Source organism: Equus przewalskii, chromosome 5, assembly GCF_037783145.1.
Source record: "Equus przewalskii isolate Varuska chromosome 5, EquPr2, whole genome shotgun sequence".
NCBI classification, from domain to species: Eukaryota; Metazoa; Chordata; class Mammalia; order Perissodactyla; family Equidae; genus Equus; species Equus przewalskii.
This window is the reverse complement of record NC_091835.1, coordinates 59,414,704-59,486,792: the sequence shown is the minus strand read 5'-3', so window position 1 is coordinate 59,486,792 and position 72,089 is coordinate 59,414,704. Positions and strand designations below refer to the sequence as shown.

The 72,089-nt window shown below is 38.0% G+C and overlaps 1 long non-coding RNA gene across 1 annotated transcript; it reads left to right on the top strand.

The window, feature by feature from the left end:
- The first annotated feature begins 55,480 nt into the window (after positions 1-55,480).
- On the top strand, positions 55,481-69,156 carry LOC139083695 (uncharacterized). Its single transcript, XR_011540608.1, has 4 exons — positions 55,481-55,646; positions 55,962-56,058; positions 56,760-56,870; positions 65,766-69,156. It is a non-coding gene; the product is annotated as an uncharacterized lncRNA (long non-coding RNA).
- Positions 69,157-72,089: the final 2,933 nt, after the last annotated feature.

Sequence of the window (72,089 nt, the reverse complement as noted above, 5' to 3'; positions counted from 1 at the left end):
ACTAAACACAATGCGTAATCTAAAGTAAAAAATGGGAAAATTTCATTTCAAAAGGGAGAAATTCAATACGGTTAAGAAAGTTCGAGATGTAATTTTCAGTTACTTTGACTTTAACCTGAAAAGCCTTGAAGTAAATTCCTTCCCTAACTGAATGCTTGGTCCAACTATTTTTCTTTCTCTCCCTTCCTCTTCCATCAACCCATCCTCACCCAACAACTTGGAAATAAACTGCTGCTTGGACCTGACAAGCAGACCTGTCAGAGCAACAATGGGGCCAGGAAGCGTGCTCCTGATGCTGGACTAGAGAGGCCAGCTGATAGGCTGAAATGTCTGGAAGAGCTCAGCAACACTCCAGGAATTGTGAGCCTCTCTGTGTGTATAAGTGCCCACTTTTATTTATAATCCAACTCATTAAAAAAAGGCTTTACGACAAGAGCCTCCTGGGTAGCAAAGAGAGCTTCCGTCACTTGAGCTTGATCTTGGCTTCCCTCCTAAAGTCTGTTTAAATGGTTATTAGGAGAGGCAGCAGTGAACTCTAAGATACCTGATCATCTGAGGTGAAAACTTTTGTTATTAAATAGGATCATTCAGAAAATGGTGAATTGTTTCCCTTTGTCCAAGAAAATCTGACTTCCAGGAGTGTTTAAATTTTTATTAGGAATTGCCCAACTTTTGAGTACCACAGTATTTACTATGAGATTTGCATTTTTTCCCCAGAAAGAGTATTAAGGGAGAGAAATCACAATTAAATTTAAGGAGTCAGACTAGATGGTCTCTAGGTCACTCCAGGTCTCACACTCTGTGATTAAGTGAGGCTGCTGGAGAGGTGGGTTTGAGATTTTATTATATAATTTGTGGAACATAAGGTGGTGATAGTGCCACAGTAAAAGGGGTGTCAGGGATGGTGATAAGCCTCTTGCCCTTCTCATGTTTGGGGTAAGATAGAAGAAGATAACAAATTGTACTTGATGGCTCATACACTTTCTTTGCCTTTCCCTCATTTTTATCACATGGTAAAAGAAGGAATAACAAATTAGAATAGGCAATGAAGAAGTGAAACTCTCACTGTTTGAAGATGACATGATTTTATATAAAGAAAACCCTGAAGAATCCATTGGAAAACTGTTAGAAATAATCAGCAATTAACAGCAAAGCTGCAGGGTACAAAATCAACTTACAAAAAATCAGTTGCATTTCTATACTGTAATAATGAACTAACAGAAAGAGAACTCAAGAATACAATCCCATTTACAATCACAACAAAAATATTAAGATATCTAGGAATAAATTTAACCGAGGAAGTGAAAGAGCTATACAATGAAAACTATAAGACATTATTGAAAGAAATTGATGATGACATAAAGAAATGGAAAGATAGTCCATGCACATGGATTGGAAGAGTAAATACATTTAAAACATTCATACTCCCTAAAGCAATCTGCAGATTCAATGCAATACCACTCAGAATCCCAACGACATTCTTCACAGAAATAGAACAAAGAATCTTAAAATTCATATGGGGCAGGAAAAGACCCCAAATAGCTAAAACAATCCTGAGAAAGAAGAACAGAGCCGGAGGCATTGCAATACCTGACTTCAAAATATACTTCAAAGCTATAGTAATCAAAACAGCATGGTACTGGTTCAAAAACAGACACACAGATCAAGGGAACAGAATTGAAAGCCCAGAAATAAAACCACATATCCATGGACAGCTAATCTTTGACAAAGGAACCAAGAACATGCAATGGACAAAGGAAAGTCTCTTCAATAAATGGTGTTGGGAAAACTGGACAGCCACATGCAAAAGAATGAAAGTAGACCATTGTCTTTCACCATTCACAAAACCTAACTCAAAGTGGATCAAAGACTGGAAGTTAAGACCTGAAACTATAAAACTCCTAGAAGAAAATATAGTCAGTACACTCTTTGACATCAGTCTTAGAAGGATCTTTTCGAATACCATGTCTACTGGGACAAGGGAAAGGAAAGAAAAATTAAACAAGTGGGACCTCATCAGACTAAAGAGCTGCTGCAAGCCAAAGGAAATGAGGAACAAAAGAAAAAGACAACCCACCAACTGGGAGACAATATTTGCAAATCATATACCCAACAAGGGGTTAATCTCCAAAATATATAAAGAATTTACACAACTCAACAACACAAAAACAAACAACCTGATCAAAATATGGGCAGAGGATATGAACAGACATTTTTCCAAAGAAGATATACAGATTGCCAATAGGCAGATGAAAGATGTTCAACATCGCTAATCATCAGGGAAATGCAAATCAAAACTACAGTAAGATATCATCTTACAGTCATTAGAATGGCTATAATCACCAAGACAAAAAATAACAAAAGTTGGAGAAGATGTGGAAAAAAGGGAACCCTGATACACTGCTAATGGGAATGCAAACTGGTTCAGTCACTATGGAAAACAGTATGGAGATTTCTCAAAAAATTAAAAATAGAAATACCATATGACCCAGCTATCCTACTACTGGGCATTTATTCAAGGAACTTGAAATCAACAATTCAAAGAGACTTATGGACCCCCATGTTCATTGCAGCATTATTCACGATAGCCAAGACATGGAAGTGCCCATGGAGTGATGGATGGGTAAAGAAGACATGGTGTATATACATATATATACATACACAGTGGAATACTACTCAGCCATTGAAAAAAGACAAAATTGTCCCATTGCACAACATGAATGGACCTTGAGGGTATTATGTTAAGTGAAATAAGCCAGACAGAGAAAGACAAGCATCATATGATTCCACTCACATGTGGAAGATAAGCTAACACATGGACAAAGAGAACAGCTTAGTGGTTACCAGAGAGGAAGGGGGTTGGGGGGTGAGCACAAGGGGTGAAGGGGCACATTTACACAGTGACTGGCAAATAATAATGTACAACTGAAATTTCATAGTGTTACAAACTATTATGATCACAATAAAAACAATTAGAGTTAACCTATAATTATGTTGAAGATAATAATACATAACCAATCTATAAGCGAAAATTGGGACGAGTTTATTCTGAGACAGATCTGAGGGCTAGCTTAGCCCAAGGCCTGCCTTCCCCAAGGAAGGAAAGCCATCAAAGAAGTAGGGGTGTACAGGGTGTTTATATACCATCAAACAGCATATATCACATATGATTGAAATGTCCCTTTTACAATGGTCATGAGATTGCTCTCTTGGCACAGCGATTGATGGACACAGCAGGTAGTAGGTCTGCTCTCTTGGTGGACACAGCAGGGTAGCAGGTCTGTTGTCTCAAGCTGGGTGGTCACAGGATGAGTGTAGCAATCAATTCCTAGCCTAGGGAGAGATGCTTGCCCTTAAGGAAATGCCACACTGGGGGAAGTTGCATCCTTATCTTAAGGTCATTAGTTCTTGTCTTTGGGACATAGCAAATGCTTAAAGCAGATATCCAATGCATGCTCAGTGGCCACATCAGGCCCTTTTGGAAAAACAAGGTCAGGCTGATTAGGTTTACGCCAAATGGCTTTCTCATATACTCCAATATATCTTATTGCTTCCCATTTATTTATCAGTTATTACATATTATCCACAAATATGGATTCATAGTTAGTACAAATGTCCAAGACCTGAGAATCAAAATTCCATTGCTTGAAGTCACATAGATGCTATAAATATAAAACACAGATTTCTTTAAAAAAAAAAGGTGGCTTCAAAAAAGAGGAGATAAACCTAGACATGACGGCAAAGAAATGTGCCTCAATGTGATTTTTAGGTACCTGTAGGTTGTTCAGCATGGCTGGGCCAACAGGTACTATGTTGTGATGGGGAAGGAGGTGAGACAAGGGGGAGTGGAGGCGAGGCGAGGACTAGAGTTGTAGTCTGGGTCCAGATCATGAAGGACCTTGTGTGCTGAGTTATGGAATTAAAATTTCGTTTTTAAGACTATGCAGATCCTTGAGAAGTTATTGAAAAACTCTAAGTTAGGAATGACACGTCCAGGGGTTAACTGGGTATACTGATGTGCACTTCAGCCAGTTTGGAGCAGAAGAATTAAATGTGACAGTAATCGATAGATAAGTGGCCATCTCTGAGTTGGGAGAAGGGGGATAGAGGAATGAATAAAGTAGTTGTACACTCTTCTTCTGTTCACCCACCCCAACTGCCACTGAGAAAAAGAGAAGGAAGGATGGGACTAGAGGAGTTCAGCACTACCTCCTGTCCCCTGTTGGCAAGACAAAGAGCACTCCTTCCATCCTTCTTCCTTTCTCTCTGGGTGGGACTACAGCGTAGCTGTGGAGACCGCCACTCCTTTCTAAACCTGCTTTGATTTTTTTATTTTACCAGTTTTTATCCATTAAAGGAGAGAGTTGAGGGGAGTAGAGAGTGGTATAATTCTCCTCTTTCCCTGACCTCCTAAAGGGGATCTGCTGGAAGGGGGAGTACTATAAAGGGTGAAAGGATGTTTTGGGGAAGAATACTGGAAAATGCAGGATTTTCTCATAATCACTTTGCTGTTGACACCTAAGTAAGGCTTTATTGCTCAGTTTGGATAACTAAGAGCTTTTGTTTTTTTCCTTCCCTTCCCTTCCTTCTTTTCTTAAAATAAAGAAGTATAAAATACAGAGGAATGTTAACAGAAAGAGTTTACAAACTCTAAGTAAACAAAAACCCTATAGAACACTGAACAAAAGATTATAGACAGGGAAAGTGATGATTCTTTCATGCAAACCTTTCACATATCCTCACTATCTGTCTCACTCTGTATTGCCTTAGGGCAAATCGAATCCACACTGACTCTAGAGCTTCTTGGGGTTTTTCCTCCCTGCTTTTTAAAAACTATTGGGAAAATCCAGCAGAGGCTAGGGGATATTTTGGTTACAGTCCGAGGACAGATAGTCACATTGTGGGAAAAGAAGGAAGCTGGTAGTTTAGATTAGGATCTCTTTGTATCCCAGAAAATCTCACCATGGGTCCTATCCCAGTGCATGTCGATTGCTATGTCTTGACTGAAGCAATTTGATCAAGTACAACTATGAGATCCTTTTTGATAAATCATAGTAGCTACCAATATTTAGAGGTGGTCTGGGTTAACTACACCTTTCACCTCTCAACTTCTTTATCAGGTTATAAAGAAAGCAAACCTCGGAACAAATGCTATCATGCACACAGACATCCCCTAAACAAACATTTATTAACAGGCAGATGTGAAACAATTCATTCAATCTGTTCCGCATGCTTAATGAATTCCTAGCTCTCTGTTCTTTTGTGCGTTCCGATGAGACCCAGAGTGAAATGTTTACTCAAGGCAAATGTGACAATATTCTCAAGGCAGAAGTCAGATTTATAATCAGCTCAGGCAACCAGACTCTTTTAACTAAGTGGCTGGACTTGGCTTTCTTATAGAATTAATCTTTGGGATCCTTTCTAAAAAGTGAAGGGCTCACTAGATTCTCACATTCATTTGAGGGTAGAAATAGATGTAAATTATTTTAGCCAATTCACATATTTTGATTTTATCACTGAGAACTCTATTTTGAATATCTCTTAGCTGATTAGCAGCCCACAGATTTTCACCAAAATTTTCCCTAGTATTTGTTATGTTAATTGACCAAGTCTTTGGTATTGACCGGAGATAATGATAGAAGAAAAGTTTGTAGTAGCAACCTCTGAAATATGGGTATTTCTGATTAAATGCTAGCTGATCAGGTCTGTGGTGTGACTTCCACATTAGGGCAACAAACTATTCCTAGAGTGTCACTTAAACTGATATATGAGGAATATCACATTTTCTGTGCTTTGAAGGATTTTCATTATAGAGCTCATAACACCTGTTATTATGGACTGCATATTTATGTGTATCTCCCTCTCTACTCAACAAATTCATAGGTTGAAACCACAGTCCTTAAAGTGATGGTATTTGGAGGTGGAGGTAATCCTTTGGATTACCTTTGGGAGGTAATTAGATCATGAGAGTGGAGCCCCCATGATGGGATCAGTGCCTTTGTAAAAAGAGACCAGAGAACTATCCAGCTCTCCCTCTCCAGTGTCCCTTGTGAGGACAGCAAGAAGATGGACATCTGTAAACCAGGAAGAGGGACTTCACCAAGAACTTAACTATGCTGGCACCCTGATCTTGGACTTCCAGCCTCCAGAACTATGAGAATAAATGTCTGTTGTTTAAGCTGCCCAGTCTATGGTATTTAACTCATTCATATTCTACAAGAGTAGAGCTTCATCTTGTAAAATGTTCTGAAATCCAATATGTCAAAGTGCAGCATATATTTAATTACATAATTTGATTAATAGTGCTTTAGAGGCACATTTGACTTTTACTTGGGAAATTTAATTCTTTTGGGAACTGTTTATCACTAAGAAAGAAATCTAAATTTATATTAATGTTATCTTCTGAAACAAAATTGCCTTTCCTTTAATAAACAAATCATGTCAATTTTGCTCACTTTAAAAAATTGAGATTTCATGAGTAGTTGGGTGTTGTTATTCAACAAAACCAAATACAGTACAGGACAACTGTTTTACTCCTGCAGGATAAAATAGCATCTTGCAGTGTTGGGCAACCCTGCAGTTAAATTTTTTAGAAACTTCTATTGATATCTATGTTTAAAAGACTGCTTCTAAAAATATGAGTAGCTTAGACTAGTTACCAGTCCTTTTTTTCTTTGTTTTATGATAAGACTAGTATTGGCTTTATTTTTATTACATTTGTAGTGAAATGTGAAATTAGGACACATAAGTTCAACTTGAATATCAGGAAAATAGTTTTTCTCCTTACTAGAATTTAAATGAAGCACAGGGATTCCCACTTCTCTCCATGCATTAGTTCTGCTGTGGAATCAACTAACAGACCGTCATTGTTTTTGTAAATATTCCTTAGAATGTTCCCTTTATCAGTGATGAGGAAAGGAAAGAATCATCGGGTGAGATTGCTACCAAATGAGACCCTAATTACAAGTGGAGGGCTCTGCTGAGATATGAGGCTGTAGGGAGGCAGAGGGTAGAATAGAGCAAGGTTGCCAGATAAAATACAGGATTCCCAGTCAAATTTGAATTTCAGATAAGCAAAAAATGATTTTTTAAATTTTTAGTATAAGGATGTATGTGTGGGACATACTTACACTAAAAAATTGTTCATTATTTACCTGAAATTTAAATTTAACTGTGTGTTCTGTGCTTTTGTTTGTAAAATCTGGCAACTCTGGGTAGGAAGTGGGGGAATGGGAAGTCTGTATTTCAATTTCTATCTTTATTTGTATCCTGAATATGATTTGAAAAAAGTGGTGATATTAGGTGAAAGCTTCTTCAGGAAACAATTTGAACTGAGATTTAGAGTGATTTTTTTCTTACTACCTAAGACTTTGTTAATTTTTCTTTCTGAAATCTGTAAATCAAAGTGATGAGAAATGTACACATTGTTGTTTGGCAATGAGTAACTCAGGGCCATTAGAGGGGGGAAATGTGGTGGACATTGATGTTGGATCATTGTTATTGGGACAGTTGTAGATTGTTTGGCACAGAACTTGAACTCTGGGAAGCTTGACATGAGTAGCTAAAAGATGGATTTAAAATCAGATAGAATTGGCAAGAATTAAACATAAAGAGAGAATCCTAAAGGCTGCAAGAGAAAGGCAACAAGTTACATACAAAGAAAATCCCATAAGGCTATCGGTTCACTTCTCAGCAGAAACTCTACAGGCTAGAAGGGAGTGGCATGATATATTTAAAGTGCTGAAAGGAAAAAATTTACAGCCAAGAATACTCTATCCAGCAAGATTATCATTCAAAATGAAAGGAGAGATAGAGTTTCCCAGACAAGCAAAAATTAAACGAGTTTATCACCGAGAAAACAGCTTTACAAGAAATGCTAAAGAGACTTATTTAAATGTGAAAGAGAAGAACACAAATCAAAATAAGAAAATAGTCCAAAAAAGGCAATAAAATCACTGATAAAGGCAAAAATACAGTAAAGGTAGCAGATCAACCACCTATGAAGATAATATGAAGGTCAAAAGACAAAAGTACTAAAATTACCTGTTTCCATGATAAGAGGCTAGTGGATACACACACAAAAAATGAGGTTAGATATGATATCAAAAACATAAAATGTGGGAGGAGGGGAGTAAAAGAGTTGAGCTTTTAGAAAGAGGTCAAACTAAAGAGATCATCAACTTAATATAGATTGCTATATATGTACATTATGATATATGAACCTCATGGTAATCACAAACCAGAAACCTGTAATAAATACACAAAAATTTAAGAGAAAGCAACCCAGACATAATACTGAAGAAAGCCATCAAACCACAAGGGAAGAGAGCAAGAGAAGAAAGGAACAGAGAAGAACTACTAAAACACGCAGAAAGAAGTAACAAAATGGCAATAAGTATATATATATATATCAGTAGCTACTTTAAATGTCAATGGACTAAGTGCTCCAATCAAAAGGCATAGGGGTGGCTGATTGGATAAAAAAAGAAGACCTGGGGTTGGCCTGGTGATGCAGCAGTTAAATTCACATGTTCCATTTTGGCAGCCCAGAGTTCACTGGTTCAGATCCCAAGTGGGGACCTACACATTGCTTGTCAAGTCATGCTGTGACAGGCGTCCCACATGTAAAATAGAGGAAGATGGTCACAGATGTTAGCTCAGGGCCAATCTTCCTCAGCAGAAAGAGGAGGATTGGTGGCAGATGTTAGCTCAGGGCTAATCTTCCACAAAACAAAACAAAAAAATAAGACTCATATATATGCTGCATACAAGAGACACAATTCAGGCCTAAAGACACACAAACTGAAAGTGAAGAGATAGGAAAAGATGCTCCATGCAAATGGCAATGAAAAGAAAGCTGGGGTAGCAGTACTTCTATCAGACAGAATAGACTTTAAAAGAAGAACTGTAACAAGAGACAAATAAGGGCAGTACATAATGATAAAGGAAACAATCCAACAAGAGGATATGACACTTGTAAATATCTATGCACCCAACATAGGAGCACCTAAATACAAAGCAATTATTAACAGACATAAAGGGAGAAATAGGAACACAATAATAGCAGGAGACTTTAACATTCTACTTACATCAATGGATAGATCATCTAAGCAGAAGATCAATAAGGAACCATTGGCCTTAAATGACACATTAGAACAGATGGACTTAGGAGATATATTCAGAACATCCCATCCCAAAACTGCAGAATACACATCTTTTCAAATTTACATGGAACATTCTTCAGGATTGATCACATATTAGATCAGAAAATAAGTCTCAATAAATTTAGGAAGATTGAAATAATACCAAACATTTTTCTGACCACCAAGGTATGAAACTAGAAATCAACCACAGAAGGAAAATAGAAAAGCTACAAAAATGTGGAGATTGAACAAAATGCTACTAAATAACGATTGGGTCAATGAAACAATCAAAGGAGAAATCAAAAAATACCTGGACACAAATTAAAATGAAAATACAACATGCCAAAATTTATGGGATACAGAAAAAGTGGTTCGAAGAGAGAAGTTTATAGCAAGACAGGCCTACCTCAACAAACAAGAAAAATCTCAAACAATCTAACAGTGCACCTAAAGGAACTGGAAAAAGAAGAACAAACAAAGCCCAAAATCAGTAGAAGGAAGGAAATCATAAAAATCAGAGTGGAAATAAATGAAATAGAGACTAGAAAAATATCAAAGAACCAACTCTTGGTTTCTACCGGGGTTAAAGCTTTCGCAGGGGGTGACTTTATCAAGCCAACATCCCAAGAAAGCAGATAGTGAGAGCAGAGGGAGAAGACCTTGAGAGCACAGACAAGAAAGTGCCCCTCCACCCACCCACTCAGCACAGCTCCAGCCCCTGGGATCTCGGCTGCAGGCAGAAGGCTCAGAGTATGCGGCTCTTGATCCCCCACCCAGTGGTGCTAGGTGGTAACTGTGACTTAACAACACCAGGATGTGAAAAAACAGAGCCACTCCCTCTGGCAATATCAGATTATATTAAATTTCCAGACCAGAGAGAAAATGACAAGTCCCCAGGAATCAGTCCCGAGGATGCAGAAATATGTAATCTAAATGACAAAGAATTCAAAACCGCTATTATCAAAAAACTCAACAAGGTAAAAGAGAATGTAGAGAAACAATTCAATGAGTTCAGGAGCTACTTCACCAAAGAGATCGAAACTATAAAGAAGAATCAATCAGAAATATTAGAAATGAAAGAAATAAAACAAAATACAGATTCCCTGAACGCTCAAGCAGACACCATAGAGGGGCATATCAGCATAGTAGAAGACAGACATGTTGAAATGCTCCAGATAGAGGAGGAGAGAGAACTAAAACTAAAAAGAAATGAAGAAAGTCTCCAAGAAATATCCAACTCAATTAGGAAATGCAACATCAGGACTATAGGTATTCAAGAAGGAGAATGGAGTAGAAAGCTTGTTCAAAGAAAAAGAAAGAAAAGGGATCCAAATTGGAAAGGAAGAAGTGAAACTGTCACTATTTGCAGATGATATGATTTTATATATAGAAAAACCTAAGGAATTCACCAAAAAACTTTTTTCGCCCAGGAACTAAAAAATGAATAATAATACGGAAAAGTTGCAGGATACAAAATCAATATAAAAAATCAATTGTGTTTCTATACACTAACAACAAAGTAGCAGAAAGAGAAATTAAGAATACAACCCCATTTACAATTGCAACAAAAAGAATACAATACCTAGGAATAAACTTAACAAAAGAGGTGAAAGATCTATACACCGAAAACTATAAAACTTTGTTGAAAGAAATTGAAGAAGACACAAAGAAATGGAAAGATATTCCAGGCTCTTAGATTGGAGGAATTAACATAGCTAAAATGTCCATACTTCCTAAAGCAATCTACAGATTCAATGTGATCCCTATCAAAGTTCCAATAAGATTTTTCACAGAAATAGAACACAGAATCCTAAAATTTATATGGAACAATAAAAGACCCTGAATAGCAGGGTTGGCCCAGTGGCATAGTGGTTAAGTTTGCACACTCTGCTTCAGCAGCCCAGAGTTTGCCAGTTTGGTTCCCTGGCGTGGACTTACACACTGCTCATCAAGACATGCCATGGCAGCCATCCCACATATAAAATAGAGGAAGATGGGCACAGAGGTTAGCTCAGGGCCAATCTTCCTCAGCAAAAAAAAAAAAAAAAAAAAAAAAAAGACCCCAAATAGCCAAAGGAACCCTGAGAAAATAGAACAAAGCTGGATGTATCACACTGCCTGATTTCAAAATATACTACAAAGCTATAGTAACCAAAACAGCATGATACTGGCACAAAACAAGCACACAGATAAATGGAACAGAATCAAGAGCCCAGAAATAAACCCAGACATCTATGGACAGCTAATTTTCAACAAGGGAGCCCAGAGTATACGATGAAGAAAAGAAAGTCTCTTCAATAAAAGATGTTGGGAAAACTGGACAGCCACATGCAAAAGAATGAAAGTAGACCATTATCTTACACCATAAACAAAAATTAACTCAAAATGGATTAAAAATTTGAATGTAAGACCTGAAACCATGAAACTTCTAGAAGAAAACACAGGCAGTACGCTCTTTGACATTGGTCTTAGCAGCATATTTTCAAGTACCATGTCTGACTGGGCAAGGGAAACAATAGAAAAAATAAACAAATGGGACTACGTCAAACTAAAAAGCTTTTGCACAGCAAAAGAAGCCATCAACAAAACGAAAAGACAACCTAACAATTTGGAGAAGATATTTGCAAACCATATATCTGATAAGGGGTTAATTTCCAAAATATATAAAGAAATCATACATCTCAACGACAAAAAACTAACAACCCAATTAAAAATGGGCAATAGATCTGAACATACATTTCTCCAAAGAAGATATACAGATGACCAACAGGCACGTGAAAGGACATTCAACATCATTAACTATCAGGGAAATGCAAATCAAAACTACAACGAGGTATCACCTCATGCCTGTCAGAATGGCTTTAATTAACAAGACAGGAAACAAGAAGTGTTGGAGAAGATGTGGAGAGAAGGGAACACTCATACACTCCTGGTGTGAGTGCAAACTGGTGCAGCCGCTATGGAAAACAGTATGGAGCTTCCTCAAAAAATTAAGAACAGAACTACCATACGATCCAGCTATTCCACTGCTGGGTATTTATCCAAAGAATATGATAATATGAATGCATAAAGATACATGCATCCCTATGTTCATCGCAGCATTATTCACAATAGCCAAGACTTGGAGCAACCTAGGTGCCCATCAAGGGACGAATGGATAAAGAACATGTGGTACATATACACAAAGGAATACTACTCAGCCAAAAGAAATGATGAAATCTGATCATTTGTGACAACATGAATGGACCTTGACAGTGTTACGCTAAGTGAAATAAGTCAGAGGGAGAAAGTCAAATACCATATGATCTCATGCATAAATAGAAGATAAAAACAACAACAATCACATAGAGACAGAGATTGGATTGGTGGTTACCAGAGGAGAAGGGGGAAGGAGGAGGGCAAAAGGGGTGATTGGGCACATGTGTGTGGTGATGGATTGTAACTAGTCTTTTGGTGGTGAACACGATGTAATCTACACAGGAATTGAAATATAATTATGAACACCTGAAATTTATATAACATTAGAAACCAATGTTACTGCAATAAAAAAATAAATAAAAATAAAAATTAAATTAAATTAAAAAAATAAAAATAAAATCAGATAGACTTGAGGCCAGGAACAAAACTTTTGATGTGACTTTCGCATTATTATCTTCTTAAGATAGTGAAAGGAATATAGCAACAGTAATCCCGTTCTGAGGATTAAGTTGAATAATGCTTGTAAAATTCTTAGCATAATATTGACATATACAAAATACTCAAGAAATGGGAGCTTTATTCTCTTACAGCTTTTCAAAATCAAGTGTGTTTTGTACGAATTTGGATATTTTTTTCCTGAAAAACAGCTAAACAAGAAAAAACTTCAGGTCTACTAAAGTCATTTCAGGAAGAATGTTTTATCTACTGTAAAAATTGGGCTAAGGAATAGAGATGAAAAAGCTATATTTTATCCTAGGAGAAGGAAGATCACGAAAAATTTTGCTTGTTACTTTTTTCTTCCCTTTTAAAATTTTCTTCTCTCTCTTATAGCTAGAGCTCTAGGAATTATTATCTAAGCCCCTTTTTAATATTTTAGTGTATGTCATCAACAAATATTCATTGTTCATTCAACTAAAAAGCTGAATTTATATTATCAATAATAATGATAATCTAAAGGTCTGTGGTGTTTCAATCCAGAAATATTACCTTCCCAAGTATTCAGAAAACTGTGAGGATTTTATTTTTACTATTATTGTAATAGGTTACTTTATATATTTGTTTATTTTAACTTGATTTTTAGTAATGATTTATTGAAAGAGTATTGCTTTCCAAACTGATATATTGCAGAAATATATGATGATTGTAGTTAAGCATGATACAAGTAAACTTGTGATAAAATTGGTATGATATACCTATGTTTGTTTCCTTGAGTAAATCAAGCTATAACAACCCAGGGAGCCAAAGTCTCAGAATGTCCAGGGATGGGATTGCCTTTTCCAAGGTAGTGCCCAATGGGCTCTTGTTGGATTCTGCCAGGTTCAGTTGACTAACCCATCATTCTGATTTTTGAGATGTGATTACTCCATTCATCCTTTTGTGGGATGAGGAGGTTCATTGACTCAGAAGAAGCCAAATTCTTTTCAATTCCATATCTGAATCCTTCAGGGATTTTTGTCACCTACCTGACAAGGGAGAGCTTTAGGGAAATATTTTCACTTAATAGGAAACTACATTCATTCATTTATGAATAGATGGACACAATATTCACTCAAACAATTTAGTTAGAAGAAGATGGACCGCCATCGTGTAGGGTGTGGTTGGAAACAGCATAGATGTGGAAGAGGAGGGGCGATCAAGGAGAAAGCAGGGAAATCTTCTGAGAGGTCAAGCTTGAGTGGGGCTTGGAAGTGAGAAGGGCATGTGCCCCAAGGACTTGACAACAACAGCTGGTTTCAGAAGTAAAAGAAGAACTGGAGCAGGCTGAGGGATCTCCTTGGAGAAAGACCTATTTAGGAGATCTAAATAGGACAGCAAATAGAGTGGGAAGGAAGGTTCACACTAAGCTAACATCTGTTGCCAATTTTCCTCTTTTTTATTCCTTTTTGTATGTGAGCTGCTGTCACAGCATGACCACTGACAGACAAGTAGTGTGGGTCTGTGTCCCAGAACCAAACCGAGGCCACCCAAGTGGAACATGCCTAACTTAACCACCAGGCCACCAGGGCTGACCCCAAATAGGGTGAATTTTGCCTAAACCAACAGAGTTGGAATTTTTGGACTTACTTAAAATAAATTCCTTCTTTTTCAGTTGACTAGAAATAATAATAGCTAATCTGTCATCATTAATATATACCAGGCACTGTGCTTAACCTCTAAACAAAGTATCACATTTATTCCTCACCATGACTCCCTGAAGCATGAATGTTCCCATTTTGCAAAGGAAGAAGTTTGAGACTCAGAGAAGTCAAGGACCGGAGTCATGACTGAAACCCAAATTTGTCTGGGTCCTTAGCCTGTACTCTGATTTGACTATGTTTTTATACTATTTCTCTGTAATTCAAAGGATGGTTCTTTGATATTCTTCTCAGAGTAAGAAAGCAGAATAGACAGAAGAAATCAACAGAGGTTCTTAAAAACTGAATTATCGGCATGGCCTTCTATGCTATTTCACCCACACACAAAGGAAACATATGCACTCAGCCGCTTACTCACAAAGCAGGCACATAAATGATTTATTCTTGCTCCCTGTTTTAACGGAATTATCCAGTAGAGAGGAGAAAAGGCAACAGCAATTCAGATTTTTATCTAGCGGCATATTCCCAGAAAACAGAGTTCATTTGAAGAGCTAAAGTAGAAATAGTTGTCCATACAACTCAGTTTTTTTACTGTTTGCTGTTTCCAGGTTTTTGGTGGTTTCTTTTTTTTTTTGCATCTGAAAAGGAGATTGGGAGCTTTGTTGTTAAATACTTTGGGTGTTGAAGTCCGTGTCTTAGTAGGTCAACGTTATAAAGATTTGCGGGTGGCTGAATTTGTTTGTGCTGAAGATAAGAAAGCAGGGAAGAACATGACAACTAGGCAAATACACCGTCAACTGAATATTAAGACCAAGAATTGAAGACAGTTTTACAGGTTCATTTTTTCACACCACAAGCTGCATTTGGAGCTCAGCTGAAAATCCCAGTCTTCGGATAGTCTGTATTTCCACCAGAGGGCAGTAATATCCTCTACTATATCATCAGTGATGGGGCGGATTCACCAGTCTGATGACCAGTGAGAGAGCGATTCACCTGTCTGCACTTGCAGAGCAGGGTGGATTTGGAACCAACCCCTGATAGAAGACAGAGCAGCAATATTACAGCAGGAAATCTAGAGCTACAAAGGATCTTAAATTAAAGTTACAACCAGAATAGTAAAATTGCCATGGTTTATTGAATTGGGATGGTATCCAGAACTCTGAGAACTGTTGATCCTGGAGGACGCTATCAACAGCCTTCAGTGAGACTTGTAGATTGGCAACATCTTTGTGTCCCATGAAACCGTGGGGATGTGGCAGATCAGAAAAAGAAGTAGGGATAGGCATTCCTTCTGAGGAGCTCAAATGTCTACATCACTTTGTCTTGTGCCACGGAGCAGGTCCCTTGTCTCTACTTGCGCTTGTCTCTCATTCTACTGTTGCAGGTTGGCTTAATGGAACTAGATACTGAGATGGAATCTGAAGTGCAAAATGCTTATTAGGGATCAATGCTTGTGGAAGGTGGGGAGAGAAAACAAAACTAGGCAGAGCCTGAAGCTGAACTGTGATGCAGGCCTGGCAAAGCCTTGGCCAACCTGGCAGGGAGCTCTGGAGCAAGAATTGCCCTTCAGTATCCTGCGTTAGGCTGAATTGACTTTATATCCCCTGGGCACTCAGTCAAGGATGTGAGCTACACAGAGACGCTGAGGAAGATGCTGAAGGAGATGTGAAGTATAGACTGTGTGAGTACCTCAAAGGGGCTCGACTGAATGTTTGTGCCCTGCTAAAATTCCTATGTTGAAGCCCTAATCCCCAATGTGATGGTATTTGGAGGTGGGGCCTTTGGGAGGTGATTAGGTTTAGATGAGGTCATGAAAGTGGGGTCCCTATGATGAGATTAGTGTCTTTGTAAGAATAGAGACTAGAGCTCTCCCCCTCCACGTGAGGATACAGCAAGAAGGTGGCCATCTGTAAATGGCTTTCACAGGACCCTGAATCTACCGGCACCTTGATCTTAGACTCCGAAGCCTCCAGAACTGTGAGAAGTAAATGTTTGTTTTTAAGCCCCCTAGTCTATGGTGATAGACGGGTGATTTATTATAGCAGCCCAAGGTGACTGACACAGGCCTTTTCCTATTATGACAGATAAATTCAGTCTTTGGATGAGAGGTAAATTTAGTAAAGGGCTTCCTCCATGTCATTCTAAAAGACTGCTTGTTCAATGCAAGTTTCCTAAAGAGTAGTTCTGCCCTGTGATCATGATAGGTTTCCTTTTTCACAAAATTACAGAGCTGAAAGAATGAGAAAAGCTTATCCAGGCCAACCTACTCATTTTACGTATGTGGATAGCGAAGTCTGGATGAGTTAAATAACTTGCTCAAAATTACACAAGTAAGTCAGTAGCAGAGCTAGAATTCAGATCTCATTCCAGTACTTTATGTAGTACTCACTCTAAATGCCAACATGTGCCAATTTGCCATATACTATTGCCAGGTATCTCCTGTAATTAGTAATGTCAGTAAAATACTAGCATCTGTAGAATAATAAATGACAATGTTATGGAATGTATCCATTTCTTATTAATAACACTTTTGTTAATAGTAATTTGGCCTCAATCTTTGTTTCACCTAATTTCCCTCACTCACTAAACTGTCTCCTTTTCACTGCCATAGACTGAATATTTGTGTTCCCCCAAAATCCATGTTAATTCTTCAACCTCAAAGGAATGGTTTTGGGGGTGATTAGGTCATAAGGGGGTGCTCTCGTGAATGCAACTAGTGCTCTTATAAAAGAGACACCAGAGAGCTCTCTTGCTCCTTCTGCCATGTAAGGACACGGTGAGAAGATGGCCATCATGAGCCAGTCCCTTGATCTGGAACTTCTTACCTTCTAGAACTGTGAGAAATAAGTGTTTGCCATTTAAGTCACCCAGTCTGTGATATTTTGGTATAGCAGCTCAAATGGACTAAGACATCTATAACTCTCCATTCTCTCAGCAGTTGATGACTCAATCTGGATATCCACCCTGGCGTCATTTTCTAGCTGTTGACATCTTTCTATCAAGGCCAAGTTTAAATGCTGTCTTCATTCTGTTTGGTTGAATTTTCCTTCACCTGGTGAGAAAGGAAGTATCAAGTGATGCAAGATTCTTCCTAATTGGAAGCCAACTGAGAGTAGATTTAATGGAACTCCGCATGCATGCCATTAGTGTGGGAGGCAAATGAGAGAAAAATAGGAGTAAGAGAGGAGAGGAGGATGAGAAAGTCGATAGCTAAGGAAAATTCGAGTTGTGTCTTAAGCCTATCCACGTTACAGGAATCAATTCCTACGTACGATAATGGGTTTTTGTGTCACACACTGTACTTACATTATTATACTTTGATCCTTGTAGCCACCAAGTGAGGTGGGGCACATTGTCCCATGTCACAGGTGGGCGAACTGAGGCTGGGATAGGTTAAATAGTTTGAACAATATCAAATAAGAATTCCCTTCCTTCCCTTCTTCCTTCCTTCCTTCCTTCCTACTTTCCTTCCTTCCTTCCTCCCTTACTTCTTTGCTTCTTTCTCCTTTCCTTCTATTATTTCATTCAATCTTTTAACACATATTCTTTGCCTATTATGTGTCAAACACTCCCATGTATGTGTGACCTACATTGGACTGTGATGTGTGAGAGAGAAATAAACTTGTATTTCTTAAGCCCCAGAGATTTGGTGGTGGTGGTTCTTTTTTTTTTTTTTTTTTTATAGTCTGCCCTGACTAGGACAAAAAGAATTGGTCAAAATCTGTCTTTGTGACTTAGTACATTGAAAAAATTGGTATATAAGATTGGTTTTCTTCTAAAATGAGAAATACCTTTGAAATGCTTTGATTATGGCGATTGGAATGTGTGAGAGTTCACAGCAGTACTCACAGTTCTAATGGAGTGTTTCGCATGTTATATGTTTACATTTATTATTAGGCTAGTTTATTTATTTTAATTTGATACTTTTATTCTATTTGTACTACATTCAGTGCTTTGGTCTTCTCTCTTGTAATCATTTGTCTCTTTCTATCCATTTGGACTCTGTCTTTACTGTTTTAGTGTTTCTTTTAGTCTAGTAGTCTACTTGATCTCTTCTACAATGTTTCTTTAATTTTTCTTTATGATTTTTTAGAGTTCTTACTTACAACTTAGCCTTTTTATCTTTCTCACAACTTTAAAACTTTGATTGATTAAATGTTCCATGATGCATACAATTTTTGATTGAAAATATAAACACTCTGAAACACACTTTTAATAAACTCTTTAATGTGGTGTATTAGGTTCAAAATCAGTGATGCGTGTTTAACATTACACGCTTAGGACATTCCAAAATTGATGTAAAAATATTAAGCCAATGCATGCTCAGAAACGCATTCAATTTTTTTTTGACCTGAGAGTGTCAACATTTATAATTTTTCAGGACTATCTTTCACATTATCACTGGTTACTTATCTTTCAGTTAGTGGATATAATCATTTGAAAACTCACTGAGCTAAATCCTGGGAAAATATAGGGTTTAGATTTTTTTAGGTGGTTCTTAAACAGCCCTATGAGATTATTATATGAGGAAGAAGTAAAAAGCAGAAAGACTGAAAAACACTGGAAACTATAGTTGTTATTTACTTTCTACTCTTAACAAAGCAGGAAAATAAAGGACTTATAGATTTGTTGGAAAAATAATTGTCAGAGGAGAAGATTTCTAGAGTGAACTCCACCAACGTAATTAATTAATTCAATCATTCAGTAAATTTGTATTGCGGCCGACAGCTCTGTGCTAGGCACTAGCAATATAACGACCAATAACACGAGTCCAGGCCTCAAGGCGTTCATAGATGGAGTCAGTGGGAGGTAGAGATGCGAGGAGGCAATTACAATACAATAGTTAACATCGCTAATAGAGCAAATACGGAGTGCCTTGTACAAAGAACAAACCCTTGACCTTCTTGGGAAAAACAGGGATGCTCCATGTCGGATGGGCTGATAATGAAAGGACTAACAGGATTTTGTAGAGGGACAGGGCATGCAATACTGATAAGGTAGTATGAACGGCTCTGGGCAAAGACAGGGAAAACCTTGAGGGTTTGAGAAACTGCAAGCAATTTGGTGTGCTTAAAGTACAAAGTGAGAAGAGGGAGAGGGTGCTGGAAGGGAAGGGTGAAGGTGGAGAAGATAAGACTGTAGGTGATACTGGGATGGAATCACCCTTAGGAAGTGGGATGTCATTGTGTGATTTTGACTCAGGGAATCATAGGATCACAGTTACATTTTAGGAAGGTCACCTGTCGGTAGGGTACAGGGTGGCAGATGTCAAGGATGAAGGCTGACTAAGGCAGGGCCAGAGGGAAAGAGAGGAAGGGGTAGAAAGAAAAGGTATTTAGGAGGTAGAATTGACTGGATTTGGTATTTCATTAGATATAACTAACAAGGAGGAAAAAAGAGTCCAGGATAAGTGTCAGTTTTCTGGCTTGGCTAATTGCATTCTTAACCTTTTTATTCATGACAATAGGGAATGCAGAATGTTATAGACTGAAACTGGTCCCCTCAAAATGCATATATTGAAGCCCTAACCCCCAACATGACTGTATTTGGAGAGAGGGCCTTTAAGGAAGTAACTAAGGTTAACTGAAATCCTAAGGGTGGGGCCCTAATCCAATAGGACTTGTGTCCTTATAAGAGGAGGAAGAGATCTCTCTCTACATTCACAGAGGAAAGGCCACATGAGGACACAAAGAGAAGGTGGCCGTCTGCAAGCCAGGAAAAGGGGTCTCACCAGAAGCCATCCCTGTTCGCACCCTGATGTTGGACTTCCAACCTCCAGAGCTATGAGAAAATAACTGTTTATTATTTAAGCCACGCATGTGTGGTATTTTGTTATGGCAGCCTAAGCTAACTAATGCATAGGGCATGTGGCAGGTTTAGGGGTGAGGTTCCTTTCTTATTTATTTACTAATTATTATTTTTTTATTGAGGTATAATTGACATACAGCATTATATTCATTTAAGGTATACAACATCATAATTTGATATTTTTATATATTGTGACATGATCACCACAATATGTTTAGTTAAGATCTGTCACCATATATCATTGCACATTTTTTTTCTTGTGATGAGGACTTTTAAGATCTACTCTCTCGGCAACTTTCAAATATGCAATACGGTGTTATTAGCTGTGGTCACCACACTGTACATTACATCCCCACTACTTATTTTATACCTGGGAGTTTGCACCTTTTGATCCCCTTCACCCGTTTTACCCACCCCCTACCTCTGCCTCTAGAAACCACCGATCACTTCTCTGTATCTATGGGCTTGGTTTTTTTGGTTTTTGTTGTTTTTAGATTCCAGATATAAGTGAGATCATATTGTATTTGTTTTTCTCCGTCTGACTTATTTCACTTAGAATAAAGCTCTCAGGGTCCATCCATGTTGTCACAAATGGCAAGATTACATTCTTTTTTTATGGCTGAATAGTATTCCATTGTGTATGTGTGTGTGTGTGTGTGTGTGTGAGATATATATATCACATTTTCTTAATCCATTCATTCACTGATGAACACTTAGGTTGTTTCCATATCTTGGCTATTATCAATAATACTTCAATGAACACAGAGGTGCATATATCTTTTTGAATTAGTGTTTTCATTTTCTTTGAATACATATCTAAAAATAGAATTGGTGGATCATACAATAGTTCTATTCTTAAGGTTTTGAGGAACCGCCATACTGTCTTCCATGGTGGCTGCACCAATTTACATTCCCACCAACAGTGCACAAGGGTTCCCTTTTCTCCACATCCTCATCAACACCTGTTAGTTCTTGTCTTTTTAATGATAACCATTCTAACAGGTGTGAGGTGATTTCTCATTGTGGTTTTGCTTTGCATTTCCTGGATGATTAGTGATGTTGAGAGGTTCCCTTCCGAAACATTTGAATCAATCTGAAGTTCTTTTGGAACAACTAATGGAAGATTTCTAGTAAGTAGGTGAGTCTAGGGAGAGTTCTGGGCTGGAGATACAAATTTGGAAATCATTGGGTAATATGCATGGTAGCTAAAGCCTTGAAAATGGATGAGATGGCTCCCAAGTTAACATGCTGATTCGTCCATTCATTCAACAAATAATTAGTGAATATTTTAACGTATTCCAGGAATTCTTCTACATACTTAGAAACAGAGTGAACAAAACAATGATCCCTGAGCTTCTAGAGCTTGAAGAAATATAGTATACAGTAACTATGTTATTAAAGTAAATTATATAGAATATTAGAAGATTATAAGTGATACAGAATAAGACAAAGTAGGCCTGGGTAAGAGGGATTGGGAATGCTGGATTGGGGTTAAGCTGCAGGTTGCAGTATTTTACAGGATGGTCAGGAAAAAGGGATTTGAAGGAGAGAGGGAGATAGCAAGTGCTTACATGGGTGAAGAGCATTCCAAGCAGAGGGAACAGGTGGTGCAAGAGTTTGAGTCAGGGTTAGGTTCAAGGACCATCAAGTAGGCCAGTGTGGCATGAGTGGAGTGAATGAGAAGAGTGATGGTAGATGAAGCCAGAGAATTTTGGGTTGGGGTAGGTGTTCAGATCAAAGCTCTATGTAGGCCAAAGACTTTGGCTTTGAGCCTAAGTCAAATGTAATGTCCTTGGGGATTTTAAATAGACAGTGATGCTATGACTGACTTATGTTTTAAAAGGATCACTCTGGCTGCTTTGTTGAGAACATACACTGTAGGGATGCAAGCGTTGAAGCAGGAGTTCTGGGTAGGAGGCTATTGCAGAGTTCCAAGGGACTGAATTCCAGGTGCATTTTGAAGGTAGAGCCAACAAGATTTATTGCTTGATTGGCAGCATTTAAGAGAAAGGGAGGAGTCAAGGATGATGCCAGGAAGGATGGAGTTACCATGTACAGAAAGGGAGCAGATTTTATGTGGTTTTATTGGGCAGGGTGGGGTAAGAGAGAAGGAATTTTTTGGACTTGGTAAGTTTGAAGTGTCCATTCCATAGCCAAGTACAAATGCCGTGAAGATAGTTGGGTTATTTGAGTTGAGAATCAGGGAAGAAGTCTGTTCTGGAATTATAAATTTGGAAATTATCAATATATACGTGATATTTAAAGCTGCAAGACTAGATGAGACCACTAAAGGAGAGATGATGGATTGAGAAAAGAATGGGCCAAGGCTTGAGTCATGGGGTCTGCTAACAGTAAGAATTTGAGGAGAAGAGGTAGAAACAGCAAAGGAGATTGAGGAGCTATGACCAGTGAGGTAGAAAACCAAGAAAGTGTGGGGGTGTGGGTGCTGGGAACTGAGTGAAGGAAACGTAAAGAGAAGGAGGGACTGACCAACTGTGTCAAATACTGCTGATAAGAACTGAAAGACAGCTTCCTAGACTTTCTTGGTTCTTGTCACTCTTGGTGTCTCAGAATGTTTTTACGGCTCTCCTAGGCTGAAAGAAATACATAACAGTTTTGTTTATTAAGTAGTCTTGCCCAAATAACTTAATAAATACTTGCGACCTATCAACTTAATAGCCATTTGAAAACCTAACACACACACATTAAAAGAAAAAAACCTAAAATTTAGTTTTGTTCTTAAATAACCACAATTACCTTCTAATGGGATGTTTGTATATGTTGGACACTACACAACTTCTAAACCTTGGAATCTCTTTGGACCCCACTGTACTCATTTCCTGTTCCACATTGATTTTTACACAGTCCTTACTTTTTATCACAACAAATGCTAAATATCCGGTTTTGCAAAGTCTGACTTTGTTGAAAGGAAAGCAGTGCAATCTAACATCGAAACTCTGAACTAAGTTGAACTAGTACTTTGTGCTATATTTGACAGATGTATTTCCCTCAAAATTTGAAAGTGTCCCGTGGGGCCCTGTGAGTTTGCTGCGGTACTTTAGGGAGCCTTGGAACACAGTATGAGAACTGAAGTGCTGAGAATTGACCATGGGATTTTTCAGCAGGAGTCGTAAATAGGTAGACCATATATTTTATTGTCGAAACAGGGATAACAAATGTGAAAATAAAAAGGGGCACTATCATTATTAAGTTATGACAACTAGAGCAAACTCAGGTTGTTTGGAGAAACCAGGAGCTGTTAGAGTGAACCTTGATGTGAGTGACTTAAAGCAAGAATGGAAGAAGAGATATAGGAAACGGTGAGCGCTGAAGAAAACTGAGAGCTGAGAACACAGCCCAGGATTTAGGGAGCTGATGGAGGAAGAAAGAACAAAATAGTGGGAGGAAAGCAAGAGACAAATCAAAGGAGAAGAAAATTGCAAGGTGGCCATGTTTAATAGTATCAAATACAAAAAGGAAGCAAGATAAAAAAAATAACTGGAATGTGTACATTGGCACGCAAGCAAGACAAGCACAGTTTTTGTGGAACTGTGGGAGTTAAGCAGCATTCAGTGGATTAAGGCATGTGGAGGAAGAGTGGAAAAGAACAGTGAAGTAGATTTCACTTTCCGGGAGAGATGGCTAGACCAATCGCTAGAGAAGGTTGCATGGAAAAGGGCTGAATTACCTTAGAATGCAAGAGACTTGAGAATCACTTAAGATTTTTGTTTTTAAACATTTGGTGGGATAAAATCTCTTATCTTCGTAATTACTTTATAACTTTTGTAAGTGCTTATGGTCATGACTTTATTCCTGTGGGAAAAACAGCCTTAGAAACACTTCAAGGCCCATTTAAACTCTCATCTCCTCCTCAGAGCTTTCAGAAATCCTTTGAGATTTACTCCATTTCATTCTTTTTGAAACTTGGTCATTTTCATTTTTGCATATCGTCCTTGGTTGATCTCTTATTTTTAGGATGTATATCTGGCTTTCCCAGTAACTGGAAACTTTCTGAACTGGGAACTTCCCAGTACCCACTGGGCATGCTCTAACTTTGGGCTCTTGCACTGGCTGTGTACAAGGACTCCTTTCGTCCCTGCTTCAGATCTGTGCTCAGATGTCCCCTTCTTAAGGAGACCTGCCCTGGACACACTTATGTAAGTTGCAACCTCCTCTTTCCTCATCCCAATAGCTGTATCTCAATCACCCTTACTCTGCTCCATTTTTTTATAGCACTTTCAATTTCTGATATATAACTATTTGTTATGTTTGGGGTTCATTTTCTGCCTTCCTCCAAATAGAACATAACCTCTACCATGGCAGGGGTTTTGGGAGGGGAGGGGGTGTGTCGGTGGAGGGTGGGAAAGGGGTCTCTTTTGTTCGTTGATTAATCCTAAAAGGCTTATACCTAGAAGAGGCTCCAGAAGTCACTTGATGAGTGAATAAATTTGTTCTTTATGCATTTCCTTCAACGGAGAAAGTCTGTCTGTGGCCTCAATAAGTCCTTGTTAATTTCAAAGAACTGACTTGTATTGGTTCAACATCTTAAAAGTTACATAAATTCCCAAAGCAGTGACAATTGCTTCTTTTATCCTTCAGTGCCAGAGCATACTTTTCTGTCTAGTTTGGGCAAAGTTTCTTTTTTTTTTTGTCTTGAATGAAATGCTTATTGAAATTACATGGACTGCTTTTATGTTCCACATTTTTATTTAGAATTTCTTTAATTGATTTTATCTTTTTTATTTGTCTCTCTTTTGTCCCCTTATACTTTTCATACAGGTTGCTGCCTCACAATTGTGTTTGATGCTACTGGTTTAGAAAATAGAAAACCGATTTTTCTTTTCCCCAAAGAAATAGAAAACTTTCCTCTATAGTCCAAGGGATATACAGGAAGAATACAGGTATGAATTCAAAGCCGTGACTAAGAATCAGCATGCACTTTTCTTTTTCTAGAAAAGAAAAGTTGGAAAAGTTGAGTTCAGAAGCATTGTTTGGTGTGACTGAGTCAAGTGAGACTATGTGAAAAATACAGGCCCTCAACATCTTTTAAAGAAACTGAATTTTGCTCTTTCATGTAAGAAAAAGCACCCTCACCTTTATTTTTTAAAATGTCCTGAGTTGAAGTAAATAGGATCTATTTTTTCCATCAAAAATTTATATTTCTGTCTGATATTTTCCCTAATCCATAGAAATCAGCAGGACACCTCAAGAGAAATTAGTATTAAAATGCAAAAGCACTGTAACCTCTATAATAGATATTGATTTTATGAATTGAATTTAATCTATTTTCTCTTTCACTTCTTCAGGTAATTTACAGTTTTTATTTATAGTTTGTTATGTAGGAGAGCAAGAGAATTCCTCTACCCATTCTAGGTCCTTCTTGCTGGGCTACAAATTAAATTCACATGAGACAGAATAACAGGAGAAAATCAAACAAGTTTAATAACATGTATACATGAGAGAAACCCAGGAAACTGGGTAGCTTGGCCCTATGGCCAAAGCTGCCACCCTAAGTATTATCTTCAGCTAAAGTCAAAGGAGGGCTTTGCTAGTATTGGTTTGGGGTTTCAGAGGGGAGGAAGGCAATTTACATGGAGATGGAAATGCAAATGTTTGTTAAACAAATTTTGCTGGGCCAAAAGTAGGCTTGTTGGTGCCTTTCTATCGCACCTATTTTACATTACATTATAGTTACCTTATGGCGTCAGCTCCTTCCTGGAATGGGCCTTCTATGTTACATTCTTTCAGGCAGTTTGGGGGAAAGTCAAATGTTTTCCTGAGTTTTCTGAGCTTTTATTGTCTTCGGCTCAAAATAATCCACATACCAGAATGGTGCATCTTGGATCAGCCTGCCCTGAACCCCATCAGTTAACACATTAAATACTTCTTTTATGGTTTTGGTTTTGTGTATGCAGTAGTCCCACCTTATCTGTAGTTTCGATTTCAGTGATTTCACTTACCTATAGTCAACTGCAATTCAAAGATATTAAATGGAAGATTCCAGAAATGAACAATTCAGAAGTTTTAAATTACCTGCTGTTCTGAGTACTATGATGAAATCTCGAGCCATCCCTCTCCGTCCTGCCCAGGACATGAATCATCCTTTGTCCAGCAGATCCACACACTATATGCTACCCACCCATTAGTCACTTAGTAGCCACCTCGGTTATCAGATCGACTATGGCGGTATGGCAGAGCTTGTGTTGAAGTAAGCCTTATTTTACCGAATAAAGGCCCCACAGCACAAGAGCAGTAATGCTGGCAATTCAGATATGCCAAAGAGAGCCGAAAAGTGCTTCCTTTAAGTGAAAAGGTGAAAGTTCTCAACTTAATACGGAAAGAAAAAAATATCATATTAAACTTTATCATAGGTATGTACATATGGGAAAAAAACATGCTTTAGGTAGGGTTTGGTTTCTGAGGTTTCAGGCATCCACTGGGGGTCTTGGAGTGTATTCCCCGTGGATAAAGGGAATATTGTACATAATATTTTAATTATATTAAAGATGAAACTCCTGATATGTGTTTACTGCCTGCTGATTTGGTGTCAGTCACTGGTGTAAGCTAAGTTTACATTGCTGTCGGACCCCCTTAGTTGATGGGGTGCACTAGCCAGTGTGTTCAGGCACACCATGTTCGGTATATCATTACAGGCTTTAGGGTTTTGTAGGTCAGCCCATTGCTTTATCTCTTTTAATTAATAGACTTTATTTTTTAACGTGGTTTTAGGTTCACAGCAAAATTAGCAGGAAGTTTCCATATATTCCTTTCCTCCTTCTCCTGCACTCCCCCGCCACACACAGCCTGGGATCAACATCCCACACCAGAGTGGTGCATTTGTTACAATCGAATAAACCTCCACTGACACATGATTATCAATCAAAGTTCATAGCTTACATTAGGATTCGCTCTTTGTATTGTATGTTTTATGAGTTTTGACAAATGTATGATAGCATGTATCCATCGTTAGAGAATATCATACAGAACAGTTTCACTACCCTAAAAATCCTCTCTGCTCTTCCTATTCATCCCTCTCTCCTCCCAAACCTCTGGCAACTACTGATCTTTTTACTGTCTCCATAGTTTTGCCTTTTCCAGAATGGCCTATAGTTGGAATCATACAGTATGTAGCCTTTTCAGACTGACTTCTTCCACTTGGTAATATGCCTGTAAGTTTCCTCCATGTCTTTTCATGGCTTGATAGTATTTTTTTTTAGTACTGAATAATCTCATTGTCTGGGTGTACCATCGTTTATTTATCTATTCACCTATTGAAGGACATCTTGGTTCCTTACAAGTTTCAGCAATTATGAACAAAGCTGCTATAAACATCTGTGTGCAGGTTTTTGTGTGGACATAAGTTTTCGCCTCCTTTGGGTAAATACCAAGGAGCACGATTGCTGGATTGTACTATAAGAGTATGTTTAGTTTGTAAGAAGCTGCCCAACTGTCTTCTAATGTGGCTGTACCATTTGCATCTCTACCGGCAATGAATGAGAGTTCTTATTGTTCCACACCCTCACCAGCATTTGCTGTTGTCAGAGCCCATCATTTAAAAAGCTTTTTCTAATCTCATGTTAAGATTTCCAGAAAAGAGTCAAGAGTGAAAAGCCAAGGATCGATTAATATTTTTTTCCTTTTTTGAGGGAGAGAGAAAGCAGGAGGCGGGGAGGGGGAGGTGTGGGTGGGGTGGACTAAAGGAAGAGTGAAGGGAGGGGAGGGGAGGGGAGAAGAGGAGATGGAATGAGAGAGTTCTTCCCTTTCCTTTTGTAATATTTCTTAGTTGTGAGGTTTCCCTGGAAACTTGTAGACCATTCCAGGAAGAGAAAAGGTACTCACAAAATTAATAACTATGAAGAACTGTTTGAAGATGATGGGCGAGTAACAAGTGTCTAGATTTTTGGTTCTGTGTTGGCAAATTTTAATATTATTTATTTTGCAGTGAAGGATTAGAACTATAAACTTGACTTCATATTCACTTCTACTTGCTACTTTTTTCTTTGTTTTAATAGCATTCAAATCAGATAAGAGACTTTCGCTGTAACTTATACCAGCATTCAAGACTGATTAAATAACATATATATTGAATTCATTACATTGCATCCTTGACTTTTTGGAAAATTACTGTCATTAAAATAATTAACAATAAAAATAAATTCATAATTTCACAAACAATATAAATCATTTTGCAATCTCCTTTTAACATGAATGTGTAATTTTTACAGTACTCAAATTCTAAATTGTACTTATGGGAGGAAGTTGGCAAAATGAATAGAAAATATTGGCTTTGGAAAACTCAAGTAGTCGGGACACCTATTTCCCACCTGGGGCCCAGGTCAAAGCACTGTCTTTGGCAGGCTCAAGGGCCCTGCAGGCAGGTGATGGTTTGTGAACTTCAAGAAGCCTGGAGCTTTCACTTGGTGATTCATAAATCTGCAGACGTGTAAAAAGGGGTTACTGTGGGTTCATGAATTAAAAGTGTCAATGGCATCTCTTTAATTTCTACTAATAAAAACTAACAAATGAAGTCACTGATAATTTTGTACTCTTTTTAAATTGGACCAATGTGGTAGTCTCTGAATTGGGTGAACACACGATGAGTTGGAAGTCAAGATCAGAGGAGGCGCCAGCCCTGTGGTCTAGTGGTTAACTTCGTGCGCTCTGCTTTGGTGGCCCAGGGTTTTGCTGGTTCAGATCCTGGGTACGGACATGGGACCACTCATCAAGCCATGTTTAGGCAGCGTCCCATATAGCAGAACTAGAAGAACCTACAACTAGAATATACAACTCTGTGCTGGGGAGCTTTGGGGAGAAGAAGAAAAAAAAGATTGCCAGCAGATGTTAGCTCAGGGCCAAAATCTTTAGAAGAAAGAACAAAAAAAGATCAGAGGCGATGAGAATAACACACTCAGGACTTGGATCCTCCGTCAAGTTATTGGTCAGCTTAACAGTGATTTTAAGTGTTATAAGGTTTTAAATTGTTTTTATTCTCATATATTGTTCACTTTATATCAATAAAGGGTAAATAACCTAAGTCAGAAGAAAAAGGAATGCAGATGCTACAATGCAAAAAAAAAATAAAAATGTTGAGGAGTGAAAAAATAATCCTTCATTTTCACCTAAAGATAGTATTTCTCAGATCTTTACCTTGTGTCCATCAGATCAAATTCTTACTCAAACTTCAGGAAATCTCTTGCACTTCAAAAAAACAGTGTTAAAAGGAGAAAGTATAATATTTATAGACAATTTACTTTTTTGTTATTTGAGAATAAACATTTTCGGTAACAGCAATGCATTACTTGAAGATGAATGTTATTTTTTTAAAAGCCTATAATTCTCTCCTTTAAAACATTGTTAAAAATAATTCACAAAATTTAATTTTGTAAGTATAATGCCAATAAAACTACTGACACTAATTTAGCTAAAAATATGCAAGTCCCTTTGGCAGAAAAATGTAAAATTCTGATCAAGGGTGTGAAAGATGATTTGGATAAATACGTGACATTCCAGGCACTTGGATGGGACAACTTAATATTATAGAAAATATTAGTGGGGCAGGCCCCGTGGCCTAGTGGTTAAGTTCGGTGTGCTCTGCTTCAGTGGCCTGGATTCAGGTCCCGGATGCAGACCTACACCACTCATTGGTGACCATGCTGTGGTGGCGCTCCACATACAAAACAGAGGAAGATTGGTGCAGATGTTAGCTCAGGGCAAATCTTCCTCAAGCGAAAAAAGAGGAAGATTGGCAAAGAAGTTACCTCAGGACGAATCTTCCTCAGCCAAAAAAAATATATATTATTTTTTAAATATTATAAAAATGTTACTTCTCCCCAAATTAATTTTAAATTAACGCAATCCCTCTCAAATTTCCAGTTGGATCTTTGAATAAGTTAGTAACCACAGTGTAAAATTTAGTTGGAAGAATGAAGATCCATGAAGAACGAAATCATCTTTAACAAGAACTGTGGAAGCTTGACCTCCCAAATTGCCCTACTTTTTGTAATGATTTTTCTCCTGCACTGTATGTACATCCACATACATATATAAATAATAAAAGCTAATAATACACTCTTGATTGAAGAAAATAGCATCTTAGATTTTTTTTTATTTTAAGCAAACCATTTCACTAGAAGCTTTCAGATATGATACATTAATCATTATGAAAAAAAGATATTTCCACATATGCCATAACTTATAATCAGAGCATGCATTGTGACGAACTTCAGCTTTGCTAACGAGGGGAATACTATTCTGGCCACTAGATTCCGCTTGTATGGTGTCTGTATTCGCTTAGCTAAGCTACTATCTTTTGTTTGACTCAGATCTCCTCAGTTTGTTGTAGTTCTGCCTTCACCTTATTAAACAGTGACACTTGACTTTCACATGTATGTGTGAATTGCCACAGCTTTGATTTGCTAACAAGGGCCTACCCTAGTGAGAAGTGTCACTGGATTACGTCCCCAGAAGTATCAAGTTCTCACTTAAACTAATAAAGTGCTTAATTAATGAAGCTGCCAATGGCAATTTCCTTTTGTAAAACACTGACTGCTGTTAGACCTTTCACCAGACTAGAAAATAACCTTGCTTTTTCCCATTGGAACTCTTTCTCCTAAACTAATAAGTCCAACTTTTAAAAGTCAGATCCATGTACTTACTTTTCTTCTGGTTATGCTCTCTCTTTGGAAAATATGAGAGCGACTGACTTAGGATGTACTTCAGAAAATGTATTAAAACAGAAAAAAAGAATAGAGCAAACGTTGCATAGATTCTTTGCTAAAAGTCAGATTTTGTGGTTTGTCTCTTCTGCTCAATAGTAGCTCCTTATCAGGTCAACATAAGACAAATGTGAGCTGCTTTAGAATACGCATGGTGCATTCTTATAGGCACATCCCATTGTCTCTATTCCTCCATCGTTTTTCCCTGCATTGGAAATTTGGAATGGAATTTGTAATTCATGTTAGTCATATAGTCCCCTCTTTAGCTAAGAATTGACAAATGAAGACTTAGTTTACTTTCAGCCAATGTAATTTTCTTTTATTTGCTGAAATAATTGACAGTCTTTTGAAGAGAATTTAACCTACATACAAGCAATATCAACAGCTTTAGCCTACTATTGTAACTTAAATGTAAAGGTAATAGGAAAACACGAAGTATGAAATGAAAGTTTGAATCTGTCTAGAAATACATTGACTTCTTGTTACTATAACCCAATTAAGCCCCTGATTGACTGGACAGAGCTGTGCCTTGTGGATCGGGTGGGTCTCCTATGCTCTCCCACTGCTTCCTGGAGGTCCCCATTCATGGCACTTACCACCTTGCTTGGTTTGGGTGGGCAGGATTTGTGTCTATCCTGTTCAGACTTATGTCCCCACTGCCCAGGCAGCATCTGGCCCACAGGAGGCTCTCAGTAAATATTTAGTGACTGAATAAATTTTCTTAAATGTACCTTTTGAAATTTGTTTTTTGAACAGAAACTATACCCTTGGGAAATATCTATGCATAAATGTGGAAGGAGGCTATATATAAATGTGATTAAGAGGATTTTCGAGTTGTGTAAGGGTCTGGAAAAGAGAAATATATATATATACTGTCATATGTTGGTGCAATGACTGCATAACAACATCGTGTGCAGTGCATGACTGTGTATATATATATAGAGAGAGAGATAGCCCAGATTGATTATATTATTCATATGCACATGATAAATAAAAAGCTGTCACCTGTCTGCTTTCTCATTTCTCCATCACCAAATCACTGGTATATTAAAGATAAAGTTTGAAGCAATTGCCGATTTCGCTCTGACCTTCTTTCCCCATATCCCATTGTATTATGAGATCCAGCTATTTTCCTCATTAAACTATCTCCTGAATATTCCATTTCAATATCTTTCTTATTTAGATTTAATATCCAGAATGCTCTCACAAGCAGGTTTTCCTACTTAAATATGCTGAACCCTGGAAAGTGATGGATGTTTCTGATCTATATGTCAAAGTGAAAAATGAGAGATGGAGCATATTAGGATTACTATTTATATATGCTTAAGATAGCAACTTCCTGTTAACGTATAAAAAATGTGGTGCTTTATATCATCAGCATAATGTGTTGATGAAATTTTCAGAAAGGGATGACTATAATCAAGTTAGTAAATATGTACCACAGTAAATATTTAAGGTATTAAATTTTTATTTTAATTGGAATTTTAAGATAAATTATTTTAATAAACTTTTGGGGAAAGATCTGATTTGTCCTCAGGCATTCATATTGTAAAAAGTGATTTAACACAGTCGACAAAGCTTGCAAAATCACACAATTCTTTATCCGAGAGGTATTGCAACTAATTAAGCATGATCATAGCACACATTTCTTTTTACACATCTGTTTCTTTCTTTGAATGTATTAAGCAAATAGAAATAAATAATTAAAATATGTAAATACAGACAAGGATTTTGAGGATACCTCTAGGATAAAGATAAATTAATATACGTATACATACGATGTTTTGCTATCCAATGGAAAATATCATATGAGCTAAATAGTTATGGAAATTTTAAGTTTATGACAGGAAATGTGAAGAACATTCTTATTACAAGTCATCCATTATTTCATTTTTTTAAAACTTAGTTAAAATTTATACGTATGCAATACCATATATGCAAGAAGCATTTCTAGGCATATTCCTGAATTCCAGCAAATAACGCAGACTTCAAAAATCGTTTTTTGAAAACACACTGAATTTGACCCTACCACAGATTTAAAATTTTAATAAAATATGTGCTGTGAATAAATGTATAGTTGATATTCCTGACCAGTGACAAAGTATGTTACACTGAGCATAAATCAAGTCTAAGATTTTCTTGTATGTAAGATTTTTTCCAGTCTGTCTGAATTTTAAGTATTCTCTCAGTTTCCTTATAAAGGCAAATTTGTTTTATGTTATGTCCTACTTTTTGATTTAAAAATAAGGGTGCCACAGATATATAAGAGTTTGACAAATTTTTAAATGTATAGAAAATTTTTCACATAGTTTATTGTACTTCTTAATTTATGTAACTGAAGAGTGGAAAATTCAAGTTCCTTTACTTCATTTGGACTATGTACCTGGACATTTTACATTACTCATATGAGAAGTAGTGCTTTGAAGTTGAAAGTATATGATAAACAAGTGGGCCACTCTTCTCAAGGGCCTTGGTTGGGTCTATCTCACATGAAAAATAAGTATGATTGTTTTACTAGCAGAATTACTCACCTGGATGATAAATGTGAATGCTACATTTGTTGGATTTTTAAATGTCTCCACCCTTGGGGGCCAATAATTCCTTTAGAGAAGCTATCTCATATGTCGTCATGTTACAGGAGGACTGGGTCATACATTCCTATCTTGTAACCCAGGATTCCATGTTCTCAAGGCTTTTTCTTGTCAGCTTGAATTACAAAGGAAAGACAGCACTATGATGTGGCAAACATGCAGATTTCTTCCTGCTCACACTTCAGCAGCCCTGTTTAAATCATGGAGTTGTAGTTCAGCTTTGATTCAGATCTGGGCTGTGCTGTTTGGTGCTGGGATTCTGAACTCCTCTCTTCCATTCAGAATTCTGTTGTGTCCAGGCAGGATTTATTATAAGTGTAGGGGAGGAAGACATTTCCTCTTCCTGCTCTGGGTTCTTCTTGCCAGAGAACAAATTAAAGTCACATGAGCCCGAATAATAGGAGAAAATTAAACAAAATTTTATAACATGTATACATGGGAGAGGCTCAGGCAACCTGAGCAACTCACCAAAATGGCTGAAGCCACCACCTTAAATATCATCTTCAGCTAAAGACAAAGGAGGATATTGGGCGTGGGGGGAGTCAGTTACGGGAGATTACCAGACAAGTGCAGTAAACAAGGGTCAGGTTATTATGCAGATTTAAGTCCTTGCCTTCTGCATTGATAAGAGTTTCTAGAGATAAGGTCATCCCCTCTTTTTCCTGTACAGAGAGGGAGACACCTTTGCAGACGGAGATTTCCTTTACAATGTAAATGTTTCTTAACAAAGGGTAAGTAAACTCTGCTTTTCAGAGTTTCTTTCTTGTCTGCAGTTTTTAAAAGTAACCAGCCCAAAATAATCCTCATGCCAAAGAGACATATCTTGGGGTGGCCAATTCCAGTCCCCCACACAAGGAACCTAGTTCTTGGGAAGCTCTCGTGGAAATATCACTATATTTGCCAACAGATTGAGTTTCCCTCTTAAGCTGATTAAGAGATTCTTTGGTAAAAGTGTGAGAGACCACAAGTTTATCTTAGGTTTTTTCCTTTCTTGTGCTTTTCACTGTTTGATGTCAACTGCTCCCCCTTCCCCCTCTTTCACTACCAGATTCCAGGCTTCTTCTGATAATAATTAACTAATCCAATCAATTAGTCTAAATGGACTGGTGGAAGGTCCTTTGACTTCTTCTCTCAGGATTCTTCCTTTCCACTTTAAAAAAAGTTAAACTTTCCCTGTCTGTTTTTTTAATTTAAAATTGCTTCCAGTAAAAATACAGCTTCTAGCCCTGATAACCCTAAAGCTGAGACCTTCTGGTTGGGAGAAAAATTCTCACGCTGTGGTTTGTTAGTGTGGGGGAAAAACACTAGAAGATACCTTCCTAGATTTCACCACATCTGGAGTTGCCCATTTGTTTCCATGTAGAGTGATTATCCATCAGTGAATATTGATGGGTTAAAAAACGATTATCTTGTGATCTTGGTTAACTTGTGTTGTCCACTAACTAAACTCTTTTTCTCAACCTTACTATGCTGACCCGCAAAGTATTGATTCAAATTTCTGGTCAACCAGAAATAGCTTAAAATACCCACAGAACTAGAAGTTTCAAAGTTTGGAAAGGAAAAGAATTAGAATCCATTTGCAACTTCTCTCACCTAGTTCTTCATACCTTTAGTAGGGCATGTAGGATGAGAAAATAGCTGATTTCTCATTGACGTTTGCTTTCTTATGTTAATGTTATAACTCTGATCTTTATTCCAACTCCATGAAACAGACGGGGTATGTATTAAATATGTTTTACAGATGAAGACTCAGAGCTTAAATGACACATGCAGGCTATCACAACCAGCAGAGAGCCAGATTAAACTCCAGGCCACCTATATGTGGATCTCACATCTTTCCATTACACAGTAGTACCAGCCACGGCTAATCTTGTGGGAAGGCTTTCACGGAGTGCTTGGCCTCATTGCTCTGTAGAAAAATTCAAGGCCAAAATGATTTATTCAAATTGTGCCATATAAATACATCACATACTGTATCACTTTTCTGGTACCATGAAGGCCATAAGACTCCCCTGTTTTTGTTCCATGGTTCTGGCAGTTAAGTGACTTATCCACTGATAATTTTTCCTTTAAAAAACTTTTAATTAAAACTTACTCCCAGAAAAACCCCAACTGGTAAATCACCTATTTGATTTTTAGTGTTTAATATCTCTTGACTTTGAAGGATTTCCAAAAGGAACTTAAGGATTTCCTATTTATTAGTAGTAACAATTAAGCATTTTTAGCGTATGCCAGTTTATTTTGCTAAGCACTATATATACATAAAACAACAATTATACTGAGAGGGATGTGCCGACTGCTAATCAAAAATCTTTCCATGTATTAACTGATTTAACCTCTCAAAACCCCATGAGGTAGGTGCCATTTCTATTCCGGTTTTGCAGATGAAGAGCTACAGCAGAACGAAATAAAGAACTTTGTCCCAGGACATAGCTAGTAAGCGCTACAAGTGAGATTTGAACCTGGAGAACGCGGCTCTAGGGTCCAAGCCATTGATCGTGATTTCCACATATTACCTATTACTATATATTCTGCATTAATTTAGATAGTAATCATAACAAACTTATGAGCTAAGATTTATCCTTGCTGTTTTAAATGTGATGGAACTAGAGTTTAGAAAGTTTGGGTAGCTTATCTAGAGTCTTCCAGCTCATACATACCAGAGCTATGGTTGACGCCAGGAGAAAATCCCTACAGTTGGTGCAGAATAAGGAGAGAGAACTGGGAAAGAACAGTGGGGCAGTGCTGGGACTTTCAGTGACCAGCAGGAGAAATTGAATGGGAAGATCAAGTAGACAGAGGGATAGATAAAATAACAACCTGAGTACAGACTGAACTGATGCTCTGACGGCAAGTTAGGATGATGCCAAATCTCTACGCATGAACTTGCTCATTTAGTGATATTATTTACTTGGCTTGAATTTTGCAAAACAGAGGTGAGAGAATGGAGTTTTCCATTTGTTGGGGTTGACATTAGATATAGAAAATTGCAAAGATAAACATTCCCAATTCAATCACGTGATGCAGAGCAGTGGTTTTCTAACAGCAACTTCCATACTCCTGTGTATACATGATGTTTTTACTGGTGGTAGGTGGGTACACATAGTTTTGGGGGGTTCTGAACAACTGTGTGTATGAGTGTATGTGCATGTGCCTGTGTGCACACCCGTGTGTGGTTATGTGCAGTCTAATGAAGTGTAGCAACCTTTTCTTAGAAGAGCTTTTAAATGCATAAAATAAAATACATAGGACCAAAGAAGAAACTAATTATATTGAAAACTTCTCAACAAAATATTTAAGGGGTCAGATGGGTGGCACAGTGGTTAAGTTCGTGCACTCTGCTTAGGAGGCCTGGGGTTCCCAGGTTCGGATTCTAGGCATGAGCCTAGCACTGCTCCTCAAGCCATGCTGCAGGGGCATCCTACATAAAAAACAGGAACATTGGCACAGATGTTAGCTCAGCAACAATCTTCCTCAAGCAAAATGAGGAAGATTGGCAACAGATATTAGCTCAGGGCCAATCTTCTTCACCAGAAAAAAAAAAAGCAAAAAAAAAATTTGTGATATACTAATATATTTGCTTCTTTATTAATGCATTAAATAATAAGACTCAGCATCAGGTCTCATAACCACCATAATTTCAAACTTATGGTGAATTTAAACAATATTATGAGATATATACAATGACTATAATGTGATACAAAAATATCTGAAATAACTGATTTCTAATAGTGGTAAAGTGATATGTACTGTGAATACTGCTATGGTTTGTTGCCTACTTTCATAATTGAAGGAAATCCTAAATTTTAGTTAGAATTAGTGAAAACAGCTGTAATTGTTTTCCGTTCAAGTTCCTGGATCTCCTCATCGCATTTGGTTGTTCAGGCTCTTATGTCTCTTATTCTACAAAGGTCTTCCCTACCACCACCTTCCTTTCATGCCATTGATTTGTTGGAGAAATCAGGGTATTCCTTTTGAAGGAAGTCCCCATTCCAGATTTGGCTGATTACTTCTCCATGGTGGTGTCTTCTATCCCCAATATTTTTTCTGTTCCATTTACTTCCTATAACTTGTCATTGGTTCTAGAGACTCCAGTAGGTTCATGTTCAATAATTTTTGACAGGACTATCTCACAGGTAGTACTGTGAACCTCCTAGGGCATCACATGAGGAGGCAGGTAAGACCGCTGGTTTTCTTACTTTCAGTGATGCTGAGATTTATCGGTGGTATCATATGGTGGCAGCCTTTCCTTCACCATAAAGGTCCCCATCAACATTCACTTTATGTTTTTACTACCCATTAATGATCATTGCTTATATAGATTATTTCAATAGGAGTTGTAAAGTGGGGTCTAATTCTATAACTTCTTGTGCACTTACTAGCTGGGGTTCAATTTTTAAAAAATAACTTTTCATCATCAACTACTTGGAAATCTTATAACAGAGTTTCTATAAGAATGAGAGGCTAATGTGTGATTCTTTCTCTTCAGTTATCAATTGTCAGAGTCATCAATATTCAATTTTTGCATCGGGAGACACACACATACACGTTATTTATGTATCTGTGTGTCTGTCTATCCATTGAAGTCAGTGAGTCTTTTGGGTGCTCAAATTACTCCATCTAATGCCATTGAGAATCACTTCAAGTTGACACCAGTAAGGTGTGATGTTTTTCTTCATTTTTTAAATATAAGGATGTCCTAGGCTCCTCTTAAGTGTTCCTTGCCCTAGATAGAGGACCCGTCATTTTCCCCCAAGAGTCTTTTTCTTCTAATGGCAGATAGAAGCCACAATCTTGATGCTAGAGGAACTCATTGCTCCTGGATTTTCATTGCTTCTAGTTTTTTTCAGTGGACAGAGCTAGAAAATATGCATATTTGATAAGAGAATGATTAATCGTTATTTCATGCTAATATTTTCAAATCTAATAAAATTACAGAATTTTAAATGATTTTTGAAAATTTTATAGTTATTTTTTCTCTCACGCTGCACTATTATATCCTAAAAATGTTAACATTATTACTTATTTGCTTTACACTACAATATATTCATAATAGTTTCAAAATAAAAATACCAGTATTAATGATAGCAATAAGACCACTGGATTCACGTTAAGATTTCTTTGCGATTTACCTTTTGAGTATTTACCATCAAAGATAAAAGTCAAATACTTATTTTAAAATCATTTGAAGTAACTCCTTTTTTGTGTGGACATGCTGCCGACATGATGAGTGCAACTCTTTCGGTGTTTGCTCAGCTTACAGCAATTTTTTAAAACATTTCTTTTAATATTAATTTTGTTTTCTTTAAAATTAGATAAAAACATTGACATGATTTCAAAGTAAAAACTGTATAAAAAGATAGAGCTAAAGATTGATCCTTTTCTTCATCTTGTTCCCTCTTTCCTCCAATACGTAACTATTTTCGTTATCTCTTGGTTTATCCTTCCATTGTTTCTACTTGAAATTATAAAGAAATACAAAGATATATTGATTATTTCTCCCCCTCCTCTTTCCAACAGAAAAGGTAGCATTCACAAATACTGTCTGCACTTTGTTTTTTTCCTTCTTCATATACCCTGGAGGGGTCAGCCCCGTGGCCGAGTGGTTAAGTTCGTGTGCTTGGCTTCGGCGCCCCAGGGTTTTGCTGGTTCAGATCCTGGGCGCCCACTGGGCACAGCTCATCAGGCCATGCTGAGGCAGCATCCCACATGGCACAACTAGAAGGACCCATAACTAAAAATATACAACTATATACTAGGGGGCTTTGGGGAGAAAAATAAAATCTTAAAATATATATATATATATATATATATATATATCCTGGAGGTCACTCTATATAATATACAGTATAGAAGTTTCTTCATTCCTTTTGATGACTTCCCAGACTATAGTTTATTCAATTAGTCCTCTAATGAAGGGCATTTTAATTATTACAAATAATAGTTCACTAAAGATCTTTGTGTATCTTTGGGATAAATTCGTAGAAATGGTATTTCTGGTCAAAGAGTAAAAGCATACCTAATTTCATAGATATTGTCAAATTCCCTTCAATAGAGATTGTGCAATTTTGCATCCATCCCCACCAGCCATGTACAGATGAGAGGGCTCATTTCCCAAAAAGTATGTTTATCAATTTGATAGGCAATTCTGAGGCAGCTGTTGCATGGACCTGACTTGCAAAAACAGTTTAGAAATTATTTACCAAAAAATAAAAAAGAGATCAGAATGTTGTTCATGACTGTTCTTAAAAAATTGATTAAACCATAACTATGTTCAATTTGATTTTGGAGTTTAAGAGATGAAATGTATTTATCAGATATTTCATCCAATTTATGGGAGACAAAGATTAGTAATCCATGAAATTGACTGTACTAGTACAACAAAACTCCCAAGTACCAAAGATGGGGAAAACATCGCTATCTGCAGCACAAACCTAGGATTTTTAAAAATAGGAAGCCACAGAAGAAAGAGCATGAAAAAATACACCAGTACGACTGCATTTTTGAGGGTCTAATATCTGTCAGTTTAGAGGAAACATGTATAGACATTTGTGCACTATTATTATTAGAGGCCTGACAACCGGGATCCAGTCTATAAATGAAGGAAAGTATAGCAAACAGAAAAGAAACAATTATATTGACTTCTGTGAAATCCATTTGTTAACATTAGAAGATGAGAATGAGTAGACACCTAAGATTGTGGGGACAATAAAGGACGTGCGTGCTGAGAATATTAGGAGTGATGAACTAAAATGTTAGTGCTGTGTTTTTAAGGGGGAGTTTATTGCTTTGCTGGGTTTTACCTAGGCTGACAAATTTACAGTACTGTTTAATATACACTAACTATTCCACTTATAATCTTAGCATTTTGAAAGACCTCTTTTTTTTTTTAAGTTCTACCAAAGTGTCTTGATGATAATTATGTTTTCTACAGATCTTTTCATTTACTTTGCCCTGTTTTCATTCTAGATTTAGTTCTTGTCCAGCCTGTTAATTCAAGTTCGTGCTCAGTGTCTCTAGACCCCCATCCATAAGGACTATCACTCTGATCCTGGAGCTTCTGGAGCCAAGTGTCTGGCCTGGCATTGCTACTGGTCTCCATGGAAAACCCCAGAGATCCTTTGGTGTGTTGAGAAGGTTGATTCGTGTTCTATAGCAGCTGCCTCTGAGTGAATTGACTGTCATCCGGTGTCAGGAGCAAATAAAGCTGCCTGTCTGAACTGGGGAGGTCCCTGATATGCCTCTGAGAACACTGCTGGGTTTTGCTTCTATAACTCCAAACAAGAGGCTGCTTATTCCATGACATTTCCCCTTAGGAAATGCATTGATTGCCTTCCTCAACCAGGAGGGTCTCAAAAAATCTGTAAAGCTAAAAGTTGATTCTGGTATTTTACAACCATGGCCAATGTTCCCTGGTTCTTCTACCCGGTTGATGGTCCATATGGCTACACTAGAAAAGGTCTACTTCAAAAGACAGCTCTAGGATGGCAGTACATTCTTTCTAGATCTTTTAATAATCACTTCTACCATCTAAAACTTCTGATCCAGCCTCATGAGTTTGTTTGGTACACATATCACCTCGGTGATTAGATTTTATTTTTGTTTGTAATATCCTGACAACTCTAAGCCTTCATGGTGAACCAAAAAGCCGAAAATACATCATAGCCTTTCGCTTCCGCATCATTTTTACTTCTAAATCACTGTCACAGCTCCCCTGTTGTCTTCAATGCGGTGGTTACACCTCTCCTTGTTTCTCAATCAGTTGTGCAGGCCGCGCCAAATAGCTGGAAACACTCATTATTTTGTGTGCTGGGCTGATTCATTGCAAACAAGTTGGGCTAAGGTAAAATTCTTTTATGCTGTTGTGTAAATCTTTTAGAAAGAAGCTTTTGCTTCTTTTTGTTGCATATCTTTCGTGAAGCATGACACAGCACTTAATTTTCAATGAAATGATACGAAAACTTAGAATGTAAAATTGACCCGAACAGCAACTATTTCATAACATCAGAAATTACACTTTAAAGTCATCAGAGTACTTACTCTAACTAATAAGTACAAAATTAACTCAATTACAAGTGATATGCTTAACTTTTGTAAGGAAAAAGGGACAAAGAGTCATTTTCCTTTAATCAAGATTCTCAAGAGAAAAGCCAGATTCGAAGGGTCAAATCTCACTTAAAAAAATTTTTATTCATGCGTTGGTTTTTAGAGACTAGATCTTGATTTTGAAGATACTTTTCTGGGAAATGTATAGAAGGTGTAAAATTATGGCATTTACTTAGTTGGAGCTTAGAGGGTATTATGAAAGTTGACCTTACCTCAATTTCTATTTTGAATCTATGAGCTATTTCCTCTTTACATTGTAGGACCGGGGCTTAAGAACTATGTAAAATGTGTTTTCCAGTTACCTTTCTTACCAGGCAGTGATGTAAAATTTAATGATGAAGCTTAGGAGTAGGGATTTGGAGGGCCATCCTCTTTAAGGACAAAGACAAATAATGACTGTTGAGACACTAGCTATAAGCAGGAGGTCTGGGCTGAGAGGAGCTGGTTTATGGCGGCATGGGACAGGGTAGTCTCAGAAATATAATAAATTCTAAATTGAAAGAAGAGAAGAAAAATATCATTACATTTTGTTTTTATTGCTACTGAACCTTGAAAGGGCTCTGCATTGGAGAAACCAGGCTGTTTTATGGGCTCAAAAATAGAACTTGATTGAGCTGACTTACATTATATGCTATTTTCTGTTATTCTAAATTTGCCCTTGGTTTGAGTTTTTACGGATTTTAGCAGAGACCATCATGGGAAAGGTTTTGAATACAGATTAAAATCTGAAATGAAAATAAAAAGAGCTCAGGATGAGTAAGGGCAGTGAACCATAAAATTGAATAAAATAAATAAAAACCAGATAAATTAAATTATAACTAACAAACTCTAACTGGGAACAGAGATTATATGGAAAAGGGAGTCGTAGGAGAAGCAGAAGCACTCTGGGCAACTCACGAAGACTCCAAATGTAGTGTTTTCACTGTCTGGGCTGCCTTTGGCTTATTTGTAATGTGTACCCAGCTCTGCACTTCACTCTGGGCCTGGGAGATCTCATTACTTCTCAATTTGGCCATCAGATCATTTTGCTTGCTGAATTCAGACAACTTTTCAAATATTGGTGGAGTCTTTGTAAATCAGGAAAGAATGTTCTACAGCAAAACAATGTAACTAAGTGGTGCTTTCCCACACTAGACAAAAAATGGTGGACCCAGCCAAGCCTTTAGCTGAGGAAATAGGCCTTTCCCCTGAATCTGACATTGGAAGGGTTGGTTGGAGTGGGTGATAGTGGTGATGGCAGTGATGGTAGCGTTGAATTGGAGATTTAATAGCTGGGATGTGTGTGGTAGTTTCACACACATTTGTTCAGGGTTAGGAGGGAGGACAAGAACTGAGAGGAGAGGGGCTGTGTCTGCAGCTCTGGGTACGTGACTGCCCACTGATTACTTCTAAGCCTAATTGTTAGAAGTCACTGAGAGCCCATCCTGACTGAACATGGCTGGAGGAAAACCTGAGGTTCATTATTTTATTCTACTCCAGGGAAGTAGATGTCAATATCTGCTAAGACCTTTGTTTTGGTTCTTGCAGCTTTTCCTCTTCCTAGAGATGTACTGGGAAGGAAATTAGTTGATTTTCCTTATTACCATTCCAATATTTAACATCTACTCCTCAATGTTTCTGCTTAATGAGACATTTCTTATCAATTTTTTTTCCTTATTAGAGTAAGTTGTTTATGTCCCTGTTTATCAACATTCTTTTTACGTGAGGAATTCCACTCATTTGTAAAAATAAATATGCTTCAACTGGGCTAATAAAATTGGTTTATTTGTAGGCTAATATTAAGGAAATATGACCTTATATCTCTGTTTGGAAATAACATTTTCCCAATTGTAATGGACATAGAATTTCATACTAAGGATTGGCTCTGATTCATGGTAGGTGTAACTGGTGGTCTGTTTAGCATTAATACAATGTTTATTAATGGGAGCTTTTAAATGTCATAACATCATTTGATTAAGTACCTCATGTTATATTGTTCTGAAGGTAACTATATTCCCCATTTCACTTATTGATAACATTGGAATTAGATCATTTAAAAAAATTAATACATTTTATCTAACCAGTTTTAGATTTATGATCTTGATAATAAAGAGTTTGAAGTTTCGATCAATATTGGTTCTTCCTCAAATTAGGCTGTTGACCTCAACTATGATGTTGAATTTATAAATGATACATTCCTTCAGTTCAGAGTAATAAGAAAGAAGACAAGAACAGTACTGCAAGGACTGTTCACATAAATATGCTCTTAGTTTTGTCCTTAGAAACAACACATGCTTGGAGAAGTTATGAAGGATATTGAACGAACAAGCTTAGGATGTTAGAAATATATAGTTTAACTTAAAGCTATGTGTAGGGTAGGAAAAACTTTTTATTTAGCCCCCAGTTAAATTGTGTATTCAGGAGAATTGAGTTGTAAGGACGATTGCTTTTCACAGCTTTAAAATTCTGTGTTCCTTTACAAAATTTAAATTTAATTGAACTGGTACATAGTATATGTGCAATTAATATCAGTTGTTATTATTTTCACTGGTTTTACTATTAATCAGTGATTTTTGAGCATTGTAATAATCAAAAACACATCCAAGGTAATGTGATTATTTTTTAAAATTTAGGCCACATTATTATTATTATGCAAAAGAATATAGTGCCATATTTAGCTTTGGATTTCCAAGTAGGTCTACATAACCCTGACCATTCAATTCCTTTCAATATATGGCCTTGAATTACCATGAATTACAGTGTGGTTATGCCTATACAGAATGTAAAACTATCCTTGGTTCAATAACTCAGATGATCAGCTTCTGGTTCTAATAGTGCCACAGCTTTCAATGTTGACAAAGCTCACTTAGCCATCTTTATTCCATGGGGCTACACTGAGTTCCTCACTGTGGTGGATTAAAGATGACCACAAACAGGGGCCAGCCCCATGGCTGAGTGGTTAAATTTCCATGTGCTCTGCTTCAGTGGCCCAGGTTCACAGGTTAGGATCCCAGGCATGGACCTACTCCACTCATCAGCCATGCTGTGGAGGTATCTCACATACAAAATAGAGGAAGATTGGCACAGATGTTAGCTCAGGGCAAGTCTTCCTCACCAAAAACAAACAAACAAACAAAAATGACCACAAATACTTTACAGCTCCTCCTGTCAAGAGGTGGAGTCTATTTCTCACCTCCTGATTTGGGGCTGGTCCTATGTTATGCTTTGAACAATAGAATGCAAGGGAAATGTCATGTGACTTCCACAATCAGGCCTCAAGAGGCCTGCAGCTTCCTCTCTCACCCCCTTGGACCATTTTTGCCACCATCTGATGAAAGTCTACATAGAAAGGGAAGCCCAGCTATTTCACTTATTCCAGTCATTCCGGGTGAGTCCTCAGACTTATGAGTGAGGCCCTCTTATACCATCCAACCACAGCTAAGCTGACAGCTGATTCCTTTCTGACCACAACGCATGCCAATCCCAGTTTATGCCTATATTAGAGGTAAGATCAAAATCACTGCCTAGTCAACCAACAAAATCATGAGAAATAATACTTTTTTAAGACACTAAATTTTGGGGTGGTTTGGTATGTAGAAATTGATAACAAGTAGAGACAATTTGTTACAACAGCACTCCCTAGAAATAGGGTGTCATTGGCAACAAAAGCATAAATTATTTATCATTGGTTTGGGGACCTGATGACAGGCAAAGGCTGGAAAAATGGTTGGGAGTTTGTTAGCAGAGGTTGATGGGTGGTGAACAAACTGTTAACGGAAGCTGAAAAGATGGCTACCCATGTTTTGTACTTTTGCCTACAATAATTTGGAAGCTAAGAAATATATCTAACGAACTTGTGTATCTGTGAAAAGAGGCATAATTTTGAAAATATTAATTGATCTCTTTTAACTGTATATAATGTTGTAAGAAGAGAAAAATACAATAAACAAGGACAACACAGTTTTTAAGCAGAATTTAGAAAAAATATAGAAGGCTAGCTTTGCTGGTTGTAATATAAAACCATTCCTCATCCTCATTCCTCCAGCAAGCAAAAGATTCCCAAAAGAAAGAAACAACCGTAAGTAAAGATTGACAAGTGTGTGACTATAAAGCCATTGTTGAGACTATGGAAAGATTTAACATTGTGCCTGATAGACCCTCTCAACCAGACAAAAGGGCTTCTAACAATCCTAAAGGCATTTTCTGACAGCACTATGCCCACAATAAAAAGGGCACTGTCTCAAAAAGAATCATAAATATGGCTTTTGGAACATAGAGTAGACCCCAATCATATTTATAAAAAACCCACAAAGATTTTAAGGGCAGTATATGAGCCTGGACTAGAAGAGCCAGAGATGGTTCAATGCAAAAAGATATCTCTGAAACTGTACTTTCTCTGGCCAGTAAGTAGGACTAGATAGCTACTCAGCTATAAATATGGGCCACTTTTTTAAGGATGAAAGAAGGATCTCTCAAAGCATGAAACCAGGAGTCCTGAGGGGGACCCAAGAGTCATAGGACAATGGATTAGGGACCACTTCTTACGGAATAGAAATGGACTTGAATCAAGAAGCATTTCCTACCCCCAGAGTAGGGAACCCTGACAACATGTGCCTTTGGATTTCAGAATTACTGTGGACTAGAAATTGCTTGTGCTCCTATTCTTCCCCATTTTGGTTAGGGATGATTACTGCAATTCTGCTATGCTTGTTCAGTCATTGTATGCTGGGTACATGTGAACTGATAATCTGTCTTTGGAACAAGGTGCCTGTACCTGAGTAGCCTCATCGTGATCATGAGATTGTGGACGTTGAGTCAGAGGCTATAATGGGTTGAACCTTTTGAGGATCTTGGGAGAGGGAAACTACTTGTGCATGTGGCTGCGATATAAATAATTATTGCCAGAGTGTTATCTATAGTGGATTAAAAACTAGCTACAAAACTTTTCAACTCCTCCCATCAAGAAGTGGAGTCTAATTCGTCATCTCTGGACTCTGGCTGACCCTGTAACTTGCTAGAACAAATAGAATGTGACAGAAACGTTGTTGTATGATATCTGACCCCTGGCCTTAAGAGGTCTTACAGATTCCACTCTTGTATCCTTGGAACACTTCTGCACTATGTCGGAAGCCTGGGATGAAAGGGCATGTGGAAAGAGAAGCCCAGTTATTCTGTCTATTTCAGCCGTGTTAGCCAAGGTCTCAGATTAATCAGCTCCTGCCAAAACCCCAGCTGACTGCACCTACATGTGTAATCCCAGGCAAGACTGGCAGAAGGACTGTCCAGACAATTGTGAGGAACAATGCATTGTTAATATTCTAATTCACTCAGTTTCGGGTGGTAGGATGCATAGCAATAGGAAACTGACACAATAACCTTGAACACGGGCTCCCAGCCTCACGTTCTTGGTCACAGAGGGCAGAGTAAAAGAGAATGTGGTGGCTAAAAAGCTCACAATCATGGAAGGAAAACGAGCTCAAAGCTTATGCCTTACAGAACCAGGAAGTGGTAGTATAACCTTCTCAGGGATAGAGCAAACATCCAGAAAGAGACATTCTCTGTAATCAGGAGTATAGTCTTTGGGTCAGCTGAACCGGGGTCCAAATCTCTGCTTTTCCATTTGAGTTACTGTGCAAACTCGGGAAAGTAACTTCAATTCTCTAAGCCTACCTTCTGTTTTTTTACTAATGCCTGAATGAAATAATGTAGGTAAAGCTGTATTCGCTATAAATGGTAGTTATTTTATTAGACAGTTAAAAAGCAGACTCTCACTTTCCTTCACCCTGTATCACAGATATATATTTTATCTTCTTATCAATACTTGAAAATTTTTTATGAATGTGTTGGTTTATTTTATGTGTTTATTATCTTCTACTAGAACAAATTATCCACGAGGCCAGGACCTCCATCTATTGATTTCCCTTCAGCATCCCCAACATAGAATAATTGGTGCTCAATAAATATATGCCAACTTACTGACTAACTGTAAACTTGCATATACTGAAATTTCACTACTTATATACATTGAGAAAGCCACATACAAAAACAACCTTCAATAAGTTCACTTTTACTCTTTATCTCTTCTGTCTGCACCGTTTCCCTTGATAATGGTCTTTCTGGCTACCTCTGTTCTGCAGACCTCTTAAACCTCCATGGCAAGACTTGACACACCCCAATTCCATACTTTCAGCTTCCTCTAGGACAACAGGAACTTATTATTCTGTTAGTCCTTCAACTTTACAATGTCCAAAACTTAATTCACCTCCATACCCCAACCAAATTTCCCAGTGTTCTCCCTTGTTCATCTTACTTCTAGCCAAACTGGGCTACTGGCTTTCTATTTCTGGGACCTACTCTACACTTTTCTTCCTTTCCACATTTATTCAAACTATTTTCTCTCTCTTGAATGCTTTTCTCTCCTACCTCTGTTTATCAAAATTCTTCCCGTGTGTAATTTACTTTCTCACGAGCTTTGCCTGATAACAATACATGGAAGTATCTCTCTTTCTTTTTAACTCCAGTAGCACCAAATCTGTACTTTTCTTTAAAGTCTTATATCTATATTTTGCATCATATTCCTTTACTTTATTATCTTATTTATTTGTCTACATTTTAATCTCCTTTATGTCAGAATCAATGTCTGGTTCATTTTAGCATGTTCCACACATCCAAGCATGTAGTAAATCTTCAAGTAAATATCAGTAAATACTTGTCCATTATCCTATCTGTACATTTTAGAGATGCAAAGATATAGCAAGACACAACTGGACTGAAATTAGTGAAATATGGAGTTTCTTCACTTAAACTAAAGAGAATGCAAGAAGTGTCTCAGGAAGGAGGATTTGGTCCATCAGCGCTGCAAAAGATGAAATAAGATGAAGACTGAGAATTGAACATGGGTTATAGCAATAGATGTCATTGTTCATCTTTTAAAAAAATTGTTTTATTTTGTTATAGTAAGAACACTCAACATGAGATGTCCTCTCTTAGCAGATTTTTAAATGTAGAGTATGTTATTGTTGACTATAGGTACACTGCTGTGCGGCAGATCCAGAGCTCATTGTTCATCTTGACAAGAGCTGTTGCAGTAGGGTATTGTGGAGGTGAAGGCCTGAGAAGAGTATCTTCAAATGCAAGTGGGGAGAGAAATTGGGAAAACAGAATAAACAGCTCTTCTTGGAAATTTGATTTTAAGGAAGAGAGAAACGAAGTGAAATGAGAACAGGAGAGGGAATATAGGTTTTTTTTCTTAAGATGAGAAAAATAATGATGTGTTTATATTGTGGTATGAAAGATGACGTACGAAAAAGAGAGGAGAAAGGCGGTAGTCCAGTGAATCGCCAGAGGAGTTAATCTGTGGAGCGCAGGTAGTCCATCCAACACAACAGACGAGAAGGTCAAGTCAGAGCACACGGCACAGAAACAGTCGACTTGGTGGCTGCTCTAAGTTTAAAATGAAATTCTTTTGAAACTGCTTGGCAACATGTCGGAGGTTCTATACGTTTAGACTGAGGTGTAAAAAAGCGATCAGGCTCTCTCCTCTTTAGCCTGTCATTCTATAGAAGTAAATCCCAGAAACCTGAAGAAAGTAGTCCATATGAATTAATAATAGAAATGGGATTAGAACTGAGATTTGCTCTCTTTCTCTTTGGATAGCACTTCCCCTGTATTGCCTTGTCCAAGCAGACTTTCATCCTTTTAGGAAAGTGTCCCAGCTGCGTCAAGCCTGGTGGATGAGGCTGTGGCTATGAGTGTTGCTTTGATATCCCCTGTGGCAGGATGGGAACTCGTGGAGACCAGTGGCCCTGACGCCCAGTGGTCGTGTGTGTGCTACCATTCATGTTTGTAGTAAACATATCCTCTATGTCCTTACTCCACTCCCATTAGTCAGCTTTGTAGGGCTTCCTCCAGGGATGTGAGAGTTAGCATGCACCCAAAGAGAGAGGGGAAGGAGGAAGCTTCCTATGCTCTCTATAAAACCTTTCCCATAATAGATACTCATTACTTTTTGTTGCATCTTCTGTTTTCTGCCAGTATAGAGAGAAAATTATATTTTCTCAACATTCACTTGGTGCTTGTTATTGAGAATAAGGAGGAATAAAGATATACTACCTGCTCCCAAAAGGGCTAACTAAGACAGCTAAGAGAATGAAAGAAACGCCAAATGAAGGTGTGAGGAATGTAGAAGGAGATTTAAATTCTGACGAGAATTACGTAAGACCTCAGGGAGGAGTTGGTTGCAATGAGGCCCATTGTGTTTAAGGAAACTACGTAAGAAAGTCACAGAAGAATAAAAAGACTCTGGAAATCTTCTGGTTTTAAAAGGCAAGTATGACAGGAAGTACAAGGAGGAATTATGAAATGGTTTCATAGTTTGTATCAATATATAGCCCATATGTTACTGTAGAGGAGGAAAGAGCTTTCCTTGACTCTCTTAGAGTCCCTGGCTGGGTCTGAAAATTAAACTGACGAAGACAAATTAACAGGAGAAAAACATACAAATTTTATTGAATTTTTACATGTACAGAAGAGCTTTCAAGAGAGAATGAAGACCCAAAGAAGTGACCAGAGCAGGAAGCTTTTTTATCTTTTAGACAAAGAGACAATAAATTTGACAAGAATTGACAATACAAAGGGGTTGGGACTAGCAGTAGTAAATGGTGAAGAAGTAGCTAGAAAGATAACGGTTGGTTTGACAAGGTTTGTTTATGTAGATTTCTCAGCCCCAACTTCCCTGTCCCTGGTATGAGAATGTCTTTCCTCCTTCTGGTACAGGTCGTTGTAGGAACTAACCTAACTCTGGTAGAAGAGTTTACTCTTCCCTCTAGGGCATAGTCTTCGAGAAGCTCTTTTTCCCTCCATGCGCTCCTCTCTCAGATAGTTATGTGATACCTACTATATGACAACATATTCATTTTTAACAGATACACAACAATTTTAATGGTATGTTTGTGACAATGTTTATTTCTATTTTTTAGCATAAATCCTGAGGTAGAAAATTATTTCCTTAAATGTATTAAAGAGAGAGGTTTAGGGGTGGGGTGGGAAAGTGGTAGTGCTATTGATAATTTGTTTGAAGACCTAAGGAGAGCCTTCTATTTTGAATTAGAAAAGATGGCTCTGAAAGTTTCTCTCACACCTGTAACTGTTATAATACTAGACTGAGCACACTGATACCAATTTGTAATAAATTGGAATATTTCAGCATTAAAGCTTTGTACTTTGAGCATTATGGATAATGTGATTGGAGGCATTCTGGAATGTACTCAGTAGTATTAACTGTAATACATGTAATTAGAATTCCATCATCTATTCATATATCCAAAAGATACATCTTGCCCAGACCAACTCTTTTTTTCCCCCACATTCTAAAAAGATAATATTTCCTTACATAAGTCACCATGTGTGCCTCTCTGGTTAGTTGAAAAGAGACATTAAAATATATAGAATTAATGTATAGATACATTAGAATGTATATAGAATTACATATAGAATTAGAATTATATATATAGAATTAGAATATATAGAATATATATAGAAATATAGAAATAACATATATATTATAATATAATACATTACATTATAATGTAAATATAAAGAATTAATAAAAATGAGGAATTTCTTATAACAAATACATTATAGAGAGCTATCTCTTTGGAAAAAATAAAATACTAAGGCAGTTTTATTTTTCTTTTAGTAAACTTTGATTTTTATCTGCTCTACTCAATTTTCTTTCATTTATAAAATAGTTAAGAAGAAAACAAGATGGTATTATTTTATTTTATTTTTTATCTGATATTATTTTAATTGCACTCAAATTATTTTAGCTTCATTTGAACAACGAGAATGCTGTATATGAATATCATTTTAAAACTCAGTCAACATTGTTGTCTTTTTTTTATTTTTTTACTTTTTAGAGTCTAGTTTGTGGACTGATAAAGTCTTAGTTTTTAATGTTTAATGTAGGTAATTTCTAAATAAATAATGAAATTTCCTCCTTTATTCAGGAAGGTTTTTTCCTTCCTTTGCCTTGTTTTATAAATAGAAATATAGATTATAAATATAATTACATATAGTTAGTGTTTAGGAAAGGGAATGAGAAATAGGAAAGAATATTTGTTAACGTGGTTTATGAAATCTTGAGTGACTGCGGACCCTCTGTTGTAGCCGCCCCTGACGCAGGAAGGGTTAATAATCACTGGAAAAGGCTTGCCAACAAACTGTGACCCGGAGGTGAGAAGGCCGTTAGCCAATGATGGGTAAGACCTCCAGGGGGAGGCAACCTAAGCCAGGCACTGGTCGCCCGGGGGCACAGATGGAGACACCGTATCGGGAGCAGGAGGGGCCATTGCCTAGGAGGACTTGCATGCTCCGAGATAAAATATACGAGAACAGCAATAACATGATAATATCAAAACAGAGGCCAAGGGAGGGCTCCTTGAGAAATCACTAAGAATTCTTGGCATTCGCTAATTGCATTGTCCAGAACACCTGTGTATGTTTAACAGCTGTAAGCTATGTATATATTGAAATGCTGGTTATAATAAACTCAGAGCGGCCATCAGCGCTCTCTGCATCTATCCTGATGTGTACATTGGATTGCGACACCGACATCTGTAATGGTGCTAACCCTTTGAGGATGTTGGGAGTTATAACAAGAAGCAAAAGAACGAGGACTGACACAGCTTATGCCTCTTAAATCAATTATTCCAGTCCTAGTGAACTGGCAATAACAGCTCACAATATGCCACAAACTTATGGCAACCCAGCTGTTTTAAAACAACTGACATGAGAATTCTATGGTTAATGGTTAGACTCTTTTTCTGCTAAGGAAAAGGAGGCCATAAATGTGCACTTAGTAGAATATATATAGGGGGTTGCGTCTCAGGTTTGTGGTTAGAACTAATGAGACCTGTAGCAGGTTACCCTTGGTTCTGCTTGCCTTATACACAGTATAAATAAATGATATTTCAGATAAATCCAGGAAAACCAGATTCCTCTATAAATAGTAGCATAGACTTTTTGAAGAGTCATTGATAGTATACTACTAAAGCTTAATTGATAACGTTCTTTACACAGAAGAGTCAAAGTCAAAGGATTTTTCTCAAATGATATTTTCTGAGCGATAAAGTTACATTTAAGGTTGATGGCAAATTGAGCTAGAAAATAATTCCTTACCTCTAAGGGATGGCGACTGTCCTTTAGAGACAGGCACCATTGTGGTCATAGCTGCTGTTAAAATGTTGAAATGTTTCCATAATATTGTAAATAGCTGTTCCCTGAGCTGGCCCTGGGTCCCTCTTGTTGATCTGTTGCCCTCCTCAGCCCTCCACCAGGACTCTCAGATCTCCCTAAGTTCTAGCAAATGACTGCTACCTGTCATCTCTGGGGTCTTCAGGTCTCTTCTTCAGCTCTGGCCCATGTGGGTTCTGACTGCTCAGCATGTCCTGACCTAATGTTTAATATTTTAAATATAAGCCTTTCTGAATAATTTCTTTGGAGCTCAAACTCTCAGTAATTTCTTAAGTACTATTAATATTCCTTTACGATCTTTGAAGCAAATATATATGTATTTTTTTTTTTTTTGAGGAAGATTAGCCTTAAGCTAACATCTGCTGCCAATCCTCCTCATTTTGCTGAGGAAGACTGGCCCTGAGCTAACATCCATGCCCATCTTCCTCTACTTTATATGTGGGACGCCTGCCACAGCATGGCCTGCCAAGTGGTGCCATGTCCACACTCAGGATCCGAACCGGCGAACCCTGGGGTTGCCAAAGCGGAACATGTGAACTTAACCGCTGCGCCACCAGGCTGGCCCTGAAGCAAATATTTAATAGTCAAAGTAAGAGCACATTTTTTCCTCTCCTTAATTTTCTTACATAATCTTTGAGGCAAATGATTACTATTGATGTCATCAATTAATCAGAAAGCACTACAGTAGCATTTTGGTCTTTATTTCAGGTCTTTGTGGCTAAGTGAAACTTTCAATGAACTTTCAGGAAATTAAATGTTGAGGTTTTGATACTTGTAAGAGAAAAAATGAAAGAGAAATCTTGTTCTGAGGCTTCTGGTGACTTGAAAAATTAAATGTGTTTTCTTGTTTATTAGGGTCTGAAAAAACTGTGTTCAACTAAGAACACAGGGAAAAGATAATAAAAGCTTTTTTCCTATTGGAAACAGAGTTGATACATACTGGTACTCTTCATATACAGTACCCTTCCTGCTCATAATAGTTTCTCCTGACCCTGCACCTTCTTGGGCGGTGATATGTGCCCTGTGCTGCTCCTCTATCAACGTGTACTTGTTTCTCTCCACACATCCCCTTGTGTTGTAATTACCTAGTTGTTCCTGCTTCTTATTCCTCTGTGTATTTTTCCAATGCCCAGAAGGGTGCTTGGCACTCAGGAAATGATCCTTCAATGAGAAGGGGCCGGAGGAGGAGGTAGAGAGAGAAACACTAAAAGAGCAACAATTTCCACCAAACGTAGTCAATGTTGCTCCTTAGCAGCCATCTCCTCCAGTGGATGAGAAACTCCTCTGGCAGGAAACCTGAGAGCACCTTCCTCTCCTGTGGAATAGGGCTAAGAACTAGAAAACAGGAGAGGGTGTGGTGAGGTTATGGGTCTGGAAGCAGAGTGGAGCCCTCCCACCTGTGACCGCTGTACTGTCACCGCCTCCACCATCAGTCTCTCTTGTCCTTTAGATGATTCAACTGTAGGGGAGGAAGACATTTCCTCTACCCTCTCTGGGTTCTTTTGGCCAGAGAATGAATTAAATTCACATGAGACAGAATAACAAGAGAAAATTCAACAAAGCTTTATAGCATGTATACATGGGAGAGGCTCAGGCAAGCTGAGCAACTCACCAAAATGGCTGAAGGCTCCACCTTAAATATCATGTTCAGCTAAAGATAAAGGAGGATGTTGGGGGTGGGGCGAGTCAGTTACAGGAGGTTACCAGACAAGCACAATAAACAAATGCAGATTTAAGTCCTTGCCTTTGGCATTGATTAAGAGTTTCTAGAGATGAGGTCATCCCCCCTTCTTCCTGGTACAGAGAGGGAGACACCTTTACAGATAGAGATTTCCTTTACAATGTAAATGTCTCTTAGCAAAGGGCAAGCAAGTTCCACTCCTCAGAGCCTCCTTCCCGTCTGCAGTTTATTGAAAGTAACCAGCCCCAAATAATCCTCATGCCAAAGAGACACATGTTGGGGTGGCCAATTCCAGGCCCTCACATAACCCTGGCTTTCACAATGTAAACAGGTATTCTAGGACAAAAGATTTCTTTAGTCAATTACCTTCGAAAAATGTCACATGCAATAATCACCTCTTGGAGACACATTGTCCCTCATTAAAACTCTGAAAAGTCCCACCAAAAAGAAATCTAGCTGGGTTTGAGGAATCCAACATTTTCCAAGTTTTCTTTGAACACAGATGACTTTTATTTCAAGAAATACCTACTCCCATTTCAAAAGATAAAATGTTGCACAAAAATTTGAGAAGGCAAAAGTGACTGAATCCTGGCATTGTTATTTGGGTAATTTTAGGCAAGTTATATAACTTTGCTCTTTCTGAGTCTGTTTCTTCATCTATAAAATGGAATAATAGTGCCTTCCCAGAGGGTTATTGTGAGGACTAAATGAAATACCATATATATTATACCCAGATCACAGCCCAGCATTTAGCAAATACTCAATAAATATGAATTGCCATTTCCTCAGCTCCCCTTATATTGTCTTTATTTTCTCATCCCCTTTTATGCTAACTTTACAAGATTTTTTTCGGACCAGAATTTAAGAGAGGAAAGAGTTCCTTGTAAAAAGTTACCCAATGACTGTCTTTTTGCTTCTCTGTCTGGCACAGGTGGGAAACAACTCTTGGAGGCCCGATTTTTCTAATCAGTTTATACAGATGATGACTTCTGTCCCATCCACTTGTCTGTGGATTTGATGAACGTGACCATCCATCCTTTAAGCAGGACACGAATTTTGTTAAATATGGAATATTTTCCAGAGATCAATCCCCAGTGGTAATGTGTGAATATAGATTCTTAATACCAGAAATCTGATTATTGAAAGAAAAAGAGACCATGAATAATAAGAATGATTTTCTATAAGGGGTTATAAATTTACTCTCAGATCATTTTGGTTTATCCTCATAAAGGCAAGTTTGAAATTTTACATCCACTCGAATTTTTACTGGTCTGCCTTTTACCCTCATAACATGTATTGCACTTTCTTTTTCTTTTTTGGCATGTCATTAATTGCTACTGGATCTCATTGAGATAGAATAATGAAATGATAATAAACTGCAAAAAACATAATATTTCTTTTTGCTGTTGCAGGCATTTAGCAATCTCTATGGAGTTCAGCCTTTTTATATGTGCAGAGAGAATGATTTTAATGCTCATGGCGTTCTCCTCTTGAATTCCAATGCCCAAGGTAATGTGATTGTCTGGTTAAATTATAAAGAAGCAAATGCACAATTTAAATGCTAATTTTGCCTTTTCTCCCTCTAAGAAATACTTATTAATTAGAACAAAATGGAGTGAGGGATTGTTTACGATTTAATATTTCCTTTCAGAATGGAAAAATTTTTAGTGAAACATATACAGTCATCCTAATATATTACAAAATGCTAGTAAGACACATAGTACTAAAGACCTCTCACTCAAGAAATCAAGAGCAGTGTTAGAAATTTCATGGTAATCCAGTGTTGCTGCCTCTGCCATGTCCTCTCAGCAAAGTAAACACTGCCAAGGCCTCTTTCCTGCATTATATTGGTCTAGAAATATTTTAAATGTATTAGCTCTGTATCAGCTTTCCTTAGAGTGCTCAGGCTTTGAACTCCCCCTCTCTCTTTCTCTCTCTGTCATGTGTGTGTGTGTGTGTGTGTGTGTGTGTGTGTGTGTGTGTGTAAATGCAATAAATAATTGACTCGAACTCTTCAGGAAAGAGAACTGTGAAACATGCAGATTTGGAAAATCCTGGCAAACACTTAGATGCTATTAGAGCTATCAGTAGTGCCTAATATCCTTAGATAACTGGCCAAGGCAGCATCTAAATGGTAGAAATACTAAAATAGTGATCTCTGCCACTTACTTTATTTGTGCTTATTGTGTATTTTGCTTTGTTCCTCTCAGATGTCACTCTGAGCCCATATCCTTCTTTAACATTCAGGACCATTGCAGGAGTACTTGATTTCTATGTTTCTTGGCCCCACTGCTGAAAGTGTTCTCCAGCAGTAGCCAGAGGTGAGTCCAGCACTGTAATTCGTGCTCAAGCTTTCATTGCTCTGTCTCTGCGGGAGGGGAGGAGTGATTAGCATACCTATGAATTACCACTTCTTTAGCCTTCTAATCACATGGCTAATTGTTTCTTCTGACTTGATTGCAATTTCATTAAATAAGGGTTTTAAACCATGTATTTCTTATCAAGGTGGTGTGCTTAACCCTTTGAAGAGAGTCTTGGAATAATTCAGCTCGAATTTGCCTGAAATAAAATTATACCTTCCATAAATATTCTAGATTTCTAGATTGCAGTTTTTCTTTCTTTTTTTTTAAGTCATAGCCAAACACCTCAGTTCCATTACTTCTGGTCCATCATGCCATCTGTCACTTGACACTTCTCCCTGAATATTCCCCTCCCAGCCACTTGGTTCAGTGCGGCCCATTAGAACTGGGTTTTGAGGAGTCAGTGTTTGGAGGAAAATCTCCTGATAGGACAGAACTCACGGAAGATTGTGCATTAGTGACCTTGGCTTACCATCCATACTCTCCTTTCTTTTTGCCCTTCTTCTAGATCTTTCCTTTCAGGATCTAGGTGGAGTTATGTCATCTCTGTCCCCCTCCCCTGTATCTACCAGGCATTTGGTATGCAGATAGTACCCAAGATACACTGCCAATTTGTTGTTCATCCCTCCTCAAACTGTCATTCCTCAAATGACCTCTTTTGTCTAGGGTGACCTAGTCAAATACCAAAATCCACAGGGATGTTTGCAGTTCCAAATAGGATGCTTGGTAACTCAAACAAATAACTGTCTAACAAAATAATCAGGTTTTATACTAGGTGGATGGGGAAAGTGAGGCAGAATTGTTTTGGGCCATGGGAGGGCTTTAGCAGAGCTGTTTAATAATAACTAGAATGCCTTTGGTTATGACAGCAGGCAATTCAAAATGTAATGACAAAAGCCTTTGCTACCGCAATCCAGGAAGAGAAACGGGACCTTTCCTTTCCAAAGATTTCTCAGTTCTCTTAGAGAATGGGAGGAGCCTGATGGAGGCTCCTGGGCCAAGCTGGAAACAGGCCTGCACCAAATTTTGTGGCTTCAAGGGATCCCGAATGAATGAATCCCTTGTCTTTCCCAAAGTCTACAGAAGCTTCTACATGGGGTTTAGAAAAGATGGGATTGAGAAAAGGGCCATGAAGGGGTTGAGGAGAGGGCTGCAGAAAGCTGAAAGTGACGGCCGTCCTCCTGTCTCTTGTATTCTTATTTCAGTCCTTTCTGCTTCGGGTTAAGACTGTAATAGGGGGTTAAGGGATTGGAGTGGTAACCCCCCTCACCCTGCCCATCTTGCCTAGAAGAGGCGTGGTTTGATTCTAAAAGCCTTTAGAATAGCTGGCAAAGGTGGTGAGAAAAATCAAGCAAAAGTTATTCCCATTTACTTTGTCTCCTGAGCTATCTCTCACTTCCCTGAACAATGGATCCAAACCTGACAGCTTAAAGGAAATAATTTTTTTTTTCTTCAGTTTGTGCCTTCCTTTCTTTTTTTACTTCTTTTGTTTGGTGAGGAAGATCAACCCTGAGTTAACACCTATTGCCAATCGCCTTTTTCTTGCTTGAAGAGGATTGTCCCTGAGCCAAAAGCTGTGCCAATTTTCCTCCACTTTTTGCATGTGGGATGCCACCACAAGGTGGCTTGATGAACAGTGCATAGGTCTGTGCCCAGGATCCGAACCTGTGAACCCTGGGCTGCTGAAGCAGAGCACACAAACTTAACTGCTACATCACCAAACCAGCCCCAATAAATTTTTTCTTTCATCTTATTTTCATCCTGTTATTGATGATACAAACTTCCCTTAGCTCTCCTAGTGTTCTAGGGGAGATGATGACCTAGCTATATACATCTGGATAGATGGGATTTTGAGTCAGAATACCAGTACCAGATGGCCTGGGTTTGAATCCTGTCTGCTTCTGATGTGCTGTGTGATCTTGGGCAAATTACTTAACCTTCCTATGCCTCTCATTTTCCTTATCAGTAACATGGGGTTAATTATAGTACCTACTTTATAGGGTTGCTGTGAGAATTAAAGGTGATAATAAAGAGAAAATGCATGTAAATCATCCATGAATGTCTGAGAAATTCCATACAATGGGCACTTATCTTATTAGACCTCTCTGCAGCTTGCTGACTGCTCTCGTTGAACTCCACTTGCTAGGCTTGTGAAATACTATTTCCTGGTTCTCTTCTAACTCCTCGGGCTGCTTTTCCCTAATCTCTTGAAAAACGTTTTACTCCCCCCATAAAGTCAATATCCCTCAGAGTTCTGTGCTCTTTTCAAAAAGGACAGTTTCCCAGCCATGACATCACCCTTTATGTACACACCGATGAACCACGTGTCCTTATCTCCAGTCCAAAGCTTTTCCCAGAACTCTAGCATATTTCGTTTTGTCTACTGAAAGTGTATACTTCAGATCCTACAAGCATCACAACATATTCTATACAGAGTTAATAATCTCTTCCTAAACTTCTTAATTGAACTAGGTCTTCCTGTTATCTTCTGAGTTGATGGAATCATCAAGAACCCAACTAGCCAAACAAGAAGCTTTAAAGTTATCTTCTCTCTCCTTCATTCTCTACATCCCGTGGGGTGGATCAGTTCTTTTGTGCTGTCTCCAGCACTCTTGCCTTAATAAACTCTCATCTTCCCTCCTTGGACTATTGTAATGGCTGGGGAACTGGTTATCCTGCCTCCTGTTTGGTTTTCCGACAAACCATTCTTCACAGTTTTGCCAGAAGGTACTTCTAAAATGCAAATCCCATCTCTCACTCTTCTGTTAAACATCTATCTAAATATCTAACTAACTCCTCTGTTAATTATCTAAAGCAGCGTTTCAAGTAGAAAGATAATACAAGCCCCCTATGTAATTTGAATTTTTTTAGCAGCCAATTAAAAAAAGAGTAAAGACAGGTGAAATTCATTTTAATAATGTATTTTATTTTGCCCAGTAGATCCAAAACATTATGATTTTAACATGTAATCAGTTAAAAAATAATGATGAGGTATTTTGTATTTTTTTCATACTAAGCCTTTAAAAATCTGTTGTGCATTATTTTACACTTACAACATATCTTAATTTGGGCTAGCCACATTTTAAGCCACATGTGGCTAGTGCCTCCCATATTGGTCTGCAAAAGACCAAAGAATAAAACATGCAAATTAATTTGCATGGCTTATGAAGGCTCTTCGTTATCTTCTCCCATCCTACATCTACAGCATAGTCTCCCACCAACTTCTTTATAAGCTCTATACTCCAGCCCTACTGAAAATTTTCATGGCCTACAGTGTTCTTACCATCCATGCTTTCCCTTTGCTTGGAAGAGAACTGCATGTCGTATACTTGGTGACCAGCTGGCTCTTTACCCCACCTTCTCTGTGAAATCTTTCTGCTACTGCTGAATACCCAGATACTTACTCTACTTGCACACTTCCCGGTTCACACATGGTACAAATGGAAGCTTCTGTATCCAGGGCCTCCTAGTCTTAACTTTCCAACCAATCCAGGTCCTCTCTCCAATCCTGTTGATGAGGATTATTTTAGGCTGGTTACTGTTAAAAACTGCAGATGAGAAGGAGGCTCTGAGGAGTGGAATTTGCTTGCCCTTTGATCAGAGACATCTGCATTTGTGAAGGAAGTCTCCATCTGTGGAGGGTATCTCCCTCTCTGGACCAGGAGGAAGGGGGGATGACCTTATCTCTAGAAACTCTTAATGGGGACGGCAAGGACTCAAGTCTTGTTTATTGTGCTTGTCTAGTAACCTCATGTGGCTGACTCCCCCCACCACCAACATCCTCCTTTGTCTTTAGCTGAAGATAATATTTAAGGTGGTGGCTTTGCCATTTACTTAATCTGGTTTGATTCTTATCTAAAACTTATAGGACCACCCAATAACAAGACCCCACTGGCAGTGATACCATTTTAACGACTCTTTTTACATATTCTTTCCTTTGTCTTGTAAAGAGATAACTCACATACCTATGCCTTAAATTTAGCCCTACCCTCAACCCGTGTTTGCAGCAACTCTTTACTGTCCATGGGTCCTGTCCCCATGCAGCAGCAGCTCTTTACTGCCCATGAGTCCTGTCCCCATGCTATTCCACACTATTCTCTAAATAAAAGAGCACTACTGCCAGACCTTGAGAGTCCAAGAAATCTTTCTTTCAACTCTTCAGCTTGCCGACCCCACATCACTGTGAAATCAGACATTGTGGAATTTATCCTTGGTTGGCATAAGGAAAAAGCATATTTGAATTAGTTTTTTATTTCTTTGCTTTAATCCATGTTCTGAGCAATTTATTTTTATTATTTTGGCTATAATTTACAAACCTGCTTTTTTAACATAAACATTCAAAGCTTTCTGAAATTATATTATTCATAGTTGTATTCTATTTCTTTTATAATGTCAAAATCCCAACAAAATTAATCTTGAGGAATGAAGGCTTTGTGGAATTTCAATTAATTAATTTGCTAATCATTCTTTATTTAATTAGCTTTTCCTTACTTTTTAGTTATAACACCAATGACTTATAACAAGTTTCTAGCATAGTGGGACATTCTTTTATCTTCATTTATATTTTTAAAAAGAACATCTATGTTTCTAAATAAGCATACCTTTCACAAATATTATGGATTGTTTATGGTGAAGTCAAGGAATACTTTTCTGAATATGTTCATTTTTAATTACATAGGCACTATGCAAATTTGTTCTCCATGTAACAGTGTCAAATGATGCAGAAGTATATTCTCAAATCCTCCTGCTTATAGCACAAACAACCATTTTTAACAGTTTTATAAATATCCTTCCTGGGCTTTACTATGAATTTACACACACACATTTGTATTTTCCTTTCCTGTATAAATGGGGTCATACCAGAACTATTTGTTGTGTGTGAATTTTTAATTTACCTCTGTGATGGAGATCTTTCCACACCAGTACACATAAGTCTACGTCATTTTTTGACTTTTTTTTAGAGCAGTTTTAGGTTCACAATAAAATTGGGAGAAGGTACAGAGATTGCTCATATATTTCCTGCCTCCACACATGCATAGCCTCCCCCATTATCAACATCATTCCCTAGAATGGTACATTTGTTACCAAGGATGCCCCTACATTAACACATTATAATCACCCAAGCCCATAGTTTGCCTTAGGGTTCACTCTTGGTGTTGTACATTCTATGAGTTTGGACAAATGTATATTGACATATATCCATCATTATAATATCATACAGAATATTTTTTTCGCATGTCCCCCTTTTTTTTTATTGAGGTAACTTTGGTTTATAACATTATATAAATTTAAGGTGTACATCATTATATTTCAATTCCTGTGTAGACTACATCATGTTCACCACTCAAAGATTAATTACCATCCATGAGCACACACATGTGTCTATTCACCCTTTTTGCCCTTTCCCCTGCCTTCCCCTCTAGTAACCACCAATCCAATCTCTGTCTCTAAGTGTTTGTTTGTTGTTGTTTTTATCTTCTACTTATGAGTGAGATGAAACTGTGTTTGACTTTCTCCCTCTGACTTATTTCACATAGCATAATATCCTCAAGGTCCATCCGCGTTGTCACAAATGAGTGGATTTCATCGTTTCTTATGGTTGAGTAGTATCCCATTGTGTATACATACCACATCTTCTTTATCCATTCGTTCCTTGATGGGCGCTTACATTGCTTCCAAGTCTTGCCTATTGTGAATAATGCTGCAATGAACGTAGGGGTGCATGCATCTTTACACATTTGTATTTTTGTGTTCTTTGGATAAATGCCCAGCAGTGGGATAGCTGGGTCATATGGTAGTTCTATTCTTAATTTTTGGAGCAATCTCCATGCTATTTTCCATAATGGCTGCACCAGTTTGCACTCCCACCAGCAGTGTATGAGAGTTCCCTTCTCTCCATATCCTCTCCAACACTTGTTTTATACAGAGTGTTTTCACTGCCCTAAAATTCCTCTGCCTCTACCTATTCGTCTCCCGCCATCAGCAGCCATTGATCTTGTTACTGTCTCCATAGTTTTGCCTTTTCCAGAATGTCATATTCAGTTATGTGCTGCATAGCAATCTTTCAGTCAACAACAGACTGCATATATGATGGTGGTCCCATAAGATTAGTACCATATAGCCTAGGACTGTAGCTATACCATTTACGTTTGTGTAAATACACTCTATGCTGTTTGGAAAACAACAAAATTACCTGAAAACGCATTTCTCAGAATGCGTCCTCATCATTAAGCAGTACTCGACTAGTTGGAATCGTACTGTATGTATGTAGCCTTTTCAGATTGGCTTCTTTCACTTGGTAACATGCACTTAAGATTCTTCCAAGTCTTTTCTCGGCTTGATAGCTTATTTCTTTTAGGTCTATATAATATTCCAATGTCTAAACGTATCATAGTTTATTTATCCTTTCACCTACTGAAGGGCATCTTGGTTGTTTCCAAGTTTTGGCAATTATGAATAAAGTTGCTATAAACATCTGTATGCAGATTTTTGTGTGGACATAAGTTTTCAACTTCTTTGGGTAATACCAAGGAGCGTGAGTACTCGACATATGATAACCGTATGTTTAGTGTTTTTTTTTTTTTTTAATATTTTATTTTTCCTTTTTCTCCCCAAAGCCCCCCAGTACATAGTTGTATATTTTTAGTTGTGGGTCCTTCTAGTTGTGGCATGTGGGATGCCGCCTCAGCATGGCTTGATGAACAGTGCCATGTCCATGCCTAAGATCTGAGCCGGCAAAACCCTGGGCTGCCGAAGTGGAGTGTGAGAACTTAACCACTCGGCCATGGGCCGGCCCCCATGTTTAGTTTTGTGAGAAACCACCAAGCTGTCTTTGAAAGTGGCTGTACCATTTTGCGTTGCCACCAGCAATGAATGAGCATTCCTGTTGCTTCATATCCTTGTCAGCATTTGGTGTTGTCAGTGTTCCACATTTTGGCCATTCTCATAGATGTATAGTGATATCTCATTGTTATTTTAATTTGCATTTTCCTGGTGACGTGTGATGTAGAGCATCTTTTCAGGTGCTTATTTGCCATCTATTTATCTTCTTTAGTGAGATGTCTGTTAAGGTTTTTGGACCATTTTTTGATCAGGTTGTTTATTTTCTTATTGTTGAGTTTTAAGAGTTCTTTATATATTGTGGATAATAGTCCTTTTTTAGATGTGTCTTTTGCACATATTTTCACATGGTTTGTGGCTTGTCTTCTGATTCTCTTGGCATTGTCTTTAGGAAAGCAGAAGTTTTTAATTTTTTTTTTAATATAACTCTTTTTTTTTTAAAGATTTTATTTTTTTTTCCTTTTTCTCCCCAAAGCACCCCCGTACATGGTTGTATATTCTTCGTTGTGGGTCCTTCTAGTTGTGGTATGTGGGATGCTGCCTCAGCGTGGTTTGATGAGCAGTGCCATGTCCGCGCCCAGGATTCAAACCAACGAAACACTGGGCTGCCTGCAGCGGAGCGTGCGAACTTAACCACTCGGCCACGGGGCCAGCCCCAGAAGTTTTTAATTTTAATGAAGTCCAGCTTATCAGTTCTTACATGGATTGTGTCTTTGATGTATCTGAAATTCTTTTTAAAAGCTGTATTGATTGAGGGGCTGGCCCAGTGGCGCAGCAGTTAAGTGCACACCTTCTGCTTCGGCAGCCCAGGGTTCACTGGTTCAGATCCCGGGTGCGGACACTACACTGCTTGGCAAGCCATGCTGTGGTAGGCGTCCCACATATAAAGTAGAGGAAGTTGGGCACGGATGTTAGCTCAGGGCCAGGCTTCCTCGGCAAAAAGAGGAGGATTGGCAGCAGTTAGCTCAGGGCTAATCTTCCTCAAAAAAAAAAAAGCTGTATTGATTGACATTTAAATTGATTTCAGTGCTTCACCATCACAGAGAAAGTAGCAACAAGCCCCTTTGTTCAGATGTCTTCAGGTACGTGCATGCTTCTGTAGGATACATTCCTACAGGTGAAATGAGTCAAGAATATGCCTATTTAAAACTTTGATTGATATTGCTAATATTCATCCGCCAAAAAAAAAAGCCTACCAATTTCCACTTGCATCTAGAGTATAAAGGATAGGAACTGGACTTTTAGACACTGCAATTTGTGGGTTGCAAGAGCACTGGGTCAGGCATTGGAAGAACTGGTTCGTATTCCCCTTTCTGATGCTCTAATTAGCTCTGTGACATGGCATGAATCACTTAACCTTCCTGTCTCACTCGGCTTTCAAGCATGTAGCAGAATTCAACATGCTTAATATGCAGTTTATGAAGACCGCATTTCTAAATCAACCTGACAAATATTCTGCTTGCCTAAATTCCTTTAGAATGGAGCCAAAGAGAAAAGCTTAGAGCTCCAAGACGCACTCAGATTCTCGGAAACCAGCCCTGCATTCACTGCTTTGTTGCCTGAATGCTGCTTTGCCTCAGAGACCGGCTTTTGGCTGTGTGTCTACGGCCGGGAGTGAATCCAGGCAGGTGGCAGATAAGCAGTTAGAAAGAGGAGCCGGGGCCAGGGCGTGGCACAGATCCACTTGACAAGCATTCTGGGAGAAAATGCTGTGCTGCCAGACTAACCTGTTTCTCAGTATTCACAGGCGGAGATTTTCCGTAATAAAATTTTCCATAATAAAAGAGCTTCTATTTCTCACACGTGTGCCAGAACAGGATTCAACCAGTGACTCAAGTTAACACTGTCTTTTACCAACATTACTGTTACTATTGTAAATGTTTGTTTGGCTTGCATACAGTGGTACTGTGGGGTGGCGGAGATAAAATCAGGTGAACCTGATTCCGGGTTTTGCTGGAAAAGTGAGAAGAAGGTGATTAGAGGGTCAGCTGCAGCTGTTTTCTTTCTCCCTTTCAGATACTCATTTCAAAGAGGAAAAAAATGAGAAGAATTCTGAAAGTGAGAGGAAGACTGCTAAGCGATTCCCTTCTTACGCTAGGTATTTTCTAGGCCACCGGCTCAACAATGGTACTGTTCATCGGAGTCACCTGGTTTTGAAATAGATTGACGTGAGATGGGGGACTCCCAGCGATTCTGATCTAATTGACCTCGGGAACGACCTGACATCAGTTTTAAAATCTCGACAGGTGATTCTAATGCACAGCACAGAAAGTCAGTGTTCCAGTCTTCCGGTACCCAATATGGTAGCCACCAGCCCCATGTGGCACTGAACACTTGAAATATATCCAGATAGACTGGAGACATGCTCAAAAACTTAGTATAAGAAAGTATTTATTCTCAGAGTCCTCTTCTATGCCTACAGCTCTCTGTGAAATCACTGACTTCCTTGTGGAGAATGTAATGAGCGTGGAAAGAAATTCACTGACTTCTCCAAAGAAGAAAACAATCATGTAACCCTGAATCCTATGGCATCAGACAGCTTCTTTTTTAATAAAATTTTTATATCAAGGGAGAATCTGAGAGGCATAATAGTAGTCAATATTTCCCCAACCTGCTGGGAGTTTTAAACTCACCATTTTTCATAGCAGTTGCTCCTATTTCCCAGGAGTGGGAAAGCCAAGCAAAATTTCCTAAGAATAAATATACAAGGATATAGGATTTATCCAAAATTTATCTAGAAAGGAAATCTGTGAATGAAATCCACCTTTTGTTAGATAGGGTTAATGCATTGCTTCGTAAACTTTGAAATTTTACTGCTTTTTATCTTCATCACTTTAAGGCTTTGTTTACCTGTTTCTTCCCAGCTATGTTCTGAGAAGATGAACTATACGAAAAGAGGTGTGAGTTCTCTGGCCTTTACGTTCCCATCTTGCTTGCTTCCCTCTTCCTTCGATATCTCTCTAAGTGGGAATTGAGGAAAGGCCCAATCAGATAGTTTTGGGGGAGAATTTACACTGCTACCTTTATTACCAATTTTGTAATTCTAAAAATTGCTTAGCATTATAAAAAGGAAGCTACAGTTCACATTTGCATACAGACATGCGGGGCCACAAAATAGTTGAACTTTGTGACACAAAGGAAAAATTCATAAAGGGATTGTTTGAAATGATCCTCTTTGCTCAATGGTCACCAAGAAAATCGTTGTTAAGGACATCATGCAGACTTCAGGAGATCAAAAGTACAGAAAGTGACAATACATCAGTTTTTTGACAGTACTCAAGTAGTACTCTGAGTATTTTTGATTTGGGGTCTTTTTCTCTTTACAGAATATGAACTTGCAAAGCTTCAATTTCAGAAGTCAGAGTTTTAATGATGTTATAGTCCCCAAATCCCTTCTAAACTTTGCTTTAAATTCTACGTGAAAAAGATTAAACTTGACGTAAACCTACTAGGGAGTTAGGTTTTCTGACATGTTTATAGTTTCTCCTCTAAATCCTCTATATTTCTCCATTGTTTTCATTATTTGGGATGTATGTGGCTCAAGATGACTTGAGTCTCCCCTACGCCTCAGTTTTGTGTGAGCTTGCAATGGGCCTTTGGAATTTTCGTAGAAGGCAAATCCTGGGCAGTTCAAGGTTGGGCTCAGAACTCAATTGTTGAATTTTGCTTGCCTATATACGACTCATGGGTATTTGGTCAATTTATGTAACTGTTTGTGCTTCAACTTTCTCATCTTTAAAATTCAAGTTATAACTCTCCCTTACGTAGTTCTTCTCAAGATTAAGGGTGTCTATCAGTGTCTATGTAGGTTTATGTATGTAGTAGGTCAATGAGCGTTGACTCTCGTTCTTATTATGAAGTAGTTTGTTAGAAATACAAAAGATACTGAATTTGTGCTTTCTTGGCTGACTGACACTGCACCCTACAAGAGAGAGGCAGCTTAATTTAGGATGCTGACTCTCCAGCCAATTCCCTAAGTTTGAATCCCCTCTCACCTACTATTTGTAAGATGTTAGGCAAGGTTTTAAATCTCTTGGCCTCAGTTTCCTCACTTGTAAAATGGATTAATCATGGTACCTACTTTATAAGATTGTTGTAAATATTAAATGAGTTAGTGCAGGTGAAGACCCTAGAACACAGATCCTTACACATAGGAAAGTGATGTAAGTATGTTTTCATCCTGGCACATCTAGGTGCCCCATAAACGTACTATTATGTAATTGTGTTGTGGTCAGAGACAGCTCTGATTCTTGAGAGGAAGTGACAGTTTAGGGGAAAGGAAAGAAAGGCTTGTGAATTTTCCTAGGATAACATGATGTACTGAGTTATGAGAAGCCAACAGTACATGTATTGGAAGGATGAATGTGTATTATCAAAATTATGGAAATAATCCAACTTGTATTTTCCAGATACTTTACCATGTGTTTTATGAGTTGTTCCTTATAAAAACTTGAGAGCTATTCGGGACAGACATTACCAATCATGTTTGAAAAAGGAGGAAACTGAAGCTTGAAGAAGCTGAATCGACGTGTCCAGGAACACAGACTAGAGGAGCGCCACAAAATCATGGCTTTTATCTCCCAATTTGGGTTATTTTTATCACTATATCACATTGTCCACATACAAAATGATATTAGTAAATGACCATAAGTATTTTCTAGATTCTCCAAAATGTTCATTTAACTTCACTGTTTTAATCCCTTCCTGAAGGAATTTTCCTCAGGGAAGCTCATTCCAATATACACAACCTACACAGATATATCTTTGAAAAGAGGTTAAATATTACTTCTTCAAAGCTATAGCTTTAAATTTGGAAGAACTGGGAGCATTTTTATCACATGTAGTTCTTATAAGCAAAGCTCTTGGGAATGTATGTATATTTAAAAATATAATCGTCAGGTAATCGGGCTGTTGATATATTCTATGTGCTTCTAAAAGTGTATTTTAAATGGCAAAGGTTATTGTTTCCTCTGAAGCCACATTGGCCTCAAGGATAATGACATTTTTATTTTGTGTGACATTGATAATGACTTATTTGAGAATTTCTCACTTTTATTTGAGAATTTGCATAGTTACACACAAATTGTATTACTATTCTTTTCACCTTGGTGGAGAAGCCACTAAACAATTGTTTTTATTTTGGTGAGGAAGATTGGCCCTGAGCTAACGTCTGTTGCCAATTCTCCTCTTTTTGCTTGAGGAAGATTGACCCTGAGCTAACATCTGTGCCTATCTTCCTCTATTCTGTATGTGGGACGCCACCACAGCATGGCTTGACAAGTGGTGTGTAGGTCTGTGCCTGGGATCCAAACCTGCGAAACCAGGGCCGCTGAAGCAGAGCGCCTGAACTTAACCACTACACCACTGGCTCACCCCCATCCTATTAAACAAGTCTCAGGATCTCAAGGTTAGGTTTACACTCTTTAAGTGTACATAACATCTTAAAGTCAGCTATTTGGTGGATTGCCTGTGTAGTGTTCTAATTGGGGCATAATTTCAGAATAATACTGAATTTATTTTATTTACTTTAAGTTTGTCTAGTTTTCAGTGTCTACTGCTATATATTGAAATAAGGCCTTGTCTCTTACACAAGCAACCATTTATAATTTATTGAAAGCGTACACTTCAGTTGATAAGGCGTTGCTCGAAAACCACATGAGTGCAGAAACACAGGGGATTTAGGTAAAAGGAATTTAAAATAACCCAGATCCTATTTCCTACAACTTAAAGTTCTTTCAGTTTAATGACGTCTGCTGCTTTCCCCCATGTGCTCCCTCAGGAGATGGATCAGCCCATCTCACAGAAGCTCTAGAGTTCCTATCAATTTTTTTCTGTTTATTGCTAGATGATTCACACAGTTATTTTTGGACCCAGAAAATCAAATTATTGGTTTAGAAAAGCCTTAAGGTTAGGGCCAGGTAGCCTGTCCAATGGGGCTCTTTGCAGTTCAGTCTGTCGCTTGATTTTAATTCATTTTAATTCACTGTGCCTTTTATGACCACACTCAAAGGGGTCTTTGAGGCAGGGAACGCAACTCAAATGCTTATGGGCTGGGCTGCTAAAATAAACAAGTAGACGGGGTGGTGGGGCCTGTGGCAAATGGAGAGTAAACACTCCTGCCAGGAATGGGAAGGGTGGGGTGGGCCGGGCCGAATGTCGTCCTCAATGGGATACTATGTTCGTTATTTTTATTAGTCTTTTAGGCATATGGGTTCCACATTCCTTCTGAATGTCACCAATCTCCTGGAACCTTACTTGCTTCTCTAACCTCTGTTCCCACTTGGAAACAAATGGCTCTGTTCCTGATGCGTGATGTTTTTGTTGATATGGGGCAGAGATGTGGAAAAGCTCTGGTTGCTCTCATTGAAGTATCCACCCACTGCCTCTGTTGCTGGCCCCAGAGCTCAACATCTGACCCATCCATGCTCAGGGCATGCTCAGAGCCACTTCCACTTTTTTCAAGAGACTTCTGTGTGTTTTCTTTTCTAATCACATCCCGCTGATTTCTCTCTTTCAAGAATTCTCTTTGGTTAATGTTCACCAAGGGTACCTCTTATGGTTTTCCAATTGATAAATTGAATTCATAAAAAATATCTTTTCTCTAATGTTTAGAGACTTGAGGTGGGAGATAGAGGTTGCAGGAAGTGTAACATCTTGAATTACAGCTCACCTATTTCTATTTTAGAGAAGGTAGTCAAATTACAAAAGAATACATACGCTGAGTATGCAATCAGCATATGGTTTTTAAAAATCATCCTCACTTTTTTTTTCTTAGCTAGTGCCTATAGACTATTTTGTTTTGGTGTAGCACAAAAAACCTGTTTACTTTAGGAAGCTTCTCATTTTTCGGTTGACCTTTTCCTTTAACTGGTCTTCCTGGCATTGCACATCTTACAATGCCTCCCAGCAATTTCTTTTTTGATTTTTTCCGAAAGCTTATTCTACTTGGGTGGCTGAAATCTGACAGAAGTAGAATGTGGAACTAATATTTTAAAATTAACTTATGCCTACATGCTGATGTGAAAGAGTTGAGTGACTAATCTTAAAAACTCGTATATACAAAAACAGAAGCGATTTGGGAGGGTAGCATAGAAACAAAATTCAAGAGCTGTGCAGAGGAAGGGGACAAGTAATAAAGTGGCTCTAGCTATTTGCCACCTTTAATTTTCACCTTTAGAAATCTGAGATCATGAAGAACAAAGATCTAGACATCTTTATTTTTTTTATTTTTTAAAGATTTTATTTTATTTCCTTTTTCTCCCCAAGGCCTCCCCGTACATGGTTGTATATTCTTCGTTGTGGGTCCTTTTAGTTGTGGCATGTGGGACGCTGCCTCAGCGTGGTATGACGAGCAGTGCCATGTCCGCGCCCAGGATTCGAACCAACGAAACACTGGGCCACCTGCAGCGGAGCGCGCGAACTTAACCACTCGGCCACGGGGCCAGCCCCTAAACATCTTTATTTTTATTGGCCTCCCCAGAGTTCATTACAGCTGCAAGTAGGTAGTTGATGCTCAGTTAATGGTTGTAGAAAAGATGAGGAACTATCACCTATTTCAAAGATTTAAATTATTTGAACATACAGAAACCTACAAATATATGTAATTATTAGAGTAGCTGATATTTATTGAGTACTTAGTATGCAAGGCATGGTTCACGGCTTTTCTGTTTTATCTTTTTTTCATTCTCACCATGACCTCATTGTACGGATGAGGACTAACTAATGCGTAAAAGTGAGGACACACAGGTGACAAGCAGCAGAGCAAGGATTTGAATCCAGGGATGTTTGCCTCCACAACCCACACTTGCAATGTCTACTTTTCAGCCAGATTGAGGAGTTCAAGGCCAAATCTGTAAATGAACAAGCCAACAAATAATAACTGGGGCCGCTCAGGTAAAATGTCTGGGCCTCTTGGAGATGCGCATTTTAGTTTTTTGCATTAGAGAAGAATTTCAAGTTTAGGAAGCAATGGTTGTTTTAACTCAATGAATAGTTTCTTTCCATTCTTTGTTTTTAAAATTGATACAAAATCATATATGTATATAATAATAAAAAACCAGGGGCCATCCCAGTGTTGTGGTGATTAAGTTCATGAGCTCCACTTTGGCAGCCCGGGGTTTGCAGGTTCATATCCCAGGCATGGACCTATGCACGCTATGCTGCGGCAGAGTCCCACATACAAAATAGAGGGAGATTGGCACAGAGGTTAGCTCAGTGGCAAATCTTCCTCAAGCAAAAAGAGGAAGATTGGCAACAGATCTTCCTCAAAAAAAAAAAAAAGAAAGAAAGAATGAAAAAATATCCAAGTTGTACACATTTGTTTAAAATTAATAGATAAAA